We start from the raw sequence: 57,662 nt of genomic DNA on the forward strand, positions 1-57,662 counted from the left end.
AAAGAAACCAAGTGTTCGGTTAGCATTATTAGTGATATGTTCAACGTGCGTATTCCATGATAGGTTGGTGGTAACGTATACGCCAAGATACTTATAATCAGAGACAGAAGTTAAAGGAGAGTTATTAAGGAAGTAGGTGCATAAAGACTGGTTAGGCATCGGCGTTGTTCTCATTGCTTCGCACTCACCAATATTTAGTTTCGTAGACCAGATGTGACACCAAGTGGAGATGTTATCCAGATGAGACTGAAGAGAGTCTGCATCAGGAGGTTTAGATATTTGTCTATATAATGCAAAGTCACCAGCGTAGGACCTAGTTTATGAGTCAGTGGAATCAGGAAGGGTGTTAATATAACTTAAGAAAAAGCGGAGGACCTAGTACGGAGCCTTGGGTAACTCCGGATGTTACGCGGCACACAGGTGAGTCCAAGTCAATAATTGTAACGTGCTGGGTGCGGCCCTGCAAAAAGCACTCCATCCCCCTCATTATATTAGTATCAAGATTTAGTTTACTAAGCTTGAAAGGTAGTAGTTGATATGACAGAGTATCAAATACCTTCGCAAAATCTAAAAAAATGCAATCCCTAAGTGTTGAACAATCCAAAATGGAAAACAAATCATTAGTAAAAGCGAGCAGTTGAGCTTCGAATGAGTGGTATTTCCGAAAACCATGCTGGTTAGGTGTGGAGAAACAGTTCGATTTGAGGTGCGATACTAGACTAGGATTTATTATGCATTCAAACAACTTGCATGGAACTGACGTTAATGAAATACGTCTGTAGTTGTGGGGGCCGAACGTCACCACATTTATGCACCTGAACCACATTTCCCTCCTTCCAGTCGTCGGGCAACGTGGCACTCTGCAATCACTGCGAAAAGACATCCGACAGTATAATGGATGAACAGCTAGGTCTGGGTGCTTTTCAGACACTTGTACTTAATACCATCGGTACTAGCTGACGATGACATTTTCGCAACTTGAATTACTTTAGAAATAAATGCCTACCCAGTAGATAAGAAAAGGGTCCATTTGCAGGAAGTCAGGTGAAGAAATCATAGGAAAGGTTATTGTTGCATTATGTGAAAAACATGATGAAAATGTGTTGTTGAGTAGGATGTAACACTGTTTATTTGGGACAAAGAACTCTCGATCGTTCTTCAAGCGAATTTCATCGTATTCACGCATGCCCACAATGCTCCAAAACTTGCGCGGAGTTGAAGTAAAAAAAGAAGGAAGGGTTGAGTGAAAATGACTGTGTTTAGCACGGGTGAGGGCACGTTCATACTCCGCAGTGGTAGATTGAAAAGCCAACCTTGCTTTGTCAGTGTTAAGTTTCTTGCAGTGACGGAGCATGTGTTTCTTTTTCCTATCTAATAGGCGTCTTAAGGATAGGTCGAACCAGGGCGAACGTCTCTTGCTAGCGTAGACTGTCTGGTCAGTTGGGTGCATCTTGTAGTGCCGTTGAGCGTCTGTCCTGTCCACTCAGATTCTTCCCGCCCGTGCCTCTTGCTTAATATTCGTCGCAGAGCAATATATTTATGGACGAGCGCTTTGACTGGCATTTGAAATAACCGCCAGTTCTCATGCACTGTGTGTTCCCAGAACTGCGGAAAGGATACAACAAACTTTTCCAAAGCCGCATTACAGGCTTGTAAGTCTGCTCTGCCGTAATCTCGGAATATTTTGACTGTTTCGAGGGGTGACATGAGCGTGATGGCATAGCAAAGTCGATTGAAAGGTGATCACTTATACCCGGCAGCAACGTGAGACAGGAGATAGAATAGGTTGGTATAGTCCGTGGGCACAAGGTCGAGCACATTTGCACATAAAGGGGCAACGCCAGTCGGTTCACCTATGAGCTGAGAACGCTTAAATGTAGAACAGAGGTTAATCAAACTAAACACTCGGATGAATACGTAGTTGCAACGAGGTTGGAATTATTCCAATGAATACCTGGAAAATTGAAACCACACCAAAGAAAAATTGATGCTTTTGAGTGTCTAGACACAACTTTGTTCAGACAATCGTAGAGTTCATCACAGAATGGTGGGGCAGAAAGCGTAGGCCTATAGACAATGACCATCGTGATGGTTTAACGTAATGCATGTACAAATAAATTCAAGCTCAGACTCGATCGGGACAACGTAAGAATTTATGCCGTAAGAAACGGTAATCAAAATACCGCCACCTGATCGGTCACTTCGATCATTTCTGTGCACTGTATACTTCTTTTCACAAGAAAAGAGTTCACAATTCTTTACTCAACAACCAAGTCTCGGTGATCAAACGAAAAACAAACTAAACTGAAGCCTAATGTGTAGATCAATTAGGACTGGTAAGTTATTTTGCCACGTTAGGATAATTCTTGTTAGTTTTTTCTTAGTCGACAACACACTCATACGTACGAATAACCTATGCGCAGAAACATATTTGCTACCCATTGTGTCTTCTCCTATAACTGCAGCTGCTGTTCCGCAGATTCTTTCCTATATTTTACGTACATTTTTTTTAACTTTTAATAACTAACTTTGCTAATTGTAATTGTATATCTCTTGTCCTTTACTTCATATTTCCCACTTCTCTAATCAACTAGTCGCGCAAACTTAAATGACGTCTTGTTCATCAAAGTAAATTATTCTTTGTTGCATGAAGCAATAGAAAGGTTAATAGTTACTTTTAATAGTTCTTTTAAATATATCTTTTTCTCTGTGCCACTACCATCTCCTACATGCCTCCAGACATGAAAAGCACCGGTAACTGCATAGTGGTATTTGTGGAGCAATAAGATGCGTTACGCTATTGGTTATACTTCGAACTTCATGTTCAAACTTACCTGCTTATAGTGACTACTTACACCCGGTTCTCTCTAACTAAACATCACTTTGCTTACTTATGCGCGCGCTCTTATTTCTTCGCTGGTAGTGGAAATTTAGACTGCTTTCTTTCTTCACTTTAATCACAGCCAAAATGCATAACTGAGGGCTTCCTTCTGGCTATACTGCTTCGAAAAGGCAGCAGATAAAACATAGAATATACTTATTCCTACGTTTTTATAAGAATTATTTTTACAACTTATTCAAAAATCTAAAACCGTGTAAAAATAAAATGCGCGAGTCACATCCAGCTTCTCATTCCCATTTATTTGCTCCCAGAACTTGAGAGTGCATTTCATAAAGACAGAAAAACTAGAAAAATGAAGAAATTCGCTGCCTTCTTTCTCAACGTGACATCTAAGCGAGAACAAGTGTAGGATGTGATGAAATTATTTTCCTGGCAATGATTACTTCACCATGGGGTACCATTAACCAAGAAATTCATAGTAAATGCCATAGTTAAACGAATATCTAGGCGTTCCCACCAAGTCCCAATGACAAGCAGTGACTTCCTGATAGTGGAGCACACACTACAGGTTTAAATCGCTGTGATTCCTAACTAAACATACCATAAAAGTGATTGTGGGGGCTTGATTTGTCTTCATATGTTTGTGTCTCGAGGTGCCGTATAACCATGCTTCGTCTGTAATTTACAGATATGTTGGCACTTGCCTGTGTGACTATAGCAAATAAAATGCGAAGGCCTGCCGAAAATAGGCCCCACAGCTGCCATTTTCCCCATTGAGTGCACCGTAGTAGCCCCGATTTTGTCAAAATGCCAAGACAACATATTTAATTTGAAACTGTCAGGTGTTATTGATTCGCCATAGTAAATTGAGAACGCTATCGCAATCGAACTAATTTCGTCTTTCGCAATTCAAACATTTCAATGCTCAGCGATTGCTTCCAATAGGAAATCATGAGGTAAAGGAGTCCTTGAGTGTTTCTCCACTCAACAATAGCAGCGTTTCAATTTTCCTTGTGGCAAAATCATTTTGCACGATATTGCGAAAAGTTCATGGCCTTAATAAACTTTTCACAGAAGACATGTGCATTCGTGCACTTAAGCATGCACCTTAGCGAGTGCCGTTCAGTGGCAACGAGAATTCTGAGTAAGCGACATGCAACACCTTCATTCGTGTGCAAATCTAAGTTTTGAACTTGCTGCAGAGTGAAATAGTTTTAATAAAATTAATTACTGCCATGTTAAATATTTTTTTCTAAATACGCATTCAATGTAAGCATGTCTTAGTGTAGCATGCTGCTCATTGCATGCACAGGTGGGTATCATTTACTTTTCACACTCAACATTTCCATCTGAATATATTCTCTTTATTCCTCTGAATTCACACTGCAGAACTCCACGCGCCACTGTTTCTTCGCTGATGAGACATTCTAATCCCAAATGTCCGTTGTCGGCTTGGTCTTAAAAACTCTCAAGTGCAGGGCTTGGCATGAAAGCTTCTTGCCCTTGCTCTCCAACATCATAGCTGCGATGAGATTTCCATCCTGGGCAAAAAACAAAGAGGGATGGGGAGAAAGGAAGGAAAACTTCCGACCATCGCGCAAATGGAGTTGCTGAGCCCGTGATTGCTTTTATGGAGCCATGAGTCAAACAGTTCACTAATGAGAAGGGAAAGGAATCACGGGGATCCAGAATCAAAGTTATTAAAAACAACTTGCCAAACAACGATGCCAACAAGCAACAAAGCCAAGGAGAGCATAGGGAAAGAGTGCTCGTTTTGCTTATTTGGAGTGTAGAATAAGTATGAGTGGGGGTTTGAGCTTTTTCCGATAAGCTTAATATTTGTGATAAAATAGAAGGAAAGTTGAGCTGACCGAAAAGTCGACTGGCCAGTGCAGGTAGATTTATCCATAGCTTCAGCATGACATGTGCGACGCTTTACCAAAAGAGCTACGGAGGCCTAGTTTCTTAATCCCTTAAGACTCGTTCATAATTAGCCTACATTTGATTCAAATAAAAGTGAGAATTATTATGGTTTATGCTTTTCTTGATTTCGTTGCCTTCCTTCGAAGAAAATTTACAAATAGAAGCCGTGGTTTATTGCATTGCAGCAACATTAATATGTTTAATAAAATGGCGGTGCTTTTTTGAAACCTTCGGATTAATTTTATTACCTCACAGAATGTGGCCACGGTGAGACCACCAACTTCAGCCGGGATAATGGAGCCAAATTTTTCTGTGGGAAAAAGGCTGGGCCAACGATATGACAGCAAGACACGCGACATGGCCATAAAATTTGAGACAGGAAATTTTTCGTCACACTGAATTCGTTTCTAAGAAAGACTGCCCTTTCCTTCACAGAACAAGGAATTATTATATTTCTGTCTATAAACTATAAACCAATTTCTACAAAGGCAGGAAGACGGTGCTTGCACACATTAGGATACTTGTGTGTAGTTAGGCAGCCTCATAATGGTCATGAATTGACTAAACTTGCTTCACTTCTTGTTTAGAGTCTGTGGCCCTTCAGAAGCAACGATGGCTAAACAGCGAACACTACCCTAATAAACCCAGTCACCACAGACTTCACGTATCACGGAGACGGTAGCATGAAGCGCCGTACAGAACACTTACGCCTATATGCTTCACCAGTTTAGGTGAAACCCGGAAGACAAAGTTGCGCCAGTAGGTTCCGGGCGGGACGGGACACTTGGTCGTCCACATTGTCACCTTGTCGTCCGGCACGTTTTCACAAACGTCATACACGCTGGAAAAAAAGAAAGCCGGGCATAAGGTGTTGGAAGATGAAGCTCTTTATACACTTGCAGCTTTCTGTTTGCATTTCGTGTGTGTGTTCTTTTGTTTTGAGACAAGATTTTCTCAGCCGACGTCAGACGGATCTGGGTATCTTGTAACAGCTTCTAGAAAGAAACGGTCACTCAGATAGGTTGTAGACTTCGTATGAACATGACAATAGTGTTAAATGATACCTCGTCGTGTCCAGAATACTTAGCAATAGTGAGAAACTGAGAGTATAATATAAAAACGAGCTTAACTAGCCTCACACGGGGTGAGATACCGGTCTCTATGTTGCTGTCACGTTCTGCCATGCCTCCGCCGAGTGTCATTTAGATATACTAGCACGGCCTCCACCAGATGGCGGGGAGCGTCCGAGTTCGATCAGCAGTTCGGCAGGCAGTCGAGATAAGCGTGAGTCGCTTAGAGCATTGGTGGAAAAAAAGTGGGGAAGAGATTGATACGACCGGATCCGTTACATGCCTAGGTAGCGGCACAAGGTCGTTAGAGAAGTTTTGAGCAGGAAAAAGAATACTATAGAGAGGTATACAAAAATGCTAGAATGAAATGCATGTACAGCATACCTCATTAGCTCAAGCAGGCTGCGAGACTTTTTGTCACCAATCCATTTCAACGGGGACGCCAGTAAATCATGATCACCACCATCATCGACAGAATGCTTTGATGCGAGCGTGCTGCCACGCACTGCAGGAGGCAAGGCGCGCGCATCAAGGCAGCGTAGACTTCTTCAACGCAGCCTTCAATTGTTCAAGGTGCTAACCGCCTCCTTCTACTACCCACTCCCCTTTCATAACTTTTTTTCGTGGCCTATGCAATTTGTAATGGCGCAAGCCATTGTCCCTTAACGTGAGCCAAGGTTTCTTGTTTTTCTTACCACGAGCCGAAGCGCTCTATACATGGCACGACTGTGCCTCGAGGAGTGAAGAGCGCCACCCTCAGCTTGAGATCCTTGAGGATGGTGTCGTAGACACGAAGCTTAATCTTGGCCATCATCTGGTGGCCGACGATTGCGTCCCTGGTTACCAAGCCCATGATCTCGGCACTGTAGTTTTCTGCGAATGTATTTAGGCGAATCGAACTTATAAAGAACAAATGAAGCACTCATGCAAATTAACGACAGCGCGTAAAAATTAACTTCTCTTTGTGCCATCTGCCATTCATGGGTTAGCCCAATACATTCGCAACTATCCAGGATTCGTAATTTTTGCCTGTTTACCTGTCCGTCAGCGGATCCAGTTATTTCTACTATCAACTGATGTCTTGGGTACGCTGTTGCATCAAGAAAATCTGCTACATACATCTCATTGAAAGTTTCACGATATTTCCATAGACATACTTTATTTACAAGTCAGTGAGCTATTTGCTTGATTGATGAGCTTTTACATCCCAACACAGCGGATATGAAAGAAACCACAGTGGAAGGTTCCAGAATAAATTTGAACATTCGGGCTTCGTGAACCTGTACCTAAAGCTGGGTGCCGAACTTTTTTAGCATTCCGCCCGTCGAAATGTAGCCACCGCGGCCTGCAATGTAACCAGCTAATAAGTATGCGTACTAAAAATGAATAAATAGCTATCACCAACACGCGCAACTACATTAGGCTAAACTATTTATCAAATTTCATGTAACCATTTGGCACGCGATCTTTCCTTCAATACACATTGCTGTACAACAGTGACAAACTGATATTTATTATCATTACGTTTGCGCCTGCAGCCGTCATTTATCTGAAGAAGTTAATGCTGCGCTTTTCAGAGGCAGGCATGTTCATTATCACTGTTTTTGTTTGTTCAACTCGGATAATGTAGTGCTTACACTTTCCCTACAAGAACTGAATATCTATGCGCTATTGTATATTCCAGACTAAGATCCCGTTTATGTTCTTCTGCAAAAGTTGGTTAATTGATCCACTGTGCGCTTGATAAACACTGCTATTGAAGTTGAAGGGGTAAGGCAGTAGAACTAGCTTGAAATATCGATAAACACCAAATGTAGACGCAGCAGTCCACTTAGCCCAGCACTGTTTCTGGTTATTTTCAGTACAAATGCGGTGTGGGTGAATGAATCATTCGACATTCTCAAGAATTGATGGCGTCTATAAACTGGCAGGGAACGTGAATGCGGTGACGTCTCGATGTATGATTTTAGAAAACTGCAATTTCTGTTTGTTTTGCCCAGAATGCTCAATTTTAACGCTGTTTATGTACAATATTTTCCGCGTACCCTGTGTAATGCATGATAACTTAAAGCTTTGCAACAGTTCAGTTCGCTTCCAGCCCCTTTACCAGCAAGATTGCCGGAGTGATCGTAGATATCGAATCTCTTTCTCAGAAACCAACCAGACTGTAATGCATCGATTGTCGAGTTCTCCGTTCATCTTGGTTATTTCCCACTTTTCTTTTTTTTTGAGTGCTCCACCCCCTTACGTTAAACATTGTCCAGATCGCTTGATTCGTTTCAAAGAAGAATTGTTTTCTTACTTCCATGTTTCACCTCTATCATTTTAGAATATTGCTCATCTTTATACCTTATTTTTTTATTTCGTGACCATTGACGGGATAGCGCCAAGGACTCCATGTCGCAGGAAATCCGGTGTCGGTGTCGGCGGAGTTGCCCATGAGCGAAAATTCCCGTATACATTTAGGTATATGTATACCACGCATTGATATATAACATATGGTATATGCGGGTTATATTGCCACACCATTCTACCACTAAAGTTGCTCATGTCAGGTCTTACATTCTTGACAACATTATTCCTGGAAATGTTGAGAATGGCATCCCACAAACAAATGTCGTCAAACAAAACACTGACAGCGCATGCTTTTCCTCTTAAGCCGTCTCAGACATTAGTGCTGAAAGTGCGCAACAATAACTGAGCTCAACCCGTAAATTGATGCAATTTTACTGGCACACGGCTGTGTGGTACCTCCGGGATTGGCCCACGCTAGAGGGCGCGTTTCTACCAGAAAGCTCGCCTTCGTGCACAGCATTGGCTGCCATCGCTTTCCGGTAAACATTACGGTTACAGAATCCGAGCTGCCGGTAAGCGTGAGAAGCAGTCAGGAATCTTTGAATGCTATCGCAATCCACTCTTAACGTCGAAGCTCAAGCATCCTCCAAATACTTCTGTACTCATGCTCAAGGTCTAATATCTAAGTTAACTGCTCTTATTATTCTCTTTTAACTACTTCGTAATCTTTAGTAAGAAGTCCACCTACAGCTTGAAGCTCTCGGACCTCCTGCTGTGTACTTATTTGTGCGCTATTTTATGCTACGAACATTATAACCTTGATGATGATATGATTCCGAACGGTGGCAAATATATCAGTGCACAAGACAGGTGTCTCGCTGGTGTGAGTTGGAGACGCAAATTGAGCGCGAGCACCTCAAGGAGTTCCAACTTACGGCTGCATTTGATCAGCTGGTGGTATTGTACCGCGCCATGAGCAACGGTGACCAGGTAACCTAGGAGCACCGAGGACACCGCAAACGACATCATGATGGCTCCGATGGTGGTGGACGACACGCACCCCACTTCACGAATAACGAGAGTACAACTCTTTAAACCTCTGCTGTCGAAGGCCCTTATGGCAAAAAAACAATTGTTTCGCCCTAAAGAAATGATCTGCAATCGTCCTCGCACCTACTGTTTCCGTTTTGTGGCGGGTGCGGTGAGGATTCGACGAAACATTGCAGCTGAAGTACGCGAAGCTTCTGTGACCAGCTGTTTCACGATGGCGGCAAGTTTGGCTTTTGTCTTCGTGAACCTATTGTTTTCATTTTTTTCTGCTTCTGCTGATGGTTTTTCTACTCTGGTAAAGTAATCAAGGGATCTTAAATGGTCGACGAGCATTATCGCACTATAACTGCAAAAATTTCAACGCGTACATCATATAAATCAAATGATTCCTAGCTTACTGCTTTTATTTGTTGTAGCTCTTCTTTCTTACGGGGGCCCGACAGATGTAAAAAAAAATTGAACCTCGACAGACAATTTGCTTGACGGGCTTGACGGATTACAGGTATAACTTCGACGACTTCTTATTTTCATACTCACCGTGTTGTTCGTTTTCTCGGCGTTTTAGCTATGACACCGTAGAAACAAAGGCAGATTGTACAATGCCACCTCCGGTCCTTGTATGAGCTCTTGTACGCTAGTGTGAATTCAGGTGTTCCGTTAGAAGAGTCATTTTTGATGTACATCGATGTTGAATATTTAAGATGAAGGAAACTACAAGTTCAGAAGCAGAAGTCTAACATTTCTACCAAATCGAACGTCACACAAACAATAATTGTAATGATTCCCCAGTGACACCCTAGATATTTGACCACCCGCAGTCAGTCGCGTGATGTGCGTTATCCTTATTCTCGTCGCAGAATCGCGTGTCTAATATGCAAATGAGAAGTACTTGAGACAATATATATTAGAGTGCTTTCTCCTTATAAGCATACATGAATATGCATTAGTGTTCATGTGAAAAAAACTGCCACCTAAAAAATTAACGTTCATCAACTGTGATCACTTTCCTGGAGTCTATATTTTAGTCCGAGCGCCAGTAGAGCAGTTAGAAGTAAATAGCACTTGTGCTTGATGTGCTGAAAGGGAATTGCATTTCCGGTACGTAGAAATATGTTTCTCAATTTAGTGCAGAAGCGGCTGTTTCCTTCTCTCTCCATAAAAATGTCATTTCCACGCCTTGTAGTCAAGAAAGCGAGATATGAGTTTTTTACAAGATTTGCAGCCCAGGGTATTTGCAGTCATTGTTGAGAAATGCTAACCAATACGTGTTAAATTATGTCCACAAGTTCTATTTTTCTTACATAGAGCTCTTTAGTCAACTAGAAACAAACTCAGTAAAGAAAATGTCACATTAGTCATATTGCCCGGTGCATTGGTTCTTGGTTTTCAGGTTGTATAGGTTTTACAATGTAGTGTATGCAATTTCGTCACTTTAGCTAGATTTTCTGAAAACGCGAACGTGCCACACCACAACGTTCATCAGATAAGTCAGAAGTTTTAAATGAATAACTTCCGACTTATACTAAAGCATGCTGCGCCTTTGCAGAACTGAATGCAGGTCCTAAAAAGGGTCGTATTGATTTACCAAGAATCATCACACAAGGAAGAACTTGCAATTGGGTTTACTATATTTGCAGTTATGGTTAGTGTCCGGCATTTCAAAAGCTCACATATACGTTTTTTATGCATGGTTTATTGACTTTTTATTAACTGTAGACTAAGGGGAATGTACGGATGCTCCAGTCAAGCCGGCTATACCAACACACGGCTTAGAAAGTTAAACTAACCCTTTCTCCCAAATAGACGTATGCTACAGTTGCCCAACCATACTAAGTCTATAAATGAAATAAATGCAAACAAGAGAGCAAATAGAGGTAGCAAGGAAGTCTGTTTTTCCTATTATTTAGTCATCGGGGTGACGGGGCTGGTCAAGCTGCTCTGAAGCGGCCTCTTCTCTATTTAATCTATCTGATTATGTACATTCATCACCTGTCACGTTAGTCAATAACCCGATACTAAAACTCAATCCCAACGGTTAAAAGTGCATCTATCTTGCGCAGGAGTTTGCACATTTGTCCTTCCTGAGGAAGTGTTTCTCGATGTCTCAAAAACGTCTCAAGTGGTACTGATGCCTGACATCACCTGAGAAAAGCACACATGAGAACTCTACAGGGCGCTGATTTTGGAATGTGTTTTACACTATATGTGCTTAGCTCATAAATGGCCTTCAGCATCTTAAAATAGACACTTGATAGCGCTTAGGGCAAGCAAACAATACAACTTCACAGGAATATAGAGGCTTGAAGAGATCGTTCGTGGTCAAACTATGTTAATATATGAATAATGGAACGTTGTCTCTCCAGCTACATTCCTTCTTCCACCACTGTTGATCAGAGAATTCTGATTTTAAGGCAGTGCTATGCGCATGCGTTCTTTGTTAGGGCGTGATCGCATTGCTATAAAGACGTGTCGAAAGGCATCTTGTATCTAAACTTATGTACAGAGGTTCGACGATACACTCCTCTTTGGTGGTTTTCCATTTGCTTTTGAGCCCTCGCGTTCACAGCCACACCTGCTTACAGATGGCTTGTTGGCGTATAGTTTACGAGCCCTGTTCGTTTCGGAAGCCTGTCGTAGATATCTACAGTAGCTAGGTCTTTAACCAGTGACGTTCCAAGAATTACTGCCTGTTGTGATACTCCAGTCATTTAGAAACTCCCGAGTGCTTCCTGGACACCATCAACAACTATGAACTTTTGAATCTACGTAGGAAGCAGTGCGTAAAACAGCTTTTTTGTCACAGCGGCAGCAGGATGCTGTACTCACAAACATACCGTTCCTTGAAGACTTCTAAAGAAATGTGTCGTTGAAGGTTATTGCATCCCGGCTTCATCGAGTACCTATCACACAGGAACTCAAACCTAACGAGCCGCATTCGGGATTTTCATTTTCTGCAATCACTGAGCCATGCTGTCACACAGTCGATCATGAGAGCAAAGAAAGAAACGAAGTCGGAAACACAAAATGAAAATATAACTGGCGAACTTACTTGGGCCCCGAAAAACTCTTAATAGCTCTGCACTTCTGAAGAATGTTTCATCTGCAGCATTTCCAAGTTGCATCTTATTCTTGCACTTTTGAACTCACGAGCGATAACTTTACCTCTTGAATATTTCTCCGTAATAAAGTAGAAGAAAAGCAGTAATACCCCATTTACGGCAAACGAGACACTGTGTGGTGTTCCAGACGTTTAAAAAATGCCTTCGTTTATAGCTGTTTCTTATTTTCCACCAACGACTCACTAAGTCCTTCACCGATGTAGTGAAGCTTACATCGTTCCATTTTTTGTTTTTCGTTCTGTAATTAAAGCGAGCAACGTAAACATGAAAAAAAGTGCAATCGAAACTTTCAAGCGCACAAATAGGATGCGATCAGCGGCATTCAACTTCATAGCAAACGTTTGAGGAAATGCGGCGCTGGAACTCAACGTACTGCATGCTCCTGTGTTTATGAAAATCACTTGCATCGAAAGAGTGCTAAGGGGCAAAGATAATTTTTTCCGAAAGTTGGGTTTTCCCAATCCTTGGCAGCAAGTGCAACATTAACCGATTCGGCGATGAACTGAACGCATGCAAAGCAGATCCATATGCTTTCATTTGCACTTTTGCGTGGTTTGATAAGCAGAACTCAGTGCCGCAAGTATGTCGGTGTATACGACATAAACCTTTATTTTTTCACCAGCTCGGGACGAAATTCATAGATGCAAGACACACCGGCATATATCTATAGTAATTTTACCTAAATATCCACTCGTAGTCACTGCAGGAATGAGAGGGACGGGAGGGTGGAGTGACTCTTGCCGGGGCCACAAACGATCGTGATAATCCACAATATTGACACGACCTCGACACAGCTGACAGCCACTCGGTGTAATTCGGTACCGCATGCTAGGCATGTTGGGTGGCTCCCAGAGGAAGGCAACGACGAAGCGGCCAGGACAGCGATATATAAAAGATCTATAGCGTCGACCGAAGTCTTTTGTCACTATGTCTGTGACAAGCAGGTGGAGGTGCTGGGTACGCGTCTATGTTGGTGACCCCCAGGAACTGGAAGCGGACAACCTACGCAAAAACCGACTGCTTCAAAGAATGCCTCCTTAATACGGCATGCAAGATCTGCCGAGGATGTCCACCACAACCGCAAGCCAGACACAAAAGACTTCGGTCGATGCTATAGAGCCTTTAAATATCGCTGTCCTGGCACCTTCGTCTTCCTATGGGAGCCACCCAACGTGCCTAGCATGTGGCACCGAATTGCACCGAGTGGCTGTCAGCTGTGTCAAGGTCGTGGCAATATTCCTTACAAAAGGAGATTATCTAGCTCGTTTGGGCGACGAAATGATAAAATTACTGAATTCCACAGCCAATTCACTGAAACAAATGTGAGCAACGTGTACACATATCAATTTCTTTCTCCAACTTCGACTGGAATACGGCTGTAGAGAACCCTGATAGAAGTTCACAACCCAGACTACTGCAGTAACAGAAACTTCGCTTTTGTTAACTCTGCCTTCGTTCCGGCGCTAAGAGGAGGCTTTACCTCAAGCCCGACTTCGATGCCACCTACTCAAATATATGTAAAACGCAGAAACGCTTTTCTGAGATAAACGCTGACCATCATGAAATTTGTTGCATTTCAGAGCAAAAGTTCAATTCAAGTTAAAAAGAATTATGGGGTTTTATGTGTCACAACCACTTTCTGATTATGAGGCATGCCGTAGTGGGGGACTCCGGAAATTTTGACCACCTGGGGTTCTTTAACGTTTACCTAAATCTGAGTACACGGGTGTTCTCGCATTTCGCCCCCATCGAAATGCGGCCGCCGTGGCCGGAATTCCATCCCGCGATCTCGTGCTCAGCAGCCCAACACCATAGCCACTGAGCAATTCTAGTTGAGATCAGAATTTTTATTTCACGCTGGAATTTCTAAAGGAATTTTAAAAATTGGTACAACTGAAAAAATATAGAAGCACGAAGCTTACAAATTGGTAGATCTGCACCAAAAACCAATATCGCAGTTTTGTAAACTGCATCTGTTATAGCATGCAAAGCGGACAAACGTGTTATATAATTTATATCTTATGAGAATTCGTTACATTGTTCACAAGCGTTTTGCAAAAGTCTTGTACACATATTAGTGGTATATTTGAGAGCCATGCATGATACATCAATATTGTTTCCTTCAGATGTAGCATTATATGCAATTGACCGAAGTGTGATATCGTTCTTTATTGCGTATTTACAGAGTGGTAAGCTTGAGATAGTTTAGTTTTCTGAAAAGTTGCGACTTTCAACATTTCTTGTTAAAATAATTGACGGCCTAAATAAAAATTCAGCTACCAACAGTTACCAGATTCCAACGTTTTTCTTTCTTTTTTTTTAACTGCAGCAAACTTGATAACTTTGGTGCAGTGGTAGCCGAGAAAAACGATTTCGTGTATCCTGTAGGATAGGAGCCCCCAAACTAAAGCTACCTCTTGAATTAAGGGAACGGGAACAGATCTGTCCCAACATGTGAATCGTCAACTAAGGACTGACGCTTCAATCAGAATAGTGGAAACAGTGACAAAGCTTTGCCAGGGATCACACGTGATTTATCGTTCAGCGCATACAGGATGACGACTGCAAATACGAATGACACGCAGCAAATATCCTTCCTCTTTTTTTACAAGCGCTCTATCACGGCGCCGACGTACTCCTCTCATTTTTGCAAAATCAGCCAGCGAGGCCTTTTTGCCATAGCGGCAATACAGCTCGTAATGCAGTGCTACATAAGATGGCGTAGTCTGCGCTACAATCACATTCTCATCATCATATGAGAAACGGAATTTTGTAAACTAGCCTATCTTCAAGGTTCATCAAATTTATCAACAGTCCCACAGCCAAAAAATTGACGACCTCATAAAGTAAATCTTCACACTGCACAGTTCTCTCCAGAACTGCCATTTGATAGCCGCTGAATGATGCTGTGCCTGAAATCTTAAAGCTGCCCATGTAAAAAAAAATTAATGTGCACTAAAGTGGCAAACAGACTTCTTTTTTAACGCTATGCTTGTAGTTTCCTGCTCACTCCTGTTTAGCTACACGTATGATGGGCATTTCTCTGCTGATGCAGACGCCAGTGCTCTTCAAATCCTTCACGCAGAAAAGGAAAAGAAAACTCTTTCAAGTCTACACGCGCCTTACCGAGAAGTATTTAGCAGACCCATTCGCCTCCCTCAGAAGAGCTCTCAAAGTGTTCCGCTCGTCACATACTGGTGAAAACAGCCGCCTACACCCTCCCCCCCCTGTTCCCCACTACTCACATACATGCACACACGTTTTCGTTTTCTGTGTGTGTGTGTGTGCGTGTGCGTGTGTGTGTGTGTGTGTGTGTGTCAGTCTGTGTGTGTAGTGCGTGTGTGTGTATGTTTGTGTGATGGCTTGCTGCGAACAGGAGGATTGAAACGCCATCTGGTGTTGCCGGAAAGCATCCGGTTGATTCGTCAATTATTTTTCTCCTGGGAAAACACGCTTAAACAAAAAAAAAAGAGATACGAGTTCAGTGATTACAGAGCCGAGCCTATGCATTTAGACGTAGCGGCTTCTATTCGGGATGTTACGGAAAATTCATCGGACGTGCAACGAATACAGACATGAGTTACAGACTTTGAATCTTTTTGTCTGAATGCCAGCGCGTTCGTTGCGAGGCTACCCGAGGTGGGTTCTGTGCATACGATCGCTATATATGGACGCGGCTGGTTGATGCTGAAATAGCTTAAACCACCGGCAACGAGGCTTGAGTTCCAAGTATCACGTCAAGCCGAGTGCGCGCACGCGAAATGGGACATCTTTGCAGCTATGTACGCGTTAATACTTTTTTTCTTTACTCTTTTTGTCACAATAAGTATTCTGCAGTGGTTCGACCCTTGCACATATGGTGGGAGCCGTTGCTGCATGGGCCATGTTCACGGCGATGCCTTCCAGCTATTTTGGCAAGCTAAGTCTTGATCAGAGCCTGAGGACTGCAGTGATCTTCACCATTGCCGTGACCCTCGCGTCCAGCGACAACGAACAGAAAATCCAATTTAAGAGATGTCCAGGTGAGTTCTCATTTTGCAGAAGACGTCTCTTCCTTTTGTTTTGAAAGGACAGAGAAGGAGTTCTTGATGTGTAGTGACGGTCCTTGCCAGTGGTAAATGCTGATGACCTAATTGTGCCGATCTGGTGGTAACGAGTCTTGAAAAGCTAGAAGTTGAAAACAATGACGCAACATAAGACACAGGAGGATGCACGTCACAACGCTGCGTTTACCAACTTTCTTGAGGTCCTTTTGTAGAGCTGATATTGACGAGGAAAATGCTTCACAGCTGATGAGTGCTAGCAAAAAAAAATCCACCTGAGACACATCAATACGCCAACAACTTTCTGCCATCAAGGGCACAGTGTAAAAGGAATACATACTGTAACCCGAAAGATTTAGTAATACTTGTGCCGAAAAAAAAGAAAGAAGTGAACGTTTTGCAAGGTCCCGAGCAATATAAGCGCGCACTCCTAATTTTTGAATAAGCTACGGTTATTCGTTATATCGGAATTCGAATTGAACATGACTGTGAGCATCGCTTAGCTTTCCCATTTGACATGTGCGCATTATTGAACTCTTTTAAACGAGACATGCGTACATAGTTACTACAGTCTTCTGAATGCCAACTTGAGTCTTTCCTTTCATATTCCTTGGGGGTTTACACAATATTCAAATACACCTAGATGTTCCTAATCGCACAGAGGCTTGAATCGCAGCTAAATTAAAGCCTTCGCTTTCCACTGTATTCGTAACACTTACCAAAGTGACTGGGAGGGTAGGAACTTTTGCAGCTCTGCACAAGGTCGCAGATTCGGTAGCGAGTCGCAATGGCCTGGTTTCGATGGTCAATCAGGACACAAGCGCAGACATAAGCATATTTTGGTGTCCAATAGACCATCGCAAAGGCCTGAAGCTTACCACATTGCAGCATCTTATACGGTGTCTTTGGCGAGTAAAGTCCAGTAAAAATATTATAGTCCAGTAAAAAAATTGGTTCGGATTAAGGAGGCGGAGAGATGTTTCACAGCTGATGCAGTTTTACGTTCGAAAGTTAGACACATGCCGGCAGCAATGCCTCTGTAGACGCTTCTGGACGAGACGTAACTGAATCAGATTGCTGGCCTCGTAAATACTTTGTGCAATCCGCCATCATTAAAATTCATCCACCACTACGCACAACCAGACCTATGGTCTATTTCACAGCAGTAAAACACTACTGCCAATAGGACACAGCAATGGATAAGATGATGCGGCAAGTTTACGATGGCCTAGCTGCTGGCCAGTAGTAGTACAAGCGGAATGGCAATTTATTACCATGCCACCACCTTGGCAACCGAGACTCACCTTCATATTGGCTTCAACTTCGTCATTGGCTTTGCCGATAACTTCGTGTTCCTAATCTTCGCTACCAAGTTTGCCTTTAATTTCCCTCCCTGAAATGAACGGCTCATTGCCAGGAGACGGTGTGTTATACGAAGCAGATCCACTTTTACGTTTCCAAGTGCATACCCCATCTTTCTAGGTCAGAAATATGAATGCATTTCGAATTTCAATTTCAAATTTATCCTCATGAGACGAGAAACTGGCTCAAAAAGCTCTGACGAGCACGAGCTTAACAGGTGACCCGACCCGCTTGGTATGACAACAGTGCAGCAAACATGCAAAAATAAAAATAAAACATAAAACCTGAAAGTAATCCTACATACAATAAATCCAAAATGCACAATTAAAAACAAAGATACATATAGAAATATTATACACGCTTATAGATATATATATGCTCTCAGGGCTGAGGACCATGCGTCATCAACATTTACAAATTGTTTTCTCTGTGAAAGACGCGATTTCAATATTGTGTGCCGAAGTCTTCGAACTCCGATTAACCACCTTTGCAAAATCAACATAAATTATAGCGGTTAGTTCTTTATTGCTCAATGCTTTTACAGTAACTTCCTTCCGTGTCAGAGAGTTGTTTCTGTGATTCCGTGCTTCCTGAAACCATGATGAAAATCATGGAGTGGATTTATTTATTTATTTATTTATTTATTTATTTATTTATTTATTTATTTATTTATTTATTTATTTACTTATTTATTTATTTATTTAGGGACCCTAGAGGTCCTGGACAGAATTACACGAGGGGCAGGAATACAATATCCTCGTGCCATGCATAGAAACACAAAAAGGTCATTGCAATATGATATGAGCTTTAAATCTAGAAATTTTTCGTTACCTTTTGAAAAAATAGGCTGTATCGAAACAGGTCGATGACTATATAGCTTGTTTTTATCACCCCGCTTAATTATAAGTATTACTCGGGCCACCTACATGCCTTCAGAGAAGACGCTTGAACTTACGATCACATTATAAGCGTACGTAATTACGGGGCATATAATGTCGAGTACAAATTTTCGGGTTCTATTTGAATACCATCGGCGTCTCTTGATTTGCTGTTTCTGATTACGCTGCTACATAAAAACAAAGCTTCTGCAGAGACAGCTGGCATAACAAATATTGACCTTTTCCGAGCTTTTTCTTTTCTTGTAGAGGGAGATCATAATCAATATTAGCGTGGTTGTCCTGACTACATTGCTCAACAAAAAATTATTAATGGTCATCGCTATTGAATGAGCTTGTAATCGCTTGCCATTGCTCTCTATATCATGGGAGATAATTTCGGAGGCATTAAGATGTAATCAAGAATTGAGCTTGTTAAGGATCTGAAAAAACTGAGAATCTTCAGCTGCTTTTAATTTCGATGTGGTTTCGTTTCTGTAAAACTTAAACTGATGAAGAATTAGAAGATCCCTTGTCTTTTTTCAGTTTCGCCTGTAAGCTGTCCTTGTACTAGTGGATGAATCAATAAACTTCATAACGGATAAGGCGACTAAGCAGTCTCACGCACTTGATCACTGGGTCTTAAGAGCAATGTTTGATGACATGTGTACAAATTTAAGACGTTTTAACAAGGGTGTAGGCTTACACCCTATTTATTTAAAAAATCTATTTCTGTTGTATTCTGGAAGAATAGCCAATGACGCAGCTCTAACTTCTGTATGAACCTTTTATTTTTTTTTCGGGGGGGGGGGGAGGGGGGCAGCTGAACTGACTTGGTCACTTGAGTTTATTATATTATATATTGGTGAAAGCACCAGCCAATGCTCGCGTATTTCGTAAAGTCATCCTGCATCTGGCCCGTTATTCTTCACATAGTTATTCTCTCGCGGCGCATTTAGCTACTGATTTCTTGGACATCTGTCCACGTGCCAGCCCGCCTCAGGCAGTGGAAGAGACTCCAGAGGTAAGGCTTCTTACAGACATCTTTTTTTTTGTCATTTCACGTCCTCGTTCGCAGACCATCAGGACGCAAAGGATATCGAAATTGCGAGCGCCGTAGCGAGAGACATGGAAGTCGGCAAAACCATCAGTGTCGACGTGACCGTCGTGGCTAAAAAGGAGTTCAAGACGGATCCCAAGCTCTCCTTGACCATGACCACCTCGAATCAGATCAAACTGCCGTGCGTGTTCAACGTGGGCTCCTGGTACGTGAACGCCTTCGGTCGATCGCACGTTCTCGCGTCCTCCTGATAGTGAGAGAATGCCTGCCCTGACCGTTCTTTGACGGTGGTCTCGATGTTCTTAGCGACTGTTCACCGTATCAACTTAAGTGGGTGCAGAGAGGGAGAAAGGCAAAGGAAAGACAGGGAGGTTAACCAGAGATTATCTCCGGTTGGCTACCCTGTACTGGGGGAGAGGCAAGGGGATGCAATAGGTGAGAAAGAAAGAAGGATAAAAAAGGAAAAAAAACTAAGCAAACACACGCACGTACACACGAACTATTTCTGTGGGCACTGTCACGCAGCCCGCAAAGGCGTTCCTAGTCTTACGCAGTGTCACCATTCAGTCCTACGTCACACAGTGTGTAGTCACAATTTGTCAGAAAGTCCCGTGTCTTTCAAGTATCGCAGCAGCGCCTTCATAGCGGACCGCGCTGATGTTCGCGTAGGCCAGGTTCCAAGGATCTTGTTTTCGGTCATTGGGCGCTTGTCCACTTTGTCTAAAGTGGCTGAGAGGACTGCTCTTTGTGGGTTAAACGAGAGCACTGACAAAGAAGATGCTCGATCGTTTTGTCGCACCTGCAGAAGTCCCACAGTGGGCTGTTGGCCATTCCGATAAGGAAAGAGATCCTAGAAAGGCCTACAACAAAGAGAGAGATGGAGCTATGTTGATGTCGACGAAGGGATGGAGGCTAACCGATAACAATCAATCGCTTTATCTTCCTTTTGTAGAAAGTTGCTACACTGAGCAGCTAGGTGTGGCAGCGGCCCCATGATTTAAAAAGCAACTTACAGGAAACCGAGTTCGACACGTGCTGATCTGAGTAGGTACTTGAACAATTTAGATGCATAGAGACGATATGCACGTATGAGGGAAAAAACACAAGGAAAAAAACATTTTTATGGTTAATTAAAGAAATAACGTGACGCCATGTGCGTTTTTATTTATAAAGCTGCCGATAGCTCAGCAGAACCGAGAACACGCTAATGGAAAAAAAAAGAAAAGCAAGATGCAATTATTCGGAAATGTACACACGCAACGTAATATAGGGGTGCTAGAGAAGCCCAGAAGGGCCTACACAATTTCAACGCCTAAGTGATGCAAAGGGTTTGTAGAAATTACAGAGGGATTTGTATCCTCCTGTGCAAATGTTTGGAGCAACGTAGAAAGGAGTAAGACAGGTCAGCTGCTCTAAAAAATTTGTGCTACAGCAATACACATTCCACCTCTCGGGACTTCGAAATTCGTAGGCAGTATATTTATTGAAGATTTGCTTCCAACCTGATGCTGTGAAACGTATATTATTAGGCGACACAATGTACCCTTGTATACAAGGATACAATATTATTAATACGACGCTTCTATTATAGGGGCGTAGTGTGAAAGAGGTGAGACACTTTCGATGTTATTCTATTTATACCTTTACGTAGCAAAGCAGCTTTGCCGAACAGCTTCTGCTTCTGCGATTTCCCAGCACATATCCCGCACTAAACCTAACACCCGGTGTAGGATTTTTGATGTTATGCAACTGGTACGTGTACGTAGAGGAAGAGCAAGAACTCAACGCCGATAAACATCCGGATCGTTATTTTACCGAAGGAAGAGGCTGAATGTAGAGTGAAAGATGCGAAGAAGACAAGATGAATAAAGCGCGCAAACGGCAGAGACTTTTCTGCAGAAATCGAAAAATATGCAGCAAGTTTCGGCAAAGTTTCGGCAATTCTGATCCGCCCGACAGTAGACTGATGCCCTTTGTCAGAAACCCTTGCAGGTTTTCTTGGTAGCCTCGTGCTTCAGTGGGACGAACGAATTTTAAATGGAAGCTTTTTTTTTTCTTGCCAACCCTGCCACATTTCGCTGAACGTGGCTGCTGCTGTTGCTGGGTATGGCTGCTGCCTTACCGAGTAGCTGGCACACAGGGCAGCATTCATATAAGAAATCAGTATATGTATATACATATCTACATTTCTACGACGCCTGCAAATGTGCCGTTGGCCACGTTTCTGATTTCTACGGAAGTTCGCTTTGAAACAACAAACGATACCTCAGTTTTCTTACAGCAACAAGTACCAAGTAAAGATACGGTGAAAGTTATTTTATCAAATATTCAATTAAAGGAACGGTAACTTATAGCTAATGTTACCTAATTTTCCTAAAGTATAGTTCTGCGCGTACTGATCACATGTGTAAAATCAGGTAGTACCAGGCCAGGAAGAAAACCTGTATGGAAATTTTCATTTCTGTTTTGTTTTTTGGAATTGTAGCTCAGTGGAATCGACAGTCAGTTGAGCAAGTATGCTGTGCAATTGAGCATGATTTTTGATTTATTTTTTCAAGCTTGTAACCTCCCTGCCGCAACGCTTTCGGGCAAAGCATGGGAATGGCTGAATGATGATGATGACAAAATGTATTTATTAAGGGATGGCGCGAAGGCCTATAATGGGGAATAGGAAGGGGAGGGGGGAATGGCTGAATAAAGAAAACGAAAAGTCCTTCTTTTAATAAAGCGAAGCTTTCTAGGCCTCCATCTCCGAGGTTTTTTTTCGCAAGCCTGCTCAATCGGTTTCTCTGGGAGTAAGGTGTGCCGGTCCTGGAGAGAGTGCGATAGTGAACTGGGCTGGACCCAGTGATTGGTGTAATGAAAACTGGGTCGATCTCGGAGGCAGTGTATTTCGCGCTCCCGTATATCACGTGGGGCGCGTGTTAGGGAAGTTTCCGCATCTTGTCGATCTGTGGTGCAGGCGCGTTATCCGTGCGAAAACTAATAGCTTCAGAGTGTTTGATCAACCAACTGACGAAAGTTTTCAGATAGATTCCAACATGTGCGTAGAATCTGCATTTTTTTTTAAAGACATCGCCTTCTCAGGACACTTCAAGTAGATATGGGATTATGGGATCTGGGTATCCACACACTTTCGTGTCATCAAATTAGACAATTTGAGGCCTTATAATGCACGTCGAACAACGAAAAAAAGGCGTCAGAATGATGCTTGGAAAGGTAACGACGCCACCAGATAAGCGTACAGCTACGTGCGGAGCACCAATTATGCGTAATTAGCACTAAAAGACCGAGATAAAACTTAGAATCTCTCTTTTCTTGTGAACTTCAACTGCGCTATGGAATTGACGCAACGAAAAATATGTGCCGATGACGGAGATGGCAGAGCCTTAAAGTGTGGGCCAATCCCGAAGGTTGTGCACTGTAAAAACAAACTACATGGTACACTAATGAACACAAGGGCACCTTGTTTTTTTCGATGTCAGCCGCGCTTAACTCGCGTATGTGTATTTTTTTTTTAGAGAGAATGCTGAAATTCTAGAAACGTTGGTGCAAATGTGCTTATCTGTGAAAGTTTGTGTGGTTTGTAATGGTGTTCACAATTTTCGGTTCTTCCGAGGCCTTAACAGTCAACTTCGGAATCATAACATTAAGCCCACACAAATTGCAGCGTACAGCGCTTTAACCACCTCCACTAAGGCTGTGCGCGTGTAGGAATTGCAAAAAAATGAAAGTTAAGAGTACACTTCCCTAACAACGCAAGAGCTGGTTAGTCGCTTGGTTACAGCGACTGCGTGTTATATCTCTTCTTTATTTACGTTTTTTGGGCTTTCGGGGAGAACGCTTTAACTCTGATTGTACCCAAGCCAAGTATGAGCTCGAACTCTCCAAAAGCTGCGACAAACATGTAACAAACGCCGCATGTCCCGTAATACCACATCGAATATTTCGAAGTTAACATATGGCATCCAAGATAAGAAATGCCTGTGTTGCCATATGACGTATTGTTTTTCTCTCGTATTTTTTATTGTTGTTGTTGTTTTTCTCAGGCAGCTCGGCTTCCTATAGTCTTAAACCTCACATGAGCTGCCAGCGACTAGGCCGAGAGGAATAACAGCAGTCGCTCAGTCCAACCCGGGGCACGTAAAACAGCTCGTTTTGAAACGAACACCACAGGGAAACGCAACACCGTCACCCTGTCCTCTGTTTGCATATGTAGACACCATTTGTGTTGGAAAAGAGATACACTTGAAGCTAAGTGTCTTCTTTCGACCACGCGACACGGCATGGGGAAAGTTTTGTAAACAAACGCGCCGCTCAACGCGGGCCACTCGGAGCGCCGATGATAGCGTGTTTGAACAGCGGCTGTCCCATACGGGGCTGCGAACTCTGGCGCATTCCAAGGCGACCCCAAAGCCTCCACGCTTCTGCTTCAAGTAACTTGACACAACAGTTGCCAGCGCCAAAAGATGTGGGCACTTGCATCATACAGAGCGTTGTGCGAAACATCGGTGTACATATATTATAATGTTCGGGCGTCAGTTGCGCAAAGAAAAAGGAGGACCGTACCACGAAAGACGTATTCAAAGTTTCCTTTCTTATTCTAGACGGTGTGGGTCGCCCTGTGACAAGACAAAATGGGTCAATGATGACAGCGCAACAAGCACTAGAAAGGAAAGGGGCATGCTTGACGCCAATGTGGATAATGCTTATTAACAAAAAATGCAATTTAATGTTATTAAAGTTAATATGTTTGAACGGAGGGCGATTGAGCAGATTGCCGATTGGCGAAATTGCAATACTTTGGTCGGTAGGACAAGATAGAACACACGGAAAAAATCTAAACGCGAGTAACACAGGTGGATTGGAAATATGGTATGCGGGTAGGAAGGAAAGGGATTGTCGTTTTATATGAATTTATTGAGCCAAATAACTACTTCGGTACTCGATTCTCATGTGTTGCCCTTTGGTGGGCTTGTCAGTGTTCAATGAAGTACTGGAGGTTGTTCGGCTTGCTCAAAGCAAGCGCAGTTCCAGTTGTCCATAGTGTCTTGCAGACCTCTCTCTTACAACGAAGCCCAGTAAGATTACTATGAGCAGCATGAAGATAACATTGATGATGGTGATGACAGCGATGATGAGTTTGATGATAAAAAAATATCTTCTTTCCTAGCGAGAGGCGGCTGAATTGTAATACTTCCCTATAGTGTTCATCCAATAAATACAATGCCGTGTGCGAAACTATAACAACAAGCAATGCTGGCCCAGTGCTGCCAAATGCCAGACTAGCTTAGCTCAAATTCAAGTAAACTTCGAAACAAGTGAGGCAGTTAAGGTAGTGCGCGCTCACATTACTCAACGTCCACCCTCATCGCGTGCAACGATTCAGACACCCAAATATATAATTTCACGAAGGAATTAAAATCGTTTTCGAGTTTTATTCGGCCTTCTAAACGTCGGCGAAATGTATGTTAAGAAAGAATTAAGCGCCACATTATTGCACATTAAGTATCAAGTTAGTTGCGCTCAACCGGATCTTTCGTGATAACGGCCAACAAATCAACATTGCCGAAAGCCGACAGAAAGCCGCAAGTAACGGTTATTAAGCAAGCACGCAGGGAACATCTGGACGTTGGCTTCCTTTTAAGCTCGTTTCTTATACTCTTTCTTTTCTTTTGTTTTTTTATTGGTGGCAGTACGTACAAGCTGTGCAACGGTGAAACGCCAATGGAGAAATTTCTGGGCGGTGTCTGGGACAACAAATGCCCAATCGCAGCGAAGGAGTACAAGAAAACACTCTCCTACTTCATACCAAAGATTGCAAAACTGGCGATTGGGGTAAGCAGCCAAATGCCTAAATGGGCAGGTACGAGAAAAGTAAGATGGCATCAGTGCATCCCGCATGTACAATAGGTGGTGTCCGAATTCGCGCCTCAGCGACTTCTCTCATCGGACAACGACAAAAAAAAAACTGATCTCAGAGGCTATGGTTTTGTTGGCTGCATGCGCCGGAAGCCATTCGGTAGGCAGAAACACACCCTAGACGATCTGTTTTGGATACCACCTATAAGGCCAAGCTACACAACGCTTGCCGGCACTCGAAAGCTCACGCCTGCACGCCTTGCGTTTGCCGTGCCTCGCGAGAAATGGTGGGTTTGTACAGTTAACCGTAAAAGTTTAGGGGACGCAGGATCCGCCAAGAAGCTGAATTCTCGCTAAGCTTCGTCACACAGCCTCGAATTAAATGTTCCAGCATGTAGTGGCCTTCGCCACCTACCCAGTGATTCATTAAATACGAAGTGCAGGTATTCACATTTGAAGGGGAAACCGCGCCCCGTAAACTTTTGCTGTCGACTGTACATGCAAGACACCTGCCCACGTGACTCACTATTTTCGCCTTGGTAGCCATCCTTTGGTATTTTTGTGAGTCAGCCGGAGCACCGATATTTGGCTGGAGAATGTACCTGTGTTCGCGGCCCGCTTCGACGCGCACGATCTGTCCGGATCATCTGCGCATGCGTAGGCGCGCGGGCGCGAGCTGTCGCGAGCTGTCGCGCGCCGGCGCGCGCCGGCGCGCGTACGTGTAGTTGGGCCTATAGGTCACGTCCCAAATATGGCATCTATGTCGTCTTTCCGGCTCTCAGATTCATTCCGGCGAATGCAGTTAGCAAAAGCATAGCCTTCGAGATCAGTTTCTGATACCCAACGAGAGCTGTCGCTGGGAAGTAGATTCACGACGTCACACTCACGTACCGGCGGTAGCATTTCGGCGCGGAAGTTTAAAAAAATTAAATATGGCCTCAATTTTTAAACTTGTTACCATGAAACTTCTTACCATGATAATAACGAAAACGAGGTTTCGAAAGACAAAAAGTGTGTCACTCTGAACTGATTAACAAGAAGAAGGGGATCCGAGAGGCCAAAGATTTGGCAGTTACGATAATATGAAACCAACAGACAATAAGATTACGAAAAGCATGAGATTTGCTTTGCTTTCCTTGGATTTTGTTTCTTGGCTTGATATGATTGTTTCTGAAGCGTGATATGGTGTTCCTCTCTTATGTCCAGTTTAAATTAGTGTCTGTGAAGTTTACCAAATTCTCTCGTAGCTCACCCAGTAGGAGCACATTCCTTCCAAACTTCGAAGGATACTACAGATGGGCTAATATCTAACAGTTAGTCGAGTTATGCGCATGATTGAAGAAGGATAGCGTGGAGGATTACGTAAGCATTCACGTTGATGGGTTCAGAACAAAATCCAAACAAATAAACGAAGGACGAAGCCAGAAAAACAAAAAGACGCTACTAGATGTCGACTTGCATATAAAATTTATTAGAAAAGATGCTTGGAAGCATAGTATGGACAGGGGTAATGATATTGTCTACAAACATGGCGACATGATTAGGTAAGCATTCGAAGGCATAAAATAAACAGGCAGAAGTGTTAACTTTTGTTTCTTCTTTTCCTGAAACCACTTCTACGCTTTATTCTTTAATAAAGTGCAGAGGCCAGCCAGCTCTCGTAATATTTCATTTTGTTGGTGTAGATTTGTCAACCGCTCTCTCGCTAAACCTAGCAACGTGTAGATAGACGAACACGTTTCTTATAAGGCACCCGCACCAACATGTCAGTATTGCTAGCTATGAGAGGTTTGTGTGACGTTCTGGAAGGACCCTAGGGACAGTAGAATTAGAAGTGTATTATAATACCAAAATCCCAGCCAAGGATAACTCAGCAGTTATCGAATTCCCTGCTTGAACACGAATCTGCGCATTAGCTTTGGAATACGTACGCGCTTTTCTTGCTTCCTAAGACTGAATGAGTGATGCGTTTTCCCATACAACATAACAATATTGTAGTTTCGCTTTTCATCAAAACATTAGAGCATCTGGTGACAAACTTGTGCACTGGTCCCACCAACAGTGGTTCCTTTAAAAGCGACCGGCACTAGTGCCATTTCTTCCATACAGTTTCTTTAAGAACGACAAAAGCAGCCCTTTCTATGTTTTCGTTTCTCTCCTGCCATTTTTTAGGACGGCCGTCTCCATATGCGAGGAGAAATGATGGATGGAGGCAAGCTGGTCGGTTGTCAAGAGTTCGATGTTACACTCAAGGTGTAGCTTCAAGAATTATGTCTGCGCTACTCTAAGAGATCGCGCAAAAAAAAACGCAACCAGCACTCCTTCTTGCGAACCTCTTCTGAATGTGTAACGCCGCACCTGTCTTCGCTAAGCTCGAGCATCACCTGTAAAATAAAAAATGCATTTCTCCAATGGTCTCTATTGGACTGTGCACTATTGGGTTTACACTGTGTCTATGGACCAGGCTGCTCAATATGTCTCAGCCGGGCTGAAAAAAACATTTTGCTGCCTTTCGCTAAAGGAGCATTTCTTTTTAAATTCAATAGCATCTCACAAACATTTCATAACGCGAGAATGGAACGCACCCGTGGGCGTTTCATCAAGACCCGTCCCGATGAAAAGGTAGATCCAGGCCTGACTTAGATGCCTTTAATGATGGTTACCTGAACCACAAATCAGTAAATTACTCCCTAGTATCGCCGTCAGGGCGGTGAATAAGAAGAAAATCATCAATCACCACAGCAGCATAATTTGTTACCTCTCCTAAGTTCTCGCACTGCTTCCATTAAATGTAGCCTTCATGCGGCAAAACATTTGCTTTCTTTTGTTTTTCAGTACCTGACAAAGCTTGGTGCTAGGCGGCCGCCCTCTCACACTTTGCTATGGCACAAAACAGCAGTTAAATTTAAACATCACCAAAGGGGAGGAGTTGCAAGTCGAACTGACACGCAAAGCTCAGTTCAGGTATTTGGTTTTTGTCCTAATTCAGGGCGTCGCACTTAGTGACCCTTTGTATCACGAAGCACTTCGTTGGCTAGTGAACAATACTGCCATCAATGGCATTACCGTAACTACGGGAGGCCTACAGCGCTTACGTCTCTTTTATGCTTTTTGTATAACTTGGTATCACCTCCAAATTAGCAGCCTACTCTGAATGGATCGGCCTCTGCACACGTAAAATAAAGATGACGACCCCAGTGTTGCACCACATTTGTCGACACTAAGTTAACCTTCGGCTGTGTCCTCCAGCTCAATTCAAGTGCCATCAGACAACACTGAGAGACGCCAAAGTTCATCATTATGATGTTAGTGGTCACCGTCCGTAACACCTATCAAGCCTTTAACAACATAGACGCCGACACAAGAAAGTGTTAAATTGCAGGGCTCGCAGCCGATACAGACAATTGGCTCTGCGGGCAACGCACGTGTGTTGTTGTTGTGTGATGAGCGTCTTGCTGGACTCCGTATTCCACGCGATAAATACTGCTGTTGACTATAGAAACGCTCAATTTTTGCTGCGCCTGCTAGCGCTGTTATGCGTCACGCTTCTAAGCCGGCAGTTGTAATGTCCACAAATAAAGCCGTGGATTCGGCTGTCACGTGTTACGCGTGATGTGCTACACTTTAGAAAGGTTGTCTGAAGAATTAGGAAGGGCACGCCGCGCACCAACAGTACGACGACCCTGAGACTTTTGAGAACCCTACACCTTCCTTTCTCCAAGACTACGGATGTCGACAAGATTTGTGGACAAGATTGCGGGAATGTGGATGCAAGTCTTCTACAATGCGTTTTTACGCCAGCAGGAGCCTATTGTCACATGCAATAGGCCCGCAAGAATTATTGCATGCCCTGTTTATTGCATTGTAATGCGGTGGCGTCCCCCGTCACGGTGGTTAAGTGGCGATGGTGTTGCGCCGCTAAGCACCAGGTCGCCGGATCAAATCCCTGCCGCGTCGGCCGCATTTCGGTAAGGAGCGAAGGCAAAAATGCCTGTGTCCCGTGCATTGCGCGTAGGGGTACGTTGCAGATCCCCTAGTGGTCAAAATTAATCCGGAGTGCCCCACTACAGCGTGCCTCATAATCAAATCCTGGCTTTGGCACGTAAAATCCAAGAATTCAAATCAATTCGATACGATGGCGTCAACCCTGCTTCAAGAAAGTGTAAGTGGTACCTCCATGTATGTGTAGCATTATATGGCGGTCGGCATGGTGTGCTATGTGCTATGCTGATGCAGTATGCGTTAATTTATGCTGATGCCATATGCGTTATTTGTTTAGATATGCGTGACAAGTGCGAGCAGACAGGTGCACATATTTCCAGTGTCCAACTTATACAATCCCCACCACGCATCATATATTTCTGCGCACATCTTCGGCTGTTCCCGTTCAGGGAGGCTCCACGTAATTTGTTTGGGCGATGCCCGGTGCGGTGTAACCAACGCATTAATGTCGTCATAGGCAGCAGAGAGGGAACGGCTGCATGTGCATGCGTAATTAGCGCACGAGTGGCACATCCTCTAATTTTGATTCTTCTTTAGTCACCTTCCATCCTCGATCATTGGTTGGGTGTTTACCAGGGCGTCCCATACTGCTTGTTATCCCCCTATTGGTATAAACTCAAGCACTTCTGGTCTTCGTTTAACGCCTCTTTCCACGCATGGAGTATGGGGAAAGGCGAACGCGGAGGGGCTCGTAGAACGTTTAACGCCAGTACGCCTATCGTTATCGCGTACAATTGGTCGTTTGCCACTGTACTCCGGATGGCAGCCATAAACCGCACAAAGAATGGTCTTCAACTGTGCATTCTCGTCCTGTATTGATAAAGGGGTTTTCTGGCTTCCCATAAAATTTTTCTACCTACTTGCCATGTAATGCTACGCATTAACAGGAGTGCAGTAGCACGATAAAGATATGTGGTTCTACAATGATGCTGTGCATAAGCGCTGAGTTCAAAGAATGCCTAGTAAAAAAAGGTGAACATTGGTCGTCTTCACAACATATCTCAGGCCAATTGTTTGCAAGGATAGTCCATTTTTACTCAACCGGTTGACATTCCTGAGATAAGTCCACTGCTTTATGGACTATTCAGTGATTCCTGACACTACTGTACTTTTCAACACCATTCACAGTTCACGTGACTGATTAACAGAGCCAAAAAGAGACCTTATTCAGATTGCGCCTCGTACGCTGAGCTGCTGGAGAGTGCCTTTGGGGGTGTGCCACATCTTGACTCCGTTTTTGAAAAGTCTTTTGTTTTCAGATGGAGTAAGAACATAACCTTATTTGGTAACTCCAGGTTTCATTCTCGCACACCAGTGGTGTACGGCAACACTTTAAATGGAGTTGCATGTGACACTTGCAGTTACTCCCACAAAAGCACTGGCCTTGATAGCACTGGCCTGAACTGCAATGAAATCACCAGCACTGGCCTTGAGAAAGAGCTGCAGGGCAGTTTCATACAGAAGTTGGCAGGAAGCTCGAGAGTTGAAATGTTCAATGGTGCTTGAATAAGGGATGCCTGAGGCTGAAGTCAACGTTTCTACATGGCAACTGGTCTCCTGAAGGCCAACGAGTGCCTAGGTAGCTGTATAAAAAAACGGTTTGTAGGAAGAAACGAGAGTCATTCGTGATGATTAACATATTAGGGCTAGCGGTCGACGACGCATTGTTCATTCGAGTGAGAATCGTTGTGAACGGCTCCCCACATTTCCCTCAGGCTATGGTGTTAGGGAACGTAAACTCTAACCGCTACACTCGAGTCAGGCGCATATTTCTGCACGCCTCATTTCATCAGCGATAGGCCACGAGGAAAACCCCGTGCTTCGCATACCGCACTTATACGCAATGTAGCCTCGGGGAATTTTCATTCCCAAAACGACAGTGCACGAAAAGCGGAACGGCGTGAATCACGCCCATACTTCACACGCCTGTGGAATTCTGCGCGCCTACGATTACCTGAACGCAACGCTTCAGTGGTGCTATTCAGTTACACCCGTTTCCCAGTACGCTGCAAAGCCGCAGTGAACGACGCGTTGAGGTCCCGCGAGAACGCTGTCTGTCAGGCACGTCTTCAAATCCAGTGGCATGCAGTAGGGGTGTGCTAATTCGCTCCTCCTGTGTACGCGAAAACGTGATCTAGTGCTCGAGTTCTCCGTCAATAAAACTGTGGAAACGAAAAAACAATGCTTCGTTTTCTAGAGGCTTAGGGAAAACAGCATGAATGCGCAGGTAGCCACCTTGATCGCTATGGCCGGCATCTGTGGCACGCACGGTGTTTTGTAAAGCAATACCACTGCGAAGCCCCCTGGAATGCTTCGACGCAACTAGCGCCCCCTCGTGCAGTGTGGGAATTGCAACAGAACACGAGGTTCTTTTGCCGCTTGCGGTAGGCAGTGTCCAGTGTCGCACTGGGGCTGGGGGAGGGCAACGCGAAGGCGAGTGGGTGTCGGGTGCAAAGCATATTTTGGCAGGTAAGAACAACCAAGGTGTCCAGCACAGCGCACGCAGTTAAGAGGCGGACAGCGCGCGGACAGTGCCAAAGACTTGGCGGTATAGCGGCGGTAGCGATCCTGGTCACAGTGTCATCCCGACAGTTCCTGCTGGGAATCCCAAGATAGGCACCAGGAAAACAGTTCCAAGCATCACGCCATCTCTTAATAAGAAGGTTCTGTTTTTGGGTGGAGACAGCACTCGTCAAAGTAAGTCCTGGTTCGCCTGCGTTATAGGAACGGCATCAGTGTACTGTCAGCATAAATTGAAGCGCGAACAAGTCGAGAGCGACTAGCCTGCGCTGTTTCGTCTCCGTGGTCCGACATGTTTGTAAATGTGCAAAGAGCCGAGTCACCAAGTATACGTTTAGATCGACGCTAGGATTAGATACTGGCTACGGTGAAATTTCTCATCTAACTCCAGCACATATTATGCCTTATTATATTAACCCATGTCCATATATTAAGACATATTAACCCGTGTCCTTATTCTTTCTTGTTTGAGATTCAATTTAAGCTGATGGTACGTGAGTATTTTGTTTGTATCGATAGCCTTCTTGTTAGCCTATAGGTGAGCGTTGCGTCAAGACAGCGTAGCATCGCTAGCACTGTTGCAAAAAGAAGCCGAATTCTGTTGTTGTTGTAGTTGTTGTTGTTGTTGTTGTTCTTTTTTGAACTTTTGCAATAGAATAGATCGGCACTGCTCTTCTCATATATTAAATGTGCGGTGCATGCATAATCAAAGTTTAAGTTATCGCCGCTGTACATCTTGCAAAATCCTTCATTAAACACACTCACTTCACTGAAATCCAAAATCAAGAATGGGGTTGACAGATGGAGAAGCACGCTGTGGTATAAAGGCTATAAACAGGTATAAGATGCCTCAGAAAGGCTGGCCAACGTTTCGATAGGAGGACCTATATTCGTCAAAGGCGGCCTCGTCATCTTCGGCTTGTTAGTTTTAATAGGTTAGTTGAGTGACGTCACATGCGGTCGTTGTCGGTGGCGGCTGGTTGTAAAGGGAGAGACTTCAAAGAGAATGAGCGCTGTCACCTGATGTCTGTAAGCGTGGTCCTTGAGACAAGGGGACAAGAACGGGTGAGTGGGAATGCGGAGAGAAAAAGAAAGAAAAGAAAAAGGTACTAAGAGGGAGAAAAGATATAAAAAAACAATAAAGGAAAGAGAAGGGCAAAGTAGGGTGTTGCAGGAGCGAGAGGTTAGGGAGCATTCAAAGGTGTCGTTGGTGGCATGCTTTTTTGGCTTTAGAAGAGCCGGTCAGGTGGTGAGTGCGCGAGTAACAAAAAAGAGCAAAAAAAAGAGATCACTTGAAACAATGCCATGAGCAGCGTAGCAGCAACACGTCGGGTAATTTTGAAGGAGTTAAGATAGCGACAAGGAGTCTAGGATGCAGTACATGGGGTAGCTGGTTGGCAGCGCCTTGGTCTTTCAATAGACGATAGACCCAGTAGCTCAACGAAGGCATTGTCACGACGCCCACGTTGCGTGCTAATTGCTATTTAATACTTCTAAAGATGAGTCTGTAACTCTCTTGGGCGTAAATAGGACGTTCAAGATTAACAAACACTACTAAAAGTGGCATATCTTGAAAACTATTTGGCAAGAGCAGCAAAAAGTGTCACGTGGGTGTGGAGTCAGCAGAGACAGACGTTAGTGTGAATGGTTCATATAAATATAAAGTCAGTATGTCAAAGAGAACTTTCACGAAGTGTTGAACATGTTTAGCCTGGTCGGCTGGATGGTCCTCAGCGAAATGGCGCAACCCACACTGGGGGATCGGCCATGAATCGGGCAGTACCATTTTCTCAAGTAAACATATATCATTCGAAGAGAACAAAGTAAAACAATATTACCAACTGAATAAATTGAAATTTATTGTGGCATTATACTGATAGTAAGGTAACGGTAAATAAATGATAAAAATAATCTAACCACAATAAATAAAAAAATAATTTTATAATTAGGCGTTCCACACTTTTACCCATCTCTAGCTTCGTGGTGCATTTGCCTGCAAATGCAGGAGGTTCTGTGCCCACACAGCTGGGGAAGAAAACCAAGCGTTCTGCTTGTGCAGCCGGTTTCGCCCTCTAGATGATGTAGAAGTAACTACAATTGGAAATATTACAGATAATATGATCCCTGTGCATAAAGTCAAATTGAAAAATACGCAAACATCACGTTATGAGGACAGGCAGCTACGCAGGTCGATCAAGGTATAAACAAACATCGCTCTTCGCCTGTCTTGAAACGATATTTACAAAAATGCATCAACCGTGAAATGCTTTCCGTAATTGTTACGCACTTATGAATGCTTGTTTCTTACAGAAGCAAGAAAGGTCAAATTAAGATTGTTCTAAGTAAAACAACGATGTGGTTAAATACTTCACGACCAGTGTGTCGGCGGCAACGTGATCGATGAGAGTTCGATGAGCCTCACTGAGCTATTCAACAGAATTGTGGGTGTCGGTGTCAAGTCAGGCACCTACTTCTTCGGGCGTCCGGTGGGCTTGATTTTCTCAACAATTACATAGGCACTTTTGCCATTAGACGCTTGTCCAGCGACCCCAGAAGCCGTCAAAATGGCATTGCGATATTGCAGATGACAACACCACTCTTCGAATTGTTTCTAACCCGCTTTGTCAAGTAAGGCCCCATTTGCTCCTTGTTACACAAGATGGTCACTTTATTCACCATGAGTAAATCCAAAGCGGCTGAATCCGGTCAGTTGCTATGTTTTCTCGAATGTTCAGTGTTGGCCAGGAAGACAACATGGGCGCTTACATTACCGGTCGTTTTACTACAATGAAAATTTCAACAATCATCAATGTGAAGATTACTATTCTTATCATTGTAATTCTTTATTTTGTTTATTGTCCCGGTGTAATGCGAAGTATTACATGTCATCTCCACTATTCGGCAGTCTACATCGTATTATGCGGTTCGTAACATAGTGTATCGTTTAGGTACTGCTAAGATTGTTAAAGGGATGTTGATGCTTGTCAAGCCATCATTGAGCTGTTTTTTCCTTGGCAGTTTCAGTTTATCTTTTTAAGAAAACCTGACTAAACTGATTCGATTGATTAACATACAGTATTTTTGGAGTTGAGACAATCGCATCAAAAACAGCAACTTAGAAAGAAACAGCACGATGATGGAGCTGTGCTCAGGTTCGTCCCTTCCCTGTCTAAGCAATCTCTCTCAAGTCACCGTCAAGCTTTTCCCATAGGTTATAGAAAGCCGGCGGAATACTTAGCTGTACCCGAAGCATTTAAATGAACCAAGAACATTACATTGTTGCTTTCTTGTTAGAGTGCGCGAGAAGAGCTTGGCAATACGGGTGCTTATACTGGCAAGCGGTGCGAATGGGGGAGTTACAACTCGGCCTATTGATATTCACGCCAAGCTCCGGCTCAGCAAAAAATCACTGCTCTCTGCTGAGCGTCGAAGGTGAGCGATTATTTGTTCCCCACCTTGTTGCAGCTGCCCCCGGACAACAGTGGCGGTCGTCGCCCGAACAGCCAAACGGGGTTCGAAACCTGCATCGCGTGGTCTTGACCGCCGGTGACCTCCAGGTCGGTGGCGCTGTCCCGCTGGGCCGCCCGCAGCGTCTAACAGCGTCTGTCGGAGAAAAAAAAAAAGAAACCGCACAAGAGGTTGCCGGTCGGGAACCTCCCTATATAATACAGGGGTGCCTCGCAACCTGCAGTCTATTGGTGTGCATCTTCGCTCCAGTCACGAGGGTTACAGATCTCGTTGAGTCTGCTTTCCCGGTTCCCGATTGCAAGAGAGTACGGGGACCCTTTCCTTTCGCTCGACTGTCCAGCCATCACCAGTAGTTTCAGCGACAATCGTCAAGGTAGGCATTGTCCTTACTATTAGCACTAAAATAACTTTCTGTGTATGCTGTTTACTCTTCCCAAGTTAGTTCCATGCGACAACACATGCATGTAGTTAATGGCAAAGGCTGGACACAAGCGGTGACATAATTCTGCGTGAATGCTTTTTTGTGGCATCTCGCACAATTGGTGTTCTAGAAAATTTTCATAGTAACTTCAACTTACGCTGCCTAAACTATTGCTATATACCACGTGTCCATGATGCACGTTCTTCAATCTTAGCGTGGTCTCTGGTAGTGATTGGTCAAGCCTTGCGTATTATCAGAAAACATCATTGGCATTGGCTTCTCTGGCAGCCGCATTATCAGCGTCTGGAAAGCCTGTAGCTAAGCACAGCAATCTAGAGCAAAACATACCACCATGTTTATTTTTACCTAAGGCGTTCCATATTTGGAGACAGATGGATGACTTAAAAGGAGTATGTCGTGCGGGCCTGCATTTCCTACAGAATCTTTACTGAACCTCCATTCCTGCTTTCTTTAAAATTTGCTCAAGATTCACACATTTAGCTCTTTAATGCAATGATGCCCTCTTCAGTTTCTAAGCGAAGGACTGATTTAAATTATGAGCGTACGCTCTTGCATGCAGATGCGACTGGTCTTCACGGCTGTTGTATTCGTCGCGGCCCTGGCAACCAGCTACGCCGTCGAGATCGATCTCCACAAGCCGGTGCAAATCTGCTCGGCACAGATGCTGGTCGACGTTGTCAACAACGTCTGCCAGACGCCGCTAACGGCCGCTCGACGTCGCAGAAGGAGCATCCGCGGTGAGACAGAGTTTACTAACTATACTGAAGTGCGCTTATCGTCTCTTCATCTTTTCGCAAACATTGGCATGTTTTAGCGTGACACGCACACATTACGGTTTCCGTACTTCAGAAAAAGAAACAGAAATCTAGTTAAGCATAAAAGATTCCAACTGCCCATTATAGGCTGAAGAAACGGAGAATACTGTACGCTGTAGTGTAGTTCATATGCGCGATGTACGCGTGCAACAGTGCAATAGAAGTATCAAAGAGAGAGGAATGAAAAGGCATGGTTCATACGTGCGCGCGTGTGGAGGGGCCACGCAGTCAAAGCCATTCGCCTTTGTCAGTCGTTTTGGAAAAGAACCAAACAGCCTTGACCGCCTTGTAGGCCAACCAACGAGGAAGTCAGCGTTCAAGCATCACCAAAGCAGGCAGTGGAAGATTAACAGGGTCGCGATCGGAGACCCTTGTTCGAAATGGCGTTCAGTTTGCGTTCAGTTTCAGCTCACGCGACTGGCCCAGGCCGCGCCGACGTCGTAGGCCGCGCCCGTCGACTCGGCCTATAGGCAAATCGAGTGAGGCGTAACTGAACGCAAACTGGACGCGCATTTCGAACAACGATTTCCGAACGCGCCGCAGGTTTCTACAACGACCCCACGTTGCGCACCAGGTTGAGGTCTACCTTGATCCTCAAACAAGAATGAGACATAGGATACATGGGCGCATTGCCGCCAACCGCACTCTGAATTCGACCAATACTTCTTAACCAGTGGCCCGAGCTGCACACTCCTCGGCTCGGATTGCCATCGCGTTTGGTCATTCTTGTGCGATAGTTAGTCCAGTTTGTCGAATTCTTAAGAGAGGCTGTTTTGATGGACATATGGCGAAACCCTTCAGCGCTATTGTGCGAGACGCTCGGGCGGAGCAATAGCCGGCCTTGATCGCCAGGCTAAACCCGCCTGTTGCTACAATTCACCATCACCACCACCACCATTTAAATGCGAATAATTTTGTTATGTCCTCGCATTTGCAACCTCATGGAACCCTTTTCACCCATAATTACAGGGCCATCTTTCCAAGTGGTACGGTTGTCATGGCCGTGCCAAATGTTCGTCGGCAAACACGCCCCGTGTGGATATCACACATCTCAAGAAGAACTTGCAGTGAGATCACCGCGAGCAAAATACTGACGTGATTTCACTGACTAGTTACCTCCAAGACCAAAACGTCGTTTGTGCACTGTCTGCTTCATGGTTGTAATTACTTGAGGTGGGGAGGTGCTGTGGTGGTACAAATCTAATACTGCAGCTATAGTTCCAGACAGGTTGCACATGCCCCCATAGGCCCGATTTCAAGGCACTCAACCCCGTTTCTTTTTCTTTTCTGGTTTCATGCAGATTCTGAAGAGGTGATTGATGGCGTCACGCGCATTGTGAGAAACACAAGGCCGTCCATGCAGAAGCACTCAATGAAAATGTGTAAGTTGGGCAAATTCCCCCATATGATCCTCAACCTGAATCCCCCTGCCAGCTGCCACAAGAAATAAATAACATTATGTCAGGATTCATTGATTTATTGACAAAATGAATAATTTATTTCAGCTCGCACACTGGTGCGGGATTTTGCTAACGTCTGCTGCTACACGCCGTGCCTACCTTCCCGTTTCCTCGATATCTGCTGACCGAGATGGGCCTAACACTATGGGTAAGTGGCCTTGCAACCCTAGCTGCACATACTGGAGTATGTTTCATCCATCTGGGACCCGCACCTCGAAACCCTTATTCAATCACTTGAACTAATCCAAATCAATGTAGCGCGTTACATTTATAGCAATTATAGCCTGCACATCAAGCGTAACTGCCATGAAAAATGTTTCGCTACTTGCTCCTCTCTCAGTCCGACGTAAGTGCTTTCGCATTGTTTTATTTCATAAACTATATTTCCACGATTCCCACATGCGCGATAATCTTATATTATCTCCAACCTACATTTCCTATCGCATTGATCATAGCCATAAGGTTGGAATAATTCAATGCCACACCAGAACCTGTCAGGGATCGTTTATTCCTAGGACCTCTCAGGAATACAACCACCTTCCCGGCGCAGTTGTCGCAATTTAGCACAACTCAATGTTTCCTTTGCCCTATCAGATATCATTAATCCCGGATACAATTAACTAATCGATTTTGCTGTAATAAATAACCACCTTTTGCTGCTTTGTTGTTTACTTACGTATATGTTTCTTATCCAATCCCCTCTGTAATACTTCGGTCTTGAGGGTACAATAACAATAAATAAATGCAGTGCACATACTAGCGTATGCATATACGAAACTATCAAAGAATGTGGATAAGCGCAACAAATATAGAACTCACCTCTCCGGATATGTGCTAAACCGTGATGCGCTACAGTGGACGATGTTTCTGTGCCGGACAATGCTTTCGAGAGGATAAGTTTTCTCAAGATAAATACCTTCGCTGACATATTCTGCTTGCTTTAGTTCAACAAGGCGTCACACACAGATGCCGGCATGCCGATCTTCAAGTAGATGATCTTTCCAGCTTACCGGAGCAGCTGCACGCTATACCACAACGAGAGTTATACGTACGCACGCTAGTGTCACAATACATCACAAAACTGCTTGGCCCAATGAAACGAATGCTTAGCGTACCTGAAAGGCAAAAAATAAGGAACAAACGAGCACTGCCAGGTGTATTTCTATGTTGCATTTTAATGTCCATGGGGAACAAGTGGTTTTTACTTCATCACCATCATACGCCTATTTTCCGTTCACGTGGAGACGAAAGGTTCTCTCAACCGGCTAATTCTATTGAAAAGCGTCTTCTGTAACTGCTGACGTTGTGCTTGTTATCACTGCATCTGTTTAGCCAGGCGATCGCTACTGACAACTTCAGTCAAGCAGCCACCGCATCAGTGCTGTACTGATTAGAAACAAAACCTCGTGCAATGCCCACAACGACCTCTCAGGGCCTTGTTTGAACATTCAGTACCCTCCACGACACGTGTGAGGGTTTGAAGCGCCCTCTGTGGAAGCTCATAGCAAGCACGTTGTGCACGTGTGCCGCGTGACCGTCAAATGTACATGACTACGCTAGGGTACTTGACGCGAAGTCTGAAGGAACCTCTTACGTTCGCAGATCGAGATATTAAAATTACATTTTACCAGCAGTTTCTTAGGCTGGCGACCGCCCAGGAGGTTTCGACACGTTACCGAAATAGTGCACTTGAGGATGCCACGTGCTCCTTTTTTGGCGAACTTTTCTTAGTGATGTGCCATCAGTTTAGAGGCTGTGGTCAGTGATGGTGTCTGCGTTGTGGAGAGAAGGATGCGAGCGATGGAGAGGGCGAGTAGGTGCCGCATTGTTTGTAGGCGCAAGCGATGACGTCGTCAAGCCACAATGACGAAGTTGACGCGAAAGCTTTGCTTCCACTCCTTGCCACTACGTGCGGGACCGGCATGATTGATTTTTCCCGTGCTCTTCAGGCCATCTCTAATTCCTGCCTCATTTTGCCTTCTCTTCCTGCAGATACCTGCGAAGAGCACAAGGAACCTGGCAACGTAACCTTATGGCACCTGTCGTCCAGAGCACAGCGTTCTGTCTACAGTTCAAATGCACAATCGACACAGACTTCTTGTGATAGCACTGAAAAACGGGAGCACTTTTTTTAACACAGTTATTTTATTTTGTGATGTATATAGAGAAGGCTACATATGTACCAACACTTTATACTATTGTGTCAATGGGCCGGGACAATGCAATGTTCGTGTATTTAGTTTTATACCTATTAATAGTTTTATTGTCGCTTGTTTAAATGTGCCTATTCTGTGTGCTCGTAATTTATATTCTTTTTTTACATCGATGGTTCTTGTCGTTGTCATTTCCCGGGAAATAAAAGGTATAACATTCATCTCGGTCGTTCCTACTTTCCTTTTTCCTTATGTTATCGGGCTAAAAAGAAAGCGCCAATGAAAGCGTTAGAACGCAAACTCTCAAACACACAACGATTCTGTGTTGAGCATGCCCTGGTTAACCTAATTCATATACCCATATTTGCTCCATCTCTTTTAGCCTAGCATTTGCTGTGCTAAACGATTACAGAAGCGCCTCTCTGGCATAGGCGGCTATGGCGAGATTACATAGGCTACTCTCAGCGGCTGTGATGATTGAGCATACATATCAGAGCCCAGAGTGCCTGCTTGTCTGGTTCTATCGTGATTGGCACTTACTACTCGCTCTCCGTCATGACAGAAAAAAAAAAGTTGATAAAGTGAGCTTTCTCTCAGTCACATCTCACGCTCAGGTCGAAGTATTGGCAACATGTTGTCGTTGTTACTAATATTCACTGTTTCTTTCGACACTGCTAGGCCTAAAAAGTCCCCACTGAGCCGCGAGAGTATCTTGGTTTTTGCCAACCAGATCATGCTAAAGTGGTTAGTGTTGATATGTCATTACTTTTCTCGCCTTGTGCAGCGGTGCAGCGAATTTTTAGTTGGTGTTGCTGAATCTCACACGCCATTCCGATAAACTTGCTGGGTGGTAGCGGGAAATGCTAAGGACCGGATAGACTTTGCGCATGCTTACTGCTGGCAGACAGTGTTAGAGAGCTTTAGCAAAGCCGTATTACGGTACGGTAAGTGCGGTATTCGGTATGGAATTGCCGTTCCGTACTAACCTACCACGATGACCGAATACGTTTTAGCTGCGTGTGCAGCTGGATACGTACGGCAATAAGATAATGATGATAGTGGGTAACATTGGGGCCTTGCAGAATACAATTACTATGTGCAGAGCGAAATATTCATTTTTGGCGAATACTAGAAAGGTTTAGCTTGTCCACATACACATTGTTCTTTACGGAAGTGCCGGGTTATGTTAAACGTAGACGCCAGTCACAAGGCCGAAAGCGCCATCTTTTGATAATTTCTCCTGCAACATGTAAAACATACTTTTGTTACATAGGCGTTTTTTGTCTAAGCAATATATAAAAATGGGAGTATTTGTTGTCAGTTGCACCGCTGCCGGCACTTTACACCAGTAAACAAGTGCACTATAGTTATTTACTGCAATAAAAACTCTGCCTCCCCTCTAAGTGAACTCTGCATCACTAGATGGCGCCGCCAACCTGAAGTGTTTCTATGCCACCTTTTATTTTCTGTTTTTCTTTTAGATGATTTTTGCTTTTCTTAATATTCTTTTTTTTTTCTCATTTGGCCAGAGTATATCAATCACCTGCTAAAAGGACACGGCCACCAATTCAGTTCGGCCGAAGTTTCCTCCCGGTTAGAAGGGCTGTCTTACTGGCTGCTACTTCGCCGTGTCGCAGCAGGGGAATTAACTCGTGCCTTGCTCCTGTCATAGTGAAACACGCGCGCGAGACTTCGACATGCACGGCGTGGACTCTATGGCCGACACCAGCGTCCCATTGTTTAGGCTTGGTGCAGCTCGGCTCGCGAAACACGGTGCCAGTCGAGCCTTACCAACTCCTTACCGTCTAGTTTGCTGTACGGTAAATATCGCGCATGCGCAGTCCTCGACCGGTACGGTATTACCGCACTTACCGCACGGTAACTTAGCGCAGGTAAAACTGGCAGTAGGACAATAACGCTATCGCAGCGCGAGTTGCCGTCAAGGGGAAGGTGTGTCCGAGTCCCATTCTCCCTGAAGACGGGACCCCGGCAGATGAGTCGAAGTTCCAAGTTTCTACCGCCGCACAGGAGACAGCTCCGGTCCCGTGACTAACTGGTCCATCAGGAAATTCCCGTGTTCTGCCAACAATTACCGAGCCCTTCCGAATCAACCTCGTGCTCTCTCGAACTTTCGCGCAAGCTGGTCGCCAGTCGTACGTAGCAGCCGGCCCTTCAACAGGTTGGCGGTTAAGTAAATTTAACCAATGACTTCCATCTTCAACGACCTCCCAGAAAAATGTATAGAGATAGCAAGAAGGGACGAGTTCAAGGCAGATTAATGGACGGCCCCGACCGAGCAAGAAGGGAAAACCCAACTCACCCGACTTGCTGTTCTACTTCAGCGACCTTGAAACGTCTACAGAACAGTTACCTCCTCTGCAGGCCATTATAGGAGAGGCCGCACGATTTCGAAGGATCTTTTTATTGCCGTGAAATCAATCGTGGTGACGGGGACGTAGAACGTAAGTTAGGAAACGCACCCTGAAATGAGAGCACTTGTGGCATGGTTCACCAGTTCTCTTGGGGATCTGTACCAGAACAAGCATACGGACGTATACCTTTGCGTTGTGGCCGCTATAGCTAGATTCTATATGCGCAAAAAATTCGTTCCCAGATTATTCTCTGGAGACACTGCGCCACTAAGAGCTCACCAAGAGACAATAGACGTGAATGCGTAATATAGTCAGAACAAAGGGATGGGGAACGCCTGTGCATGATTGCACAAAAAACTCGTGCCTTTCACTCCTTAGAAATCGAACACACACACGGGCTGAAATGACGGAACGAGAACAATGGTGTTCGGGCCAGGATTTCCATCGAGCACTCAACGACCGGCAGTTGTCATTTCTTTGCTGCTTCAAAGTTTTGACGCCTACCACGTCTTCTATTTCAGTGCGAGAAGCCAGCGCCTCAAGGCCTGAAGTCCAACTAGACAATGGTATCAGAGTTCACAAATATCGCCGCAACCTATTTAAATAATCACACCCCAACAAACACAAAACGCATCTTGTTTTTCATCCCTTTCCCCCTCTCTATTCATAGTTTCATGTCAGTGATCGCATGCACATCGAAAATCTTTCCAATAAAGACCTAATCTTTCTCTCTCGCATTTTCGTCTTCAGGAATATTACTTTTCTTTATTTTTCTGTCTTTCATTGTTTTTTTATTGTGTTTTTGTTTATTTTCTTTTTGTGTTATTGCGTAGCTTTCCTGCGTGAAACTTCCAGGACTTTCTAGACCATGGGCCCTGGTTTGGTGGATACTGCCTCGTCAAATGTTCGCACCCCGCACGACACTACCATATTTACTCTCTTTATAGGTGTCCACGCTGCTGGCCTTGTTTTCCACACAATTACTCAGTGATAAAACAAATGATACTCAAGTATTTTGATTGCAGCAAATATACATAATCAAGAGGCAATGCCATTTAATAAAGCAAGCCTCCATAACATTTCTATACGTGCTTTTCTAACCATTCGACCACAATGGCACGTATATTTGTACCATGTCAACGCCTGCTACATCTGTGACATCATCGCTGCGTTTTGGTTATGATGATGATTATGATGATTTCCATACTTTCCCTAAAATGAATAAGAAATCTAGAAATACAAAGCAAATAGAAATACAAAGTGTGTGTGCGTGTTCGCGTGTATGTCTCAAACATGCAAGTTCACGCGAAACATACACGTTCACGCTTCTGTATTTGCCAGAAGACCTGGAAGCATCACTACCTATTTCTACACACTTTCTTGTGCAACTTTTTCTTCTTGGGTGATACGTAAATTGCATGGAAACGCGGTCCCTGTGCAGTGAAGATGAGCGCGGTCTCATTTCTTATATCCATATTGCTGTTGGTATTGCATGTGGGAGCACCTTACGCAAGATATAGAGTCTAACGACAGCGAATTACTGAACGAGCCACTAGGGCGTTGCCGATAAATATTCAAGTGTTAATTGGCCTGCCAGATTACAAGGGGTAGGAAAATTTGCTTTCATTGTTTCATGAAGACTCTGCGCATGATCGCATTCATAATTTATTTATTTATTTATTTGATCATTCATTCGTTTACCTCTTTACTTAGTCCTTTAATTAGTCTTACGCGACGGTTGGGTTTGCATCGGGATATTAAATTTTCCCAGTGGGTCCGCAAATGTTGCCATGTGCAGTGGTATAGCCGAGCTCGGTCAGCTCCACGTATATCGCCTGAAAGCGGTCTTTTCTACGTTAATGCCTCGAATGAAGTAACTCACCGATGTGAAGTCATTTAATTATGGACGAAGAGGACCCTGTTTCAACGCGCGCAATGTACTCACGAGTGAAAACAAATCGCATGCAGCTTGTTTCGCAAGGCGCCATTTTTGTTTTCATGTCCCGGAAAGCGGCAGCCGTCACCGCCGGTTGGTTGGCCGGATGTCAGGCCGCAGCTATTGATTTCCCCTATTTCCTGATACGATACGCTTCCGTCCCATTCATGTCAGAGCAGCTGATTAGTGCTGTCTCTCAATAATATATATATATATATATATATATATATATATATATATATATATATATATATATATATATATATATATATATATATATATATATATATATATATATATATATATATGTATGTATATATATATATATATATATATATATATATATATATATATATATATCGCAAGAAGTGGATTCAGAAAGACGTCCTGAAAAACATCCTCAGTCCTCATCGGTATTTCGCAGCATGCTCTAAGGCAGGCAATATGGAAAGTGGTTCTAGCCTGACGATATATGCTAAGCAAGCATGACTTCATGACTGCTAGGTTTGACTTCGCAATACAGCATGTGCCGTAAATAAAAGTTAATTAGTGAACCTTTCGACTTATCCCGCCTGGACGTGGTGACCTTTTTGCGCAAGCAACATCTGCAGTCTGTTCGGCTAATCTACCTGAACCGACCGAATTGAAGCATCCATCACACGCGGTCTTTTTTTTAAACGAAAGATCGCTTCGAACTAAAGAAACAGATGGTATAATGTTATTAAAGTGCAGCAAGAACTCAGAATGTATGTTGGAGTGGTAGGGACGAATGCATCCGCCTCCGTTGAAAGGGGAATTCACTCACGAACATCATTGTGTGCTTGTCTGCCGTGCTTGTCTCGATCCAGGGTCCCCGTATTGATTTGTTTGTTTAATGGGGCTCAACGTCCCGAAGCAATGACGGGGCTATGAGAGACGTCGTGGTGGACGGATTCCTAGCAACAGTTGCCGGGATTCCAACCAGAGACCTCGTGTTCGGCAGCATAAAGCGCCGGCGCCATTACCTCGCATTGGGGTCCAGCATTCCATAAACCGCGATGTATGAGGGCAGGCTAAACGTCGCCGTTATCACAACTTGCTTACGTAACGGGAAGCGTTCATGAATCAAAGAACGAAACTGGAAATAATCTCTTCGTCGTCGGTCCACGAGCTCAGGTCGTTCCCCCACAGCGCCGGTAGACGGCCACATCCGGGACCTTAACCGCCATTAGCCAAACAGTAGGGCCACAGACATCGTCCTGCTTCGATCGCGCGGCATGCTGGCGCGGTTGACCAATGTTTGTTGATCTTAGGCACTTAAGCGCGCCACGCCACCAGTGGTCGCCCCACGGCAAAGCCATTCCCCGCAGCATGCGATCGAGCGCGTTTTCCTTTCGATCGTGTTCTGCATGGGCCGTCCACGGCTGCCAGAGAGCAATTCTGTTCATTGCACGATGGCTATTTACGCCCACATTAAACACGAATCTCCAGTGCCCGCGCGTGGATGGTCCTCATGAATTGCTATGTAGTACGGCGCGAAAACCACGTACAGCGACATCAGCTTCAAAGGTGAATCGTGCAGCGTTAGCATGGCTCCAAACGGAGCTACCTTGTGACGAAAACGCGCCTGCGTGTCTAGAGCCCTGCGCGAAGAAAAGTAATGGTTCCTCACTGCTTGCATCAAGACACAGAAGGTCAATGCGCTGTGTTGCACATAATACCTGTTGCGTTGGCAACGCTGGCGGTTGGGCGGAGCGGATTTCGGGGTCAGAACACCTTACCGAATTTCTTAAATAGATGCCGCAGTGAAACGGTTCATTGTTTTGCAGAAATGAAGTATTGTTTTTCAAAGCTCCATTTGCGTTCGTTTTGCGCTAAGACGTGAATTGTTAGATATTGAATTGTTAGATATATGAGAAAATGACCAATGTCTCATTTATTATTTATTTTGGCGCCAGCACATCTGGGGCTGGTACGTCTGTGTGAGGTCACGGATTTCAGCGTATCTTTTTTTTTTCTTAAAGGCTGCTAGGTTTAGCATTTGGCTGTATTAGAATACAACGCTTACTGATATCTGAGCAATATTCTTCAATTTACTGATATCTCATCCATATAAACTGATGAATACAATATTTACTGCTAAGGAATCAACTGTTCCCGAGCAGACGCCACTAAAATTAATCACGTCACGGAGAGTTGGTACGGAAACTTCAAGTTGACGTCGCCACTGATATTTCGTTATTGCGCCTTTTCCCGCTGACCATGCCTCTTCTCAAGGTAAGAGTGGATTTCTTTTCTTCTTCTTGCATTATAGGTTGGTTACTTACTATTACAGCTCAAGCTATATTTTTCTTTAGGCTGTCATCTATACATGATCTCCCCACACTCCTCATAAAATCTCCTGAACATAAACTATCTTTCTTACTCTTTTTTTAGAAAGAAACACGAAAAAGTTGTCACAACAGGTGTGCTCCTATTTTAAGCCAGGTGAATGCTGCGCCACCTGTCATTGGTGACGTCGTGTGGTTGCCACCGGTTTCCGAAAGTATGCGACAAAGATGAGTTCGAGCCTGCTCGGGTCACCTCTGGCGGCAGAACGTCCATGCATTGCATTGAAAAATGTCCCGAAACGGCGTAGGGATTCAGCATGCAGCTGAACACAACAAAACCTTCTTCACAGGAGTTGTACCTTCATATAATGTATTTACCTAATCAAAAGCGATTCTTACCTGCGCTTCAGGAGAGCACTTGGTTCACGCATGCGTATGAAAAAAAAAACTTAAAACTTGCTGATCCCATCTGAAAGAGCCGCATGCAGGGCGCCTTTGGTAACCCATACTCGGAAACTACAACTCGAAATTTCACCATGCGATAAGACTTGTTGGTCCTGTCGCGTTGCGTAACGGGCGCTGTAGGTTCGAGTATGCAATTTGAGACGTACAGAGTTTTTCTTTTTCTAATTCGTAACATACCGTTTCTTAATAATAACGAACTTGAAGCGATGTTGTGCCGTCATACGTTTTATCGCGGTCGAACTTGAGCGCACGCTTGAGGCTCGCTTTCGCCGTCAGCGCCGCCGCCGCCGACCCCGTGCTGTCACTACCTCGGCACGCATGCGCAGTCCGCGGACCTGAAGGGTTAGGTCTTCAGACAGGCACGGCGTGTTTGGTTGCAAAAAGAAAAAAGCGAAGTGAGCCGAGTGGCCACGCCCACACACTCGGCTCAGTCGGCTATGCCGGAAGTGTCGGGGTGTTTCTGGCTTCCGCTGCCGGCGATAGCGCTGTGCACGCACACATATTAGCGTAACACGAGGTAGCAGGTCAGGCTAGTTGTTTCAAGCTCATGTTGAAGAGATCTTGAAGCGCATCGACACATGGACACAAAATGGTACAGAGAAGCACTGTCCAGTCTGCTTCTCTGGGATCTTTTGTATGTGTGCCGGTGCGCTTTGAGGTCTCTCGAATCTCAACACATTAGCGCCCATGCTGAGCTGCTGTCTATTTATCTCCCCCGCACCCCCCCCCCCCCCCGCCCGTCTGTCAGGGTTTCAAAATTCTAACCAGGACACATACTCTTACTGAAAAACGACACCTGAAACAGGTTTGCAGAAAAACTGCATTTATAAATATTATTTAAGGCTCTCTGAGGCATGCCAGGTGTAAAGCTGTTCTCTTGTTTCGTTTTCTTTCGCGCTTCTTTCAACTTTCTAACGAAAATCACGTACCAACTTGCGCAACTCAATTATGGTGCATCTGTATGTATTGTGACATCGTGACGTAGAAGTTGGCCACGCGGAACCATGACATCGCGACATTTTGGCGCCGGCTCCAGCTAGCTCGGCCGTCTCTTAAGTTTATACGTCTGGATGCCCAATAGTATAACCTTAGGACGGGGCATAAAATAAGGCGGCGGAATACTGGAAGTCTGACAGCGATTCACGGAGGCGCGTCACATGCACTCACGAAATGAGGCACAGCCTCTTCAATGAGAAACTGTCTCCAAGTTCCTTTTTTTTTAGAGCTTCTTGTTGTACCTATTTGTTCAAACGCCGCCTGTCAGCTGGCACCAGCGACTGCCACTCCAGATTGGAGTCTATCCATATCGCTCTCAAGAATGCTCACTTGCTTTTCTTTACATATTTATGTCTGTCTGCACTTCGACGTCACCTGCAATCAACGCGGTCTTTAGCGCAAGGAACGTAGCCAACGACAACACATCACGCCATTCATTTCGAAGAACAGCTGCCGCGGAGAACGCGCAATCCCACTCCCAGATGGCGCCACCGAGCAGCACACAACACCTGCATGTGCCCGCGAAGTTGGGCTTCTCCGCAGTTCGCCACGCAATGCATTCGCTGTTATGCGGCAAAGAGCCCTCACAGAGGCGTGTCTGCGGCACTGAACGTTGGGTTAACCCATCAACCAGTCGTGCCCGCGAAAATCAGTGCGCTACCATTTCGGGCTTCGCAAACGCGCCGTAAAGCTTGGCGCTTTCTCGTGCGGCAATATTCTGCAGCGCACGACAGCCATGTGTGCCCGTAGGGTGGGCTTTCTCGCATTGTGCCACGCAATACGATTGCTGTTACGCGGCGAAGCACCCTCCCGCTGGCACGTATATTGCGCTGCAGGTTACGAGGGGCATGTGCGACCATTTGTCACTATTAATGCAGTTTCCGTAAGGCCACGCACGTCATCGAACTCACTGCAATTTCCTTCCCTCCTCTCTCTCCCTGTTATCTTTGTTTTCCCCCTTTCTCATGCCCCCGGTGTAGGGTAGCCAACCGGACGTGATTCTGGTTAACCTCCCTGCCTTCTTCTTATCTCTTTGCCTCCTCCCTCCACGTTTGCTTGCGATTCGACTTGAGCGCGCGGAAATCGGTGCGCTGCAGCTTCGAGCTTCACCAACGCCAAGTAAAGGTTCGCGTTTGGTCACGCGGTAGCATTTCGCCTCCATCTAGCGTCCGATCTGTTAGGTGCTCGATGGTGGACGAGAGTGTGATATCGTGTGTCAAGAATCGCGTGCTAATACGTAAAGCGGCACGGTGTAGGAATTTGAGCCACGGGCTTAAGTTGGGGGGTAGGCGCTGCCATGTTTCCAGGCCTGAGGTCCCCGTTCAAGCAGTAAAATAGAGAAGTTGCACCATTTGCTGCTTTTGATTCTTTGAAAAACGCAAGGCAGGGCAGATTCATGAAGGAAAAGGTTATATTGCGCCTGAGCCTAGAACGAAGTAGGAAACGGAATACTTCCAAGCTCCTGAGAAAGAAAGCTGTTCCATTGTCTTCAGCTTCTCGAAAGCCACACCATACTAAGGGGAGAGAGAGAAAAAAATAATGACGAGCATAACGCTTGCGCTGAGCAATCCATAGTACATTAACAGCAATAGCTGTGTTCTTCAAGGTACACTAACAAAGTGTAGTAAGTTAGGCTGTATTTATATAGTATTAAGCTTCTCCAATAGCTAAACGGTCACCCTTCCTATGAAATCAGACAGAGCAAGACAAAGCTCGGTAAACTAGAAACGAGGCGAGAACGAAAACCGGGTGATGAATCAGCAGTTTTCTGATCGCAGTGACGTCTCAAATTTTGCTTGCGTCTTCTGGAGTCTATAGTTAATTGTTTATTGGGTAATTAAGGACTGTACGATGCATTCACAATAAAGAGATATATCAAGCTGCGAGGTTTCAAGAACATATTATGCGACAAGATTGCTCAATAACAATAAAATTCTTTGAAGTCTGGCGCCGCACCTCGCGCTGAGGTTTCGGCACGGAATTTTAGGAAAGGGAAGTTTGACGTTCACTTTCTCTATTAACAATCAGCCTTTTTTCATGTAGTAATTCACTAGGCCAGGTTTTTTCGTTACATTTTACATGTACAATTACAACCCCACCCCTCCCCCCGTCCATCCCCACTTAAAAAAATACTTCGAGGTGACAGTTCTTCACGAACTACATGGTATAATAGCGTCACAAAACCGCTCAGTGACAAACACAGGGAAATTACATATTATTCATCACCTCAGCTTCGCCCCATCGGCCGCTATGCTTGTGAAGAGAGGGCACACAAAACGACTTCACAGGCATCTGTGCATGCTTCATCGCTGTCCTGTGTGTTACCCAAACACAGGGCTTATAAGCTTGGAAACATTCGCACTTCTTATCTAGAGCGCGACCATGCCCAGCATATGCACTTCCACATTTCCGGGTGTCAGGCACTTTTGCCTCGTGATAACTAATCGGAGGTGTCACTGCGAGTGCCATCGCGCTCTATTAATTTCCTTCCACCGCTCCCTAGGTTGCGTGATCTGGCGATGCTCTCAACGTGAATATATCCAGCTCAAGGTGCCCATAGGCACCTTGCGCCAGCCAGAGGGACCTGCGACACTTTCGGTTATCACCTCAGCGTCACCGGCAATGGCCGTTATGGACGCGAAGAAAATCGAACACTCCATACGGCGAGGGCTCACACGCTTTACCGATCCTCTGGGTACTACACCGTGCTTCACCGCGCTCAAGTACGGCAGCGTTCGCGCCCCTGACCTCCACCACAAACATGACCAAATAAACGTGTGCGCACATCGACGTATTCTGGTTTCAAGCACATACCCCATTATCAGCGATAGAAGGAGTAACGGCGGTTGTGCGTCTTGTCCCTCGCGTTTTGCTCCCTACGTGATGTGTTCTGGCACTGATGTCAACTGTGGAAAGCTGCAGCGCTTGGTACCTACAGACCCTTTTCGCGGAGCAGTTTGCTCTATTGGAACTAGATGGCGCTTTCAACGGCGCACCCTACGTTGCCTCAGCGAATGTGCACGAAAACCTCGGCCGCTTCTGCCCTGCTACTTTGCGACGAACTGTCGGAAATGCAACTGGGTGTTTCCTGACGCACTGTGCTCCATTCATGCTGCAAAATGTGTAACGGCAGAGTGACGGTGTGCGCAATCATTGGCTGCAAAAATAATGACTGTCACATTAAGGAATGGAATGACTCTGTGTGACCAAGTCCATGGAGCGCTGCTACGTGAGGACTGCCTGCGTTGCCGGCAACCCTTCGCGGTGCACGCCTTTCCGTGAGGATAAAAAGGAAAACTCTTCCGCCATCATTGTATCGCTAACCTCCAAAGAAAGGACTTCAACCCTGGAACATTGACAAGAGTGAGTACCACTCGCTAAACGCAGGCGTAGGGAGTAGCACTGCTTCGTGGCATAGTAAGTTTTTCGCCCCTTTATCTACACATATCCACCAAAAGTTACCCACAATCTTACGCCCACTCTATCACCCGCTTATAAATAAGTGAATGGGCTTACTCTCAAATCAATACGCTTAATCATGGGCGACGGCGACTACACGTGTGTCACACACGAATGTTCTATGCTGAACATCTCGTGAAAGTGACAGAGTCAACGAGTGACTAGCGATAGTACGTCTTTGCTACGAGCTGTATCAAAGTACAGATCAGCTGCATTTCAATCCTTGAGCACAGCAAGGACAAACCTATCGCAAGTGAGCGCAATCGCGAGTCATTAGGCAGAAAATAAACAATCAGATAGTGACCGCACAAAGGAACTATACGGAGTCAGGAACATGACGAGCCATCGATTCAAAGTGGTTGCCAAACAAAGAGAGAAGAGCCAGATACACCGATCCTGATTCAATTAATAAGCGGAAAGTTTTGAGAGTTTGGACTACATTTCTAGATCCGCTTTTAGTACTAGCACTGTATAAGCTGCTCACTCCCTTTGGACAAGGCGTAAAGAGCACCGAATGATACATGTCCTGTTACCCACATGTCCTCTGAAGCTGTGACCAAAACTCCGTGTCGTCCACCCAGTCACCGTGTACGATATCAGCCGAAACAAAGAGAGATTTATTTAATTTATTAGAAAGGCAGAGATGTCGGCCTGAGCTAGCATGCTCTGGCCTGCAACTCCGCATAGGAGAAAAAAGAAAGGTGACTAAAAAAAGGTCATGAAGGGTGATGATGAAGATGGGAAGAAGGGAAGCATATATACACTAACACAGTGGTTTCCTTAAAGCCTTTTGCCTAGTCCGGTGGTCTTCAAGTAGTCAAGAGCAGCCCTTGTAGCTATTGATGCTAGTGTACGGTCACACATTGTGGACAAAATATTATTTTCAGACAATGTTTGCCTGCCAATGCCTGCTAGCGCGGAAGCCAGCGTCTTCCGCTGTTATACGTAGAGAAGGCAGTCGCAGAACATAGGCTGGAGACTTTCAGGCACTTGGCATCTCTCACAGTTCGGCCTGTCCGCACAGCCGACCAGATGTGCATAGCGTCGAACGAAGACCCGCAACACAGCTTTGCTGAGCCGTACTGGGCATCACTCACATCCATTGTAATACACGGAGGCAGCTAAGGCAAGCAATGGACGCGTGACCACGTGATCAGCTCGCCGAGAGAACAGTCGTGAACAGGCGTGACCAGCTCGCCGAGAGAACAGTCAATATTAGCAACGGCTCCTAGGTCAAGCAACTCGCGCTGTACAGCTCGTACCATCCGACCATGCTATAGTATCTGTTCCTTGCTCAAGTACGTGAGTGTGCTCCACAAAGGGGTGATTAACGTGGAAGAGCACGAACAAGTAATGCCAAAAGTTTACAGGACACGCGATCTGAGAGAAAGCAGATTAGTTCTTGAGCATGTACACAACAGGCTGGGTTCTAAATGTGCTAAATGTATTATTGTACGCGACCAACATCGTGCTGTGTTGTTTTAGGAAGGCTGTAAGCTAGAACTCGGCTGATATTGGACTATTACACGGAACGCACATATCCTAGATATTTCACTCTACATTTAAATTCACGGTATCATGTACAAGAGAAACTCCAACTTTCTACAATGACCCCTTTTGGACGTGGCGGTAGCACAGAGCCTTCCTTTTTTTTCCTTGTTCACAGCATAAAAGTTTCAAAGCCAGCTTTTTTATACGTATTAAATCACCAGACACGTTCAACAAAGATATCTCTAAGCCAGCATAAACTGGCGTATTTTCAGCTGTATAGAGAGTTCAAGGTGACCCACGAACTTTCATTTATTCAATAACATTTCTTCAGCCGAAACAAGCTGAAAAAATTTTCCTAGAGCACTGCAGCACAAAAACAAATAAAGAAAGAAACGAAATAGCTCCCTAAATAGCAGCCATGAAGGTCGTGGATGACGTCATTCCGGGTAACGCGCGTAGCTTTGGCAGCGTGGGAGGCGCCGAAACAGCGAGAAGTTGCGGTCACTTCCTGGGTGTCTATATAGCGGGCAAAGTTGTGCGAGGTGCCGAACGGCGCACATTTGTTGCCTCGGAGGCGCCGACTGGAACCAACGGAAGCACTATAGCTACGGAACGGATGCGGAAGCTCTGGGCATGCAAGCTAGGTTTCCTGCTTAAGCGTTTGGATTTCACACTACATTGCCACGTTCGAAATAGCACTGCTTCCACGCAGGGCAGCCTTCGTGTCGGGTACCTTGAAAGCACAAAAAGAAATATTCGCAGACATAAGCAAAGACGAGTAACTTATGCGTCAAAGAACGTGAAGCTGTATGTTGCAGTTCCGTACCCTTCAGAACTTTTAGAGGTCTGTTTTACCGCTGGCCGGTCTGGTCAAGATTTTAAAATCGACTCTTCACTATGACCATTACAATTCCTTCGTTATATCCGAGCCTTTTCAAACGCTTCATTGTGTCCGAGCTTAGCACTTGCGTAGTCTTCGCTATTACCGACGCCCATTTTTCTTCATTCTGCACCATTTTTTCAGAAGCCAACTTTGCGTCCCGATGGCCTGCGATCATACAGCCGCTTCGGGACTATGAGACACGCTGCAATTGCTGGCTTTTCTTTGACATTTTGATTCCAACCCCGCTACCGCACATTACCGGCGTTCACCAGCACAAGAGGACCGTGGTGCACACCCATTACCAGCTTCAGTGTAAAAAATAATATTAATAACAAGCCGGCTTCAGGGATTCCTTTTGTTCTGAACTCAAGTAAACCTTCGCGTCTTCACAAAGATAAATTTTTCTTTGCGATGTGCGTTTACCCAACCACATATTCGGCCTCTACAACATCGATTGCTTAGACCTGTGACCTACGTGCACAGAAAACAATAGGTGGTGTCCGCATTATAATGTGTATGGCGTATTTGCAGCTTTGCAATCACTTCCTGCGTATGCAGACAGCAAAAGCATAGCCTTCGAGATCCGATTTTGTTACTCGGAAGAAGCCGCATCAGGGACGTTGATTTAGGCACTCCAAATCCACGCCCCAGCGATCGTTCCCTTCCAGTAAGAAAAACGAATCCTTGAAAGCTTTGCCTTTTGCGGACTGGCTACACCGAAAGACGGTAAATTTGGAGCCTTTAAATCAACGCTCCAGCAACGGCTTCTTCCGAGTAACAAAAACTCATATAGAAGGCTATGTTTCTGCCAACTGCATGCGCCGGAAGCGATTGCAGAGCCGGAAATGCGCCTTAGACACCATGCATCAGACATTTTGTGTAACGTGAATATTCACTTACGATGCCTACGATGTAGTCCTCGTGTGCTAGAGTATAGTTTGTTCTGGCTTTCCCAAAATTATGCAGACTTAATACGTGCACTCTGGGGGTCAGTAGGGAGGAGTCAGCACGGAGAGCGCTCCAAACTGTACATATATGCATGTGCGTGAATATGAACTCCAGTAATGGGGGTAGACACAGCTTTACTTCATAACGAGGGTGATGTTAGGAGGTATATCCTGACGAAAATGACCATCGTTGGGGTAAGCGCAGCGGCAAAGCGCGAACGGATATAGCAAACCCAATTTTGAGAATTTAACTAACTGTGCAGTTAAAGTTCCGCACTAAATTTCACCGCTTCAAATGTTCAGGTACTTTCCCACCAATATCGTGGGCCATAACGCTGTACCAGTAATGCATCGGCTTATCAGGAGACCAGACAAATAAAGTTTCGGAGTTGGATCATGGTTCGTCCTTGTCTGGGCATCTGACTTGCCACCACCAACTTTTTATGAAACTCGATGAGCCGAACAAAATCACAAAAGACACCGCGAAAAACTCCTTCGTATGCAGCCGTTGTATCTCCTCTCTTTTTTCTTTTGTGTTGCTTTGCTTTATTTTTTATTGTTTTATCTTTTAATGATATGAAGTAAATGAAGAGGTTATCGCCTTCTGGTGGCACGAACTGCTCCTCGTCGCTTTGAAAATAAAAAAAATCACAAATACGTGACAAAATGTGTAACATTTTGTGGCTTTCGTATTTTAGCTCACCTTTGCATTCTGCGGCAGAAAAAGATGCTAACTAGTTAAGTACTGCTACAAGTCTATTAAAATGCAGGCACTGCAATTATAAATTTTATCTAACTGTTGTGTCATGTTGCCGCAGAAGAATCCTTCTAAACCTAATCTGCATTCAGATTACGTGAACTACGTGATGCTTGCGTATCCTCCCTTCTTCCTTTTCGTCCTTCTTCCCTTTATTTCTCTTTTTTTATCTTTCTATCATGCTTTTTTTAAGCCGTAGAAAGAACAAAATGAATTTCGATATAATCTATGAAGGCCGACTTCATTGCAATATCTATGCTTTCGACGGCTAAATGTTCACCGCCGCTAAAGGCAAGTTAGCATTCGCTCGCACTTTGCAAGACAAAAATAGACGATGCTGTATGCGCGCTGCCTCACCGCTTACGCAAAAGGCCGCAGCCTCAAAATTCGACTGCTCTTTAAGGCATCATTAAGGCGTCTGCATGAAATGGAGAGGCAAATACCACTGCCTTGCGAAAAAGAAATGTCACCCGCTACTTTGAGAGAAGTGTGCTTTTGTCTTTCTATAAAACGGCGAGCTGGCCGCGCTGGTGTGCATTCATTGTCATTTCATGTCCTCATTTCGCATGCACACGCATTGGGGTTCTGATACGGATGTCAGCTCCTAGAAAAGAAAAACCTTTTCACTTGATAGTGAGCGCTCACCCTGTGTTCTTCTACGGTATTTGGGCGCTAGCGCTTTTCCTAACCATGGTTGTTTCTTTCGTGCGCCCGAAGAATCGTTCTTGAGCATCGATCCAGTACAGCCGAGGTAATATGACGAGTATAGAAAACGCAAGTGTCGTGAGTGCTTCTTTGTACGTTTTTTCTCTTGCAAACCATTCTGTGGCGCAGATTTTATATTCTGTTTCGGTACGAACTTTAATGGCACAAGTGTTTGTTCTGCACGCTATGTTCATTCGTCATTTTGCTTTGTTCTTTATGTGACACGGTCGGCACACTTTTGATGGGAATAGGGCCCTAAAAGCGAACTCCTTCTCCTCTGCAATACGTCTGTCCTTCATTTTGCAGCAGACGCAACAGAAGTCTTCTGATAATCATAGTAAACTCAAAGCCAAACCCACAGCAACAGTGCCGCGGATGCAGGCGCACGCGATACCCAAAGGAACACCAAGAGGTCACGAAAGTACTGATTAGGGTGTCACACTTAGAAAGTCTGAAATGAGTCAGTAATTATCAGATAGGACCAAGTACGACAGCTTAAAACACCGATGCTATGTGAAAATGACAGGGACTACAGCCAGTAAACAGCGCTAAACAACAGGACAAACAGAGGGACACAGACACCAGCGCTGTTGACTGTGTCCCTCTCTTTGTCCTGTTGCTTAGCGCTGTTTACTGCTTGTAAGCATGAACCAACCAGCCCAAATGCGTGCTCTTGTGGCACGGATCTCACTGAAGACTGATGGACTCACGAGAGAATGGCAAGGTAAAGAGCAGGGCTTGTTGGATTGCATTGGCATGACGACATTGGCAATGCTGCGACATTGGCATGTTGCAACTTAAAAGCATAGTTTACCTCGAGAACGGGAAATTTGTTTCTTTCTTGGCAACAACGACACCGATTCTGATGAGGTTTGGGGCATTTAAAGAAAAAAGTTATCTACCGACTACATGGAATGTAATTTTCACTTTGTGTAGATTACTTCATTTGAATTCGATGATGAAATTGCTAGATTAATGATC

At 44.7% G+C, this 57,662-nt stretch overlaps 3 protein-coding genes across 3 annotated transcripts; 2 read left to right on the plus strand and 1 right to left on the minus strand.

The window, feature by feature from the left end:
- Positions 1 to 4,184: 4,184 nt before the first annotated feature.
- Positions 4,185 to 9,322, minus strand: LOC139050665 (uncharacterized). Its single transcript, XM_070527260.1, has 4 exons — positions 9,066 to 9,322; positions 6,531 to 6,708; positions 5,474 to 5,606; positions 4,185 to 4,383 (listed from the first exon to the last, which is right to left on the minus strand). Exons 1-4 carry the CDS (start codon positions 9,157 to 9,159, stop codon positions 4,270 to 4,272), a joined length of 519 nt encoding a protein of 172 aa, XP_070383361.1. The 5' UTR covers positions 9,160 to 9,322; the 3' UTR covers positions 4,185 to 4,269.
- Positions 9,323 to 15,833: 6,511 nt separating this feature from the next.
- LOC139050610 (uncharacterized) lies at positions 15,834 to 27,913 on the plus strand. The gene is made up of 5 exons (XM_070527190.1): positions 15,834 to 15,938; positions 16,127 to 16,321; positions 19,658 to 19,844; positions 25,336 to 25,477; positions 27,674 to 27,913. The coding sequence occupies exons 2-5, from the start codon at positions 16,156 to 16,158 to the stop codon at positions 27,758 to 27,760; spliced, it is 582 nt and encodes a 193-aa protein (XP_070383291.1). The 5' UTR covers positions 15,834 to 15,938; positions 16,127 to 16,155; the 3' UTR covers positions 27,761 to 27,913.
- Positions 27,914 to 31,951: 4,038 nt separating this feature from the next.
- Positions 31,952 to 40,582, plus strand: LOC139050371 (uncharacterized). The gene is made up of 6 exons (XM_070526623.1): positions 31,952 to 32,200; positions 35,489 to 35,864; positions 36,493 to 36,670; positions 38,050 to 38,130; positions 38,254 to 38,356; positions 40,201 to 40,582. The coding sequence occupies exons 3-5, from the start codon at positions 36,493 to 36,495 to the stop codon at positions 38,331 to 38,333; spliced, it is 339 nt and encodes a 112-aa protein (XP_070382724.1). The 5' UTR covers positions 31,952 to 32,200; positions 35,489 to 35,864; the 3' UTR covers positions 38,334 to 38,356; positions 40,201 to 40,582.
- Positions 40,583 to 57,662: the final 17,080 nt, after the last annotated feature.

This window comes from Dermacentor albipictus, chromosome 10, assembly GCF_038994185.2.
Source record: "Dermacentor albipictus isolate Rhodes 1998 colony chromosome 10, USDA_Dalb.pri_finalv2, whole genome shotgun sequence".
Classification (NCBI taxonomy): Eukaryota; Metazoa; Arthropoda; class Arachnida; order Ixodida; family Ixodidae; genus Dermacentor; species Dermacentor albipictus.

Coding starts and splice junctions, on each gene's coding strand:
- LOC139050610 (XM_070527190.1), top strand. CDS start 16,156: ATGGTGGGAGCCGTTGCTGCATGGGCCATGTTCACGGCGATGCCTTCC. Junction 16,322..19,657: donor CCAATTTAAGAGATGTCCAG/GTGAGTTCTCAT, acceptor CCTCGTTCGCAG/ACCATCAGGACGCAAAGGAT. Junction 25,478..27,673: donor TTGCAAAACTGGCGATTGGG/GTAAGCAGCCAA, acceptor GCCATTTTTTAG/GACGGCCGTCTCCATATGCG.
- LOC139050665 (XM_070527260.1), bottom strand. CDS start 9,159: ATGATGTCGTTTGCGGTGTCCTCGGTGCTCCTAGGTTACCTGGTCACC. Junction 5,607..6,530: donor ATAGAGCGCTTCGGCTCGTG/GTAAGAAAAACA, acceptor CTTTTTTTCCAG/CGTGTATGACGTTTGTGAAA. Junction 4,384..5,473: donor AACTGGTGAAGCATATAGGC/GTAAGTGTTCTG, acceptor TTTTTTGCCCAG/GATGGAAATCTCATCGCAGC.
- LOC139050371 (XM_070526623.1), top strand. CDS start 36,493: ATGCGACTGGTCTTCACGGCTGTTGTATTCGTCGCGGCCCTGGCAACC. Junction 36,671..38,049: donor TCGCAGAAGGAGCATCCGCG/GTGAGACAGAGT, acceptor GGTTTCATGCAG/ATTCTGAAGAGGTGATTGAT. Junction 38,131..38,253: donor GAAGCACTCAATGAAAATGT/GTAAGTTGGGCA, acceptor AATTTATTTCAG/CTCGCACACTGGTGCGGGAT.